We start from the raw sequence: 72,089 nt of genomic DNA on the forward strand, positions 1-72,089 counted from the left end.
TTTTGATGAATGGAAAGGGAAATGAATGGTGTATTTTTGGGAGTGAATTTGGGGTGAATATTTTTGATTCATCAACTCTTTATGTGAGTTGGTCAGTTTAAATTGAGTGGAGTGGAAACGGAAACGGATGGCTTTTTGTCTTCTCTATTCAGAATGATTTCGAAAGGAGTATCGCACCTGCACCACGTATGGCGCTTACTAACCATTGGTCTTGAAACGTATGTCAGAACCAAGTTCTAACTTGAACCGTGTACCGGCACGCTCATCAATTGAAATGACAAAGCACTGTAGATTTCATGGGTCATACAGATACTTTGGGTCCAAGATTCCTCAGCTTTTTGGGGGTAGGGGTCGTGCTGATCATGCGTAGCCTTTTACATATTTTCTTAAAAGAAATCTTTTGACACAAAACATAAGTTTCAGCTTAATCGTTCCGTTCTAATGAATGTTCTGAAAACCGATTTCTAGCAATTTTATTAGATCTTTTGGGCAAAAACAAGGTAAGAATTTTTCAAAATCACCCAATATCCATTGCTTAATTACTTTTTAGATAAAAGAATTTTTCAAAACTTGGCGTTTTACGGTTACTCGTCCTTTAAACCTTTACCCATTACCCTACACTTAGAAGAACATTGTCCCTAATGTTCTCTGAAAAAGAATATTTTAATACTTTATAAATTAAGGACATTGACTTCTAAAATTTCCAAGTTAATTGTGGGGGTTACCCCACACTTAGAGATTTTAGTGCGTAATAATCGAAATAGGTTTGAGGAAGGATTACTTCCCTATGGTCGTGTTACTTTCCTAGTGCTGGGCCTTCCTACGGCCAGTCTCCTAATTACTGGAAAGGACCAGTCTCTTTTGATAAGATTTCTGCATGAAGAACAAAAAGAGAAAGGCAGCATTTCCACTATATATAACTTTTTAGCACAATGCTTTAAAAAGATAAAACTAAAAGTAAAATAAAGCAAAGTAGTCTATGGAATACTATCCCAGTCAATGTGCTGAGTCGGTGCTGCGAAGTATCCAAAGAGATCATCACCATCCTTTAGTCTCGGAAAATACTCAAGTGGTTACCCTATATCCAACTCAGGGCCTAGTAGTGAATCCAGACAGAGGTCTGACGGCAACTCCAGGTGTGATAGGCTCGGGAAAGGCTCATCGTCAGGTATACTCCCAGTGATCTCGAATGCCTAGTCTGTGGGTGGCTCAATTGATATAGGAATAGTGACTAGGTGACAACCCTCAGGTAGCTCAGTGACTGGGACTGGCTTAGTGACTGGAGAAGGCAGCGTGATGGGAATAGGAGTAGCATGTGCAAGCATGGCAGCTGAAGCAACTGAGTGAACTGAGGCCGATGTAGAACGCCCGGGGTAGCTTGTCATGTTGGCTGAACACGGCTCGCTAGCCTAAATAACGACTGGCCCAGAGTATTACGTGGCATCCCCTCGTACTGAAGGTTTGCTATAAGGACTCAGTAGAGCCTCTGCTGGTCTCTGAATATTACCCATGTAACATCAGGGTCATTTAAGGTGGCTCTATAGTGTATCACTATCTGTGGCTCATGTTTCTCTAGTAGCTGTGTGTGCTCAGCAGGCTTCCTGGCTAAACGTCTACATCATCGAACAGGAGGAGATGGCGGTGCTGTGTCAATGTCCTCCTCAACACTCTCTAATATCAATCGCCTTGGGCCTAATTGCCCTGTTGATGGCCTGTTCTGATTAGCACTGCTTCCGGATGAGTAAACTCTAGGAGTCCTCCTACGAATTGGGATGTAAACTGAAGCTCCTGAACTTGGCATTTTTGCCTTAACACATTCAACAAACTTGTAAGCACTAAGCGCAAGTATGGTGCTGAGTTGTTAATACACAGATATAATATTTTTAGACTGAAAATAATTGAAATAAAAATAAATAAAAATAAAAAGGATAAGCAAGGGGTGCCTCCCAAGAGCGCTTTGTATATCAAGTCGTTACAGCTCGACTTTTCTTTGTCAGATCTTCAGAATGGATCAAAGGAGAAGAGGTGCTCCTCCTTATCGTGGTCTTCTAGATAAGCTTTTAGCTGGTGGCCGTTGACTTTGAAGTTGCCAGTAGGTCCTTCTAATTCCACGGCTCCGTGTGGAAAAGCATGTACAACTTTGTATGGGCCACTCCATCTTGATCTAAATTTTCCAGCGAACTTCTTGAACCGAGAATTAAAGAGCAGAACCTTATCTCCAGGAGCAAACTTTGTAGGAATCAATTTTGCATCATGTGTAAGCTTCGTTCGTTCCTTGTAGATTTATGACGTTTCATATGCTTGGTCTCTTAATTTGGCGAGTTCGTTCATCTGCATCTTCCGCTGCTTTGCGGTAATTGAGGGATCGAGGTTGCAGGTCTTCAGCGCCCAGAGAGCTTTATATTCAAGTTCTAGCGGAAGGTGACAAGCTTTTCCATAGATCATGCGGTAGGGTGTAGTCCCTAGAGGATTCTTGTAAGTAGTCCGGAATGCCCACAGAGCATCTTCTAGTTTCTCAGCCCATTTATTTCCATGATGGCCGACAGTTCGTTCTAGGATTCTTTTGAGTGCTCTGTTCGTGACCTCTGCTTGTCCGTTAGTCTGCGGATGATAGGCAGTGGACATCTTGTGGGTAACTACATATTGTTGCATCACCTTCATAAATTGAGTATTGCAGAAGTGTGTACCTCTATCACTTATTATAGCGCGGGGAGCTCCAAATCAGCCGAAGAGTCTCTTCAAAAAGTTGGTGATGACTTTAGCATCATTGGTTAGAAATACTTGGGCTTCGACCCATCTGGAGATGTAATCTACTGCTACGAGGACATATTCTTTCCCATTATACTTTGGGAATGGCCCCATGAAGTCTAATCCCCGTATATCGAAGATCTCGCAAGCTTGGATATTAGTCCAAGGCATCTCATTCTTCATAGAGATAATACCTTGCCTTTGGCATACGTCGCAACGCTTTACAAGCTCTTTCACATCTCGAAATATAGACGGCCAATAAAATCCTGATTCGTAGACTTTTCTTGCAGTTAAGTTTACTCCATGATGACCTCCAGTTGGTTCGTGGTGATATTGGTGAAGAATCCCTGCTGCTTGTTTTTCATCTACGCACCTCCTGATTATCTGATCAGGGAAAATTTTAAATAGGTAAGGATCTTCCCAGTAGTAGTTCTTGGCATCCCTAAAGAACTTCCTTCTTCGGGAGGTGCTCATTCCCTTCTATACTACTCCGGCAACTAGGTAGTTGGCCATGTCGGCATACCAAGGAGTGTCAGTGAATTGTGATCTTATATGAGTTTGTCCTAAACTCATAAGCTGTTCTTTCGGGAATTTATCTCTGATATCTTGTTCAGCAAGTTGTTCCATCGCTGGGTTCTCCAAACAACTATGATGATCTGCTGCGACGTTCTCTGCTCCTTTCTTATCATTAATTTCAATATCGAATTCCTGAAGGAGTAAGATCCATCGTAGGAGTCTTGGTTTCGCGTCTTGCTTAGTGAATAGATATTTGAGGGCTGAATGATCTGTATAGACCGTAGTTTTGGACAAGATGAGATAGGAACGGAATTTGTCGAAGGCAAATACTACAGCTAGCAGCTCCTTTTCTGTGGTAGTGTAATTCTCTTGAGCTACGGTTAAGGTTTTGCTTGCGTAATAGATTGGATGAAAGTGCTTATCTGTCCGCTGTCCAGGTACAGATCTAACTGCGAAGTCACTTGCATCACACATGATTTCGAATGGTAGACTCCAATCAGGAGCTATCATGATGGGCGCATGTGTTAGCTGTTTTTTCAGATAGTTGAATGCTTTTCGACATTCTTCATTGAAGACAAATGGGACTTCCTTTCCTAGGAGATGAGTGAGAGGTCGTGTGACCTTTGAAAAATCCTTAATGAAGCGTCGGTAAAAACTGGCGTGTCCAAGGAAACTCCTTACCGCTTTTACTGTGGTAGGTTCTGGAAGTTTGGTAATGGTCTCAATCTTAGCCTTATCAACTTCTATTCCTGCTTTTGAAATGTTATGTCCTAAAACTATCCCTTTTTTAACCATGAAGTGACATTTTTCCCAATTCAGAACTAAATTTGAAGCTTCACACCGGGTGAGCATCTTGTCAAAGTTTAAAAGGCACGAATCAAAGGTACTACCAAAGACTGAGAAGTCGTCCATGAAGACTTCCATACAATGTTCAATCATATCGTGGAATATTGCTACCATGCATTGTGACGACCCGAAAATTTCTGACCAAATTTAAATTTAAATCTTATATGGTTTCGACACGATAAGCAAATTCTGTAATGTTGAGTCTCAAAATTTTTGAACTATTAATTAAATTACCCTGTGACTATTTCCGACAATTCACGAACCTTTAATTGTAAATAGAAATGTATATACGAATAACAATACATGTAAATAGTTATATTATAAATTAAATAGATTAATAAACTATTGCGTGATTTAGTTATTATGAAAGAAAACTTAAATTTGTTATTTAAGACATAATTAAATATGTAGTAGTTGTAATATATATATATATATATATATATATATATATATATATATATATATATATATATATATATATATATATATATTGAAGATATTTCGTATGCCCGAGAGACATATTAAATTAATGTGGCTAATATGTTTTGATCCAAGTCGGGTCATACCCAATAACAAGCTTACCAACACTTTATATGTATTTAATCTTAACGACTGGATCGTTAAATAAATATGCGACACTTGAACTTTAGAAAATTGGTTTTCTGAAATGTTATTACTTGAAATAAATTATTTGGATAATTGATAATGCTAAAAACGAACATATATTTCATAGCATTATTCCTCAAGAAAGACAAGCTTTTAGTTGCAATTGTTCTATTTACAAGTGATATTCGTTTAAATAATAAAAGGTGAAGACAAAAGACAGATTCGACGAATTAAAGACGCAAACGACCAAAAAGCTCAAAAGTACAAAATACAATCAAAGAGGTTCAAATTATTGATGAGAAACGTCTAAAAATAACAAGAGTACAAGTTGCGGAACGCAAAGTACAAGATATTAAATTATACGAAAAGACGTTCGAAAATCCGGAACCGGGACATGAGTCAACTCTCAACGCTCGACGCAACGGACTAAAAATTACAAGTCAACTATGCACATAAATATAATATAATATTTAAATAATTCTTATAATTATTTAATATATTATATTATTTATAAAACCATCGGCAGAAGAAAACAACCAAAAATGAGCCTCCCCAGCTGGCCATGCGATCGCATGGCCTGGAAGGCATAAATCCATGCGATTGCATGAGCCCCAGTTCCAGCCCACATGCCTATAAAAATCGAGCTTTGGTGCACCACAAATCATATATATCTCTCTCTCAATATACGTAAAATATATATATATATATATATATTTATAATTTATATTTTAATTTTAATTATAATTCTAATAATAAGGGTATGTTAGCGAATGTTGTAAGGGTGTAAGTCGAAATTCTGTCCGTGTAACGCTACGCTATTTTTAATCATTGTAAGTTATGTTAAACCTTTTTACATTAATGTCTCGTAGCTAAGTTATTATTATGATTATTTAAAACGAAGTAATCATGATGTTGGGCTAATCACTAAAATTGGGTAATTGGGCTTTGTACCATAATTGGGGTTTGGACAAAAGAACGACACTTGTGGAAATTAGACTATGGGCTATTAATGGGCTTTATATTTGTTTAACTAAATGATAGTTTGTTAATGTTAATATAAAGATTTACAATTGGGCGTTCCTATAAATTACCATATACACTCAATCGGACACGATGGGCGGGGTATTTATATGTACCAATAATCGTTCATTTAACCGGACACGGGAATGGATTAATAGCCACTAGAATAATTAAAACAGGGGTGAAATTATGTAAAAGGACACTTGGTATAATTGATAACAAAATATTAAAACCTTGGGTTACACTCAGTCAACATCCTGGTGTAATTATTAAACAAAGTATTAAAATCTTGTTACAGTTTAAGTCCCCAATTAGTTGGAATATTTAACTTCGGGTATAAGGATAATTTGACGAGGACACTCGCACTTTATATTTATGACTGATGGACTGTTATGGATAAAAACCAGACGGACATATTAAATAATCCAGGACAAAGGACAATTAACCCATGGGCATAAAACTAAAATCAACACGTCAAACATCATGATTACGGAAGTTTAAATAAGCATAATTCTTTTATTTCATATTTAATTTCCTTTATTTTATATTTAATTGCACTTCTAATTATCGCATTTTTATTGTTATTTTATTTAATTGCACTTTTAATTATCGTACTCTTTAATTATCGCAAGTTTATTTTATCGCACTTTTATTATTCGCAATTTCATTATCGTTATTTACTTTACGCTTTAATTTAAGTCTTGTATTTATTTATAATATTTTACATTTGGTTTTAACTGCGACTAAAGTTTTAAAATCGACAAACCGGTCATTAAACGGTAAAAAACCCCCTTTATAATAATAATATTACTTATATATATGTATTTGTATTTTTATAAAAGTAAACTAATATAGCGTTAAGCTTTGTTTAAAGATTTCCCTGTGGAACGAACCGGACTTACTAAAAACTACACTACTTTACGATTAGGTACACTGCCTATAAGTGTTGTAGCAAGGTTTAAGTATATCCGTTCTCTAAATAAATAAATATCTTGTGTAAAATTGTATCGTATTTAATAGTATTTCCTGCTAAAATTAATAACTATTTTATACCACTCCGCTACCACATCAATAATTGTATTTAATTATTTATAGGTTTAAATAATTATGTTGTATTATATTTTATAAAATGGTTTATAAAATTATTGCAAGTAACAAGTACATGTTTATTTTATACAAGTTTTATAAAATTATTTACAAGTTTTATAAAATTAACATCTTGTATAAAATAATGGGTAAATGTGGGCAGATTTTGTAGACCCAAGAAGTCCTCCCATGCTTATTCCTTTTGGTACTTTTGAGGTCTTAACTCCTAGGTGCATGCTTAATAAGTTTACCAAGGTCTTGACTCAATGGGAACATGCAATACACAACAAAACAACAAGTAAAAACTACATAAAATTGCTCCTGCTGCTGTCTGAAAGCTGTGGGCTGTTTAGGACTCAAGAGAGGTTCTAAATTTGCTTTTACAAGCTCACATCAAGTGTAAATCAATTCCTAACTAAAGGCATAAGTGCTGGGGTTAATTGCTTGGGGTATTTCACACTTGAGGCTTCAAGTTAGAAGCTCATTTTGCATCACCTTCTTCAACATTCCTGCTGTCCAAAACAGCCCTCAATCTATATTGAGGAGGTATTATCTCTTATCCTTCTCTTTGGTTTGTAAGTATAGTTCAAGACTTGATAACTTCATGGAATTCAATTTAAGTGGTTTAACATATTAACATGCTTTCTTAATAACATGCTTCCGCTTTCTTAACTCTAATTGAATTGGTTTCATGAATTTGTTTATTTAAGAACTTGTTGAAATGTTGAATTCCATCAATGGTATCTAGAGCTGAAGTCTATGGATTATGCTTCTTATATGGCCTTTAAACCCGCTATATTTGCATTCTAAGTACATGCATGAATACGGAATGCAAAAACTTTCGGGTTTGGGAGGGTTGGTATTTTTGGCCGAATTTGGAAGCTCCAAAAATGGGTTTGGTTCTTCCATTTTGGTCATTTTGTTGTATGTTGAAGTTCACAATCAAGCCTTGGCCTTTTGTTTGAATGGTTGCATGTTTGGATGATTATTAATAATTCATTTGGTATGTAATATTAATTCATTCATGTGGTTGTAATATTCATTCAAGTTGGTTTGTAATATTGTTATTTTGGTTATGTAATTTATTTTATATTTGGTATGTAAAATAGATTAGGTTGTATTTTCATTTTCTAGAAAAATGTATTAGGATATGTTTTTTGTAAAAATGAAGATACAAGATGAAGACTTGGAAGATGCATTTGGATGCAAGATTAAGTGGGAGATTTTGAAATCTCCTACTTAGTGTTATAACCCTTAACCGGTGACATTTGTTTTCAGCTAAACAAATGTCTACCAAATTGGCTTGATTGTGAACACATTTGTTTGCATGCGTGGTTGTTATATTTCTTGTATGATTGTGGATTGTGTATGTTACTACAACAATTTATCACTCAAGTTAACAACAAGCATAACTACAATTTAATTGGTTAAATTAGACGTTATTAACGACATGCAATACGACAATTTAAATGGTTAAATTGAAATGGCTAAAAGGACATTAATAAACGGTTATGATTAGGATCATATATAAAATGATTTATATCATGTAATTAGCTTAATTACAAGGCATGAAAATGGTTTTTCACAAGTACCATACACTAAATGCATGTTGGTGTGTGGCATAAATGTTTTCTTAAACTAGAATTAACGAAAACTTAAAATCCCTTAATCGACAAGGCAAACAAGTTAAACGCCATCCTTTTGTGTGACACTTGAAAATATTAGGGAACTCATAATGGGATAAAGGTCACCTAACCGTTGTGAGCAAACTAATATGATTGAGGTAAATTTCACACACTTGTGGGATAAAGGTCACCTAACCACTTGGATGTTAAATTTACACGTTTACACAAGTAGGACGACTTGATTTGGGAATCATGAACTTAGGGTCACCGAAGCATGAGGAACAAATAGGCGTTGATGGGATGAATATGCCATGCAAAAGGATTGCATGATCTCATAATTTAGAAGTTGCAAAAGGATTGCAATTGTCATATAAATGACTACCTAGTTAAATCAAATAACGGGATAAAGGTCACCTAACCGAAATTTGATTTACCGTTGGATTCTAATATTTAATAAGTTAATTAAAATTTAAAAGGGTATTGTTTATTAAATTTAAAATCGATACTCAAATGAACTTTGTTAAATTTTGTAGATGGCCGCCAATAACAACAACATGCAAAACACACCTATTAACTTGAACAACCTATCGTTAAGGTCTCTCCTCGAGAAAGACAAACTCAACCATACGAACTTTATGGATTGGTTCCGCAATCTTAGGATTGTCCTCAAACTTGAGGATAAGGCGTATGTGTTGGAAGACCCCATTCCCGATCAACCCGACGAGGATGATACGGAAGGCATGGCTTATTGGGATAAGTATTGCGCCGATTCGGTGCAAGTCACTTGCCTAATGCTTGGGACTATGATACCCGAACTCCAAAAGGATTTCGAGCATCATACTGCATATGACATGATCACGCAATTGAAGGAGATGTTCCTTCAACAAGCACGTGTCGAGCGCTTCGAGACCGTTCGAGCACTTCATGCATGTCGTATGGACGACTCCCAATCCGTTTCATCTTATGTCCTTAAGATGAAAAGCCTCATTGATCGCGCAAACCGTCTTAATCTCAACATATCTAATGAGCTAGCCACAGATCTTATCCTAAACTCCTTGTCAAAGAGGTTTGACCAATTTGTAATTAATTACAATATGAATGGGATGGATAAGACCATTGGCGAACTTCATGGCATGCTTAGGACGGCGGAAACTAGCATGGGTAAGAGGGCTTCACCCGTGCTAATGATCAATGATGGTGGGTCCAAAGGTAACAACACCTCTAAGCCAAAGGAGGCTAAGAGGAAAGGACCTGCCCATCAAGGCAAGGGAAAGGGGATGATGGTTACCCCAACCAAAAACAAGAACAAGAAGCAAAAGGTTGCCGGACAAGCAAACCCCAAGGAAGACCCGTGCTTCGGTTGCGGTGAAATGGGTCACTGGAAACGCAACTGCCCGGTCTACCTTAAGGAGTTGAAGGAAAAGAGGGAAGCGGGGCAAACCTCAGGTAATATATATATGGTATATATAGAGCTTAGTATTACTTCTTCTAATACATGGGTATTAGACACTGGATGTGGAACTCACATTTGCAATTCTTTGCAGGGTTTCAAAAGAAGTAGCAAGCAAATGGGAACATCAAGTCTCTTTATGGGTAATAGAGCCAAAGTGTAAGTGAAGGCTCAAGGAGACTTTGTATTAAAGCTTCCAAGTGGTTTGGAACTTTTTTGAACAATGTTTTGTATGCACCGGATTTATGTCGAAACATTATTTCAGTTTCCCGTTTAAAACAATGTGGTTTTTATCTTAATTTTGTTAATGATGATATCCACGTTTATTTAGATAATGTATTCTATTTTAAGGCTTCGCCTTCAAATGGAATTTATGAATTGGTTCATGATGACACATCATCTAGTAGCTCAATATACCATACTAGCACCAAGAAACTCAAAAGGGATTTGAGTGATTCCTACTTATGGCATTGTCACCTTGGTCACATAAACAAGAATCGAATGCATACACTTCAAAAGAATGGCCTTTTGAAATCAAATGAACTAGACTCGTTTGATGTATGTGAATCTTGTTTGCAAGGCAAAATGACTAAAGCACCTTTCAAAGGGACCTACGAAAGGGCTAAGGACTTATTGGGATTAATACATTCGGATGTATGTGGACCCTTTAAGCCCACAACTAGGAATGGTGAAAGATACTTCGTTACTTTCATTGATGACTTTAGTCGTTTCGGATATGTTTACTTGTTAAGACATAAGGACGAAACTTTTGAAGCATTCAAAGAGTATCAAAACGAAGTACAAAATCAACTCAATAAGAAAATCAAGGTACTTCGTACCGATAGAGGAGGTGAGTACCTAGCGATGCTTTCCAAGATCATCTTAGAAGTTATGGGATTATCTCGCAACTCACTCCTCCTGGAACACCCCAACTGAATGGAGTTTCCGAAAGGAGGAACCGAACCCTAATGGATATGGTTCGATCTATGATGGCTAGAAGCTCGTTACCTCTATCATTTTGGGGTTATTGTCTATGCTCCGCGGCTCGTATTTTAAATATGGCCCCAACCAAAAAAGTGGAACGAACACCTCATGAGATGTGGTTTGGAAAACCTCCATCTCTATCATACTTAAAGGTATGGGGATGTGAAGCTTACCCTAAGCGTTACGTCCCTAATAAGTTAGATGCTCGATCCACAAAGTGTATCTTCATCGGATATCCCAAGGATAATATGAGATATTATTTCTATGATCCCTCCGAACAGAATGTATTTGTTGCTCGGAAGGCTGAATTCCTTGAAACTAAGTTCCTGATGGAAGGTGATAGTGAAAGGAAGATAGATCTTGAGGAGTTCGAGATCAAGTAGATGATACACAATTGGTTGATACTAGCACTCAACATGAAAATATTGAGAATGATCAAATGGATGATCAAAATACACAAGACGTTCGCAGATCTGGTAGAATTAGTAATCCTCCTGAGAGATATAGGTTTCTCATGGATGGTTGCTATGTGGTTGATTTGGATGAACCAGCAAACTACCAAGATGCTTTATCAAGGATTGATAAGGATAAATGGCAGGAAGCCATGAACGCTGAGATGCAATCCATGTATGACAACCAAGTTTGGGAACTTGTTTCACAACCTGCTGGCTCTAGGCTAGTTGATTGTAAATGGCTCTTCAAAATGAAAATCGACATACATGGAAACTTGGATACATATAAAGCTAGACTTGTAGCAAAAGGTTTCACTCAAACTCAAGGGGTTGACTATGATGAAACTTTTTCGCCTGTGGCAATGCTAAAGTCTATTAGGATATTATTTGCCATTGCTGCTCATTATGATTATGAAATATGGCAAATGGATGTCAAGACCGCTTTCCTAAATGGATATCTTGTGGAAGATATCTATATGGTTCAGCCTGAAGGTTTTGTTGATCTGAAATATCCTAAAAAGGTATGCAAGTTAAAGAAGTCAGTCTACAGATTGAAACAAGCATCTAGAATGTGGAATCATCGTTTTAATGAGGAGGCCGAGAAATTTGGCTTCATCAAAAATGGTGATGAAGATTGTGTATACAAGAAAGCTAGTGGGAGCACTATCATGTTCCTTGTACTGTATGTGGATGATATATTGTTATTTGGAAATGATATTCCGAAAATGCAAGGAGTTAAAACTTGGCTAAGTAAATGCTTCTCCATTAAGGATCTTGGAGAAGCACAATACGTTTTGGGGATTGGGATCTACAGGAATAGATCCAAGAAACTGATAGGTTTGAATTAAAGTGCATACATTGAAAAGGTTCAAGATGGAGAACTCTATGAGTGGTTTGGTACCTATTCAAAGAGGAACGCCTCTCAGTACATCTCAGTGCCCTACCTCGAAAGATGAACAAGAGAGAATGAAGAGAGTCCCTTATGCATCTGCTATTGGGTCAATCATGTATGCAATGATATGTACTAGACCGGATGTGTCATGCACCCTAAGCTTGACAAGTAGATACCAGAATAACCCAGGAAACAGTCATTGGATTGCGGTTAAAAGTATATTGAAATACCTTAGGAGAACTAAGGATATGTTTCTAATATATGGATCTGGTGAGGAGGAACTTGCTGTAAAGGGTTACGTGGACGCGAGTTTCCAAACTGATCGAGATGATTCTCGATCACAATCCAGTTATGTCTTCATGTTAAATGGAGGTGCGGTCTCTTGGAAGAGTTCAAAACAGGATGTTGTTGCATTATCCACTACAGAGTCAGAGTACATCGCCGCATCATTGGCAGCTCAGGAAGCTGCATGGATGAAGAAATTCATCGACGACTTAGGAGTAGTCCCTTCCATTCAGGACCCTCTTGAGATCTTTTGTGACAACGAGGGTGCGATTGCTCAAATCAAAGAACCTCGTGCTCACCAAAAGACCCGTCACATTGAGCGGAGATTCAACTACATAAGGGATGAAGTTGAAAAGGGAAAGATATGTATTCGCAAAGTTCACACAGATCTTAATATAGCGGATCCTCTCACGAAGCTCTTACATGGATCAAAACATACAAGACATGTTTGTGCATTAGGGCTTCGATATTCTAGTGATTGGTCATGATCTGTTTTAAGTATTGTAACGGAACGAAATTTGTTTAAACTCATTAATATAATTATGGTATTAATTTATTTTGAGTCATGTTCCTATTTTGCATATTTTATCCATGAATAAGTAATTATTCTAAATTCCGTAGTCGATCACATTCGTGGGAACAAGTGTGAGGTTTAGACTATTATGAACTTGGATTGGTATACATTCACGAGCTGAATGAAATGCAAGGTTGCAACCAAGGTTCATAGATATTTGTGGGATACAAATATTGGAAGATCCGCACTCAAGATTCACTAAATGGAGCCTTTGTGGTTGATCACATGCAATCTTGAGTAAAGGCGAATATCATTGTATCCTCTGACCTGAGATACATATTGGGTTCGGATATTTACCAAATATTGTGCCTTGATTCTTTCCTTCGCTATTCTGAAATATGGTAGTTCATAAGGGAGAGCTCAGGAATAATGCAAGGTATTTATTTAGGACGTATGTAGTCAAGATGGAATTTATCCCTCTTATTCGTTGAGAGTCAGATGTCTAAGGCCTGATAAAGTTAAATCTATAAGAGAGTGATCACTCTGTATCTCTTGGATTTAACATGACATCTAGGATGAAAGGATAAATGAAAAGATTCACCTATTCATATTCGAGATGGGAACTCGAAAAGGATGATGTTATTGAATGGCACAAAGTCATAACATATTGGGGGTGATGGACAGTCGTTAGGTGGTATCCATCACTTGCATTAATTTCTTATGTTTCTCGTGCAAGTAGGAGATTGAAGGTATTTCGTATGCCCGAGAGACATATTAAATTAATGTGGCTAATATGTTTTGATCCAAGTCGGGTCATACCCAATAACAAGCTTACCAACACTTTATATGTATTTAATCTTAACGACTGGATCGTTAAATAAATACGCGACACTTGAACTTTAGAAAATCGGTTTTCTGAAATGTTATTACTTGAAATAAATTATTTAGATAATTGTATTTAATTATTTATAGGTTTAAATAATTATGTTGTATTATATTTTATAAAATGGTTTATAAAATTATTGCAAGTAACAAGTACATGTTTATTTTATACAAGTTTTATAAAATTATTTACAAGTTTTATAAAATTAACATCTTGTATAAAATAATGGGTAAATGTGGGCAGATTTTGTAGACCCAAGAAGTCCTCCCATGCTTATTCCTTTTGGTACTTTTGAGGTCTTAACTCCTAGGTGCATACTTAATAAGTTTACCAAGGTCTTGACTCAATGGGAACATGCAATACACAACAAAACAACAAGTAAAAACTGCATAAAATTACTCCTGCTGCTGTTTGAAAGCCGTGGGCTGTTTAGGACTCAAGAGAGGTTCTAACTTTGCTTTTACAAGCTCACATCAAGTGTAAATCAATTCCTAACTAAAGGCATAAGTGTTGGGGTTAATTGCTTGAGGTATTTCACACTTGAGGCTTCAAGTTAGAAGCTCATTTTGCATCACCTTCTTCAACATTCCTGCTGTCCAAAACAGCCCTCAATCTATATTGAGGAGGTATTATCTCTTATCCTTCTCTTTGGTTTGTAAGTATAGTTCAAGACTTGATAACTTCATGGAATTCAATTTAAGTGGTTTAACATATTAACATGCTTTCTTAATAACATGCTTCCGCTTTCTTAACTCTAATTGAATTGGTTTCATGAATTTGTTTATTTAAGAACTTGTTGAAATGTTGAATTCCATATATATATATATATATATATATATATATATATATATATATATATATATATATATATATATATATATATATATATATATATATATATATATATATATATATATGATTGATATACATAATTATTGATTGTATGTATATTATAATATATAAAATGTATAAATATTAAACATTCAATATATGTTATAATATATATAATAAATAAATATTACATAATTAATAAAATGTAACAATGGCATATTAAATTTGATTACAAGTTAAATTATAGTTATTTTGTTATTATAAATTTCATTAAAATAAATATTAATATTAGTATTAATAACAGTATTATTAATATTATTATGTATTATATATAGATATAAAATTTGATACATTTGATTTTGTTATATTATCATTATTAATATATTTACTAATTATTATTATTTATTAGATATAATATATGAAAACTGATGAATCCAAATTCTGTTTCATATCACGATCAACCTTTATCAAAAATCTTTTCCTGTCTGCAAATTGATACCAATTCACTCAATAACAAGAGTCAGATCCAAAAATTGTTATTTTATGATATCAAATAAATAATACAAAATCCGTAGCCATCACTATCTGAATTATTTTTTTTTTATCTTCTTCTTCTTGTTTAAGATTCTAAGCTGCTTTCTGTCACAAGTCAACTTCACTATCTGTTTTCCATTTTTGTTTCTTCTATTACAAATTGATTCTTGTCTCTGATCTCATTACAATGCAAACAAATTCTGTTAGCCATCAAATTCATCATTTTATTTTTATTGTCTTCTCCTTCTGGCCTCGAATATTTCTGTCGACCACCATCAATCCTACAAAACAAAATGTGATCAGTTATTGATACGATATCACTCACTATATATATACAAATAATTACATACATAAAGCACATAGAGGAAGAGGGAGATATTAAGTTACATATACATATATTACTTACACTCAAGCAATTGCAGAGAGATATTTAGGATTCATAATCGAAACTCAAACCACCATCTTCATTTGATTATCTTCATAACACCACCTTTTTGATAATCGAGAACCACCTTCAAACACTATGAAATCGCTGCCTTTGAAAACCCACCTCAAACCCCCACCATTAAAAATGAAATGTTTATGTTTCAAATAAAATGAACCAAACACCATTATTGCCACTCCTTTTCTTGTTTCATACGTGAAATACTCAAACAACCACGATCACCTCCAAACCATATCAACCCCACAGCTCATCAAACCCCTTCTTGTTTCTCTTCGATCAACTGTAAACCAAAAACCCATTTAGATGTTGTAGATATTCGAAAACTACCATATCTCTCCACATAACCATCACTATCCTACGACCATCACTCACACCACCATTTCACCACCTTGTGTGCTCATCACCAACATAAAACCACCATGGATAATCACCATACGACACCCACACAACCCAAAACAAAACCATATTTGTTTACACTACTACTGCTGTTTTCGCTATATTTCTGTCCTAAACTAACTCAAGAACAACCTGTAAGTTGTTGTTTTTAATTTACGATTAATAACCCAACAGCATCACCACTTCCGGCGTCCTCTTGTAAACAATAATCAACTTCAACCACCACTATTTTGCTGCCTTCTGTTTTAATTTATGTTCGAAACCAAACAGCCTGCTATTCACTTCTATATTGTCAAAAACAGCAGCCATGACTGCCGCTGTTGCATTGTTTTCTTTTCTGCTTCAGTTTAACAAGTTAGATAGATGAGATTACAGTAGAGGGTATGATAGATTTGATGAAGATATAATGATGAAATAGGTGGTATATGGATGCAGTTTGGAGTTTTGTTAACATAGTTATATAGAATAATATTATACAGCTCATATTATAAAAAGTTATGCAAGTGGATCATTATAGAACTTATTGGCCGACACCTTGATATTTCTCTATATCTTCTGTTTTAAAAACCGAACCCCACCCCCACTAAAGGTGTTACACGATAGTTATTGTTCCAGCTTTCTGTGTTTATTGAGCTGTTAAGGCACGAGGCCTGTTCCAGATTTCTGCTTCGGTTGGGCTTATTAAATTGGTGAGTTTACTAATTGGGCTTAAGAAATAGTCTGTTGGGCCAATGGTGAAATACATGGATGATCTGATGATGGCGTATAGGGATGAGATAATGATAATAGATAGCCAGAGAGTTCGCTAATAAACCGGTTTTTATATAATTTTTTTTCTAGTGGACTTGATCCAATTTGGTTGTTACATGCATGTTGGCGCATGGGTGTATGCATGATGACACATGATGAATAATAAAGGTGTCCATACTGAGATAATGCTTTACACTAATAAAGATGATGGATACTAATTAATGCTTAAAATATTGGCGCATGATGAGATGTTTGATGATGATAAAAATCGATTAGTTTAAGGATGAAGAAGATCAGACGAGAAAAGATGTATAGTTTATAATTCGGGTTTAAAAATAGAAATGAAATAGTAGAGGGATGGTCAGGGGTGTGTTGGGTTAATGAGAGGTCGAGAGTTCGAGTCTGAGCAACATCATATCTTTTTGAAAGCCTTTTTAAACCCTTTTAAGGTAGTAATTTATTTCTACTACTATTAGCATTATTATTATTATTATTATTATTATTATTATTATTATTATTATTATTATTATTATTATTATTATTATTATTATTATTATTATTATTATTATTATTATTATTATCATTTTTGTTATTATTATTAATACTATTATTAATAGTATTATAAAAATTATTATTAATTATTATTAGTATCATTTTTACTAAACACTATCATTTTTTTAATAAAAAGTATCATTTTTATTATTATTATTATCATTATTTTTAAAACGAGTATTATTATTAGTATAACTACTGATATTATTAATATAAAGATATTACGACTTTTTATTAGTATTATTTTAACCAAATAAATATTAGTTACATAAAAATATAACTAATACATATAACCTAACTCTATTATTATTATATTAAGTAAGATATATAAAATAAATATATATATAAGTTATTAATGGAATACATAAATCATTTAAATAACAAGTATATCACTAATAATATATAAATTCGTTCGATTACGAGTATATGTGTTAATGTATATATAAATGATATGGGTTCGTGAATCCGAGGCCAACCTTGCATTGTTCAGTTCCGTCGTATTCATATTTTCACTACAAAATATCGCATTGTGAGTTCATTTGATTCCCTTTTACTCTTTACATTTTTGGGACTGAGAATACATGCGCTGTTTTTATAGCTGTTTTATTAAATGCTTTTGCAATCTGTATTTTTGGACTGAGATTACATGAGATGCTTTTATAAATGTTTGATGAGATAGACACAAGCAAAACATTCCTCGAATGAATTATTACGCAGACAGAAGTTCTGTGAATTATTATTGAATTAGTTGGACGTTATAATTGCCACTAATTGTTGTGAATATTTTCCCCTGATTATTATTGCTTGGTAACCTAAGAATTAGAAATGGGTATGGCCTAATTCACGCGAATCCTAAAGGTAGCTACCGGGTTTAACACCCCCACCTAGAATGTTCACTTGACGGAAGAGCTAGTGGGAGTGGTGTTTAGTACTTCCAAGTTTATATATTATACATACGAGATGTTCTGTTTTGGGGATATTATTTATGTGCATTATATGTTAAGGTCGGTTACCATGTTGAGCAATGAAATCAAATTGAATGTTATGTATCGAGAGAATGATTTTTATACACAGGTTATGTGTATTATTTTTGTGCACGAGATATGTGTACGGTTATTTAAAAATCGCGAGGCAACCTACGGGGGAGAAAAGAATACGAACCTACTCTGCCAAGCATTATGAAAAATGGGTTTGTACACGAGATAGGTGTACTGTGTTTAAATCTTGTGGTCTATCAAAATGATGAATTTTACTGTTTATGATAAACCTATGAACTCACCAACCTTTTAGTTGACACTTTTAAGCATGTTTATTCTCAGGTATAAAAGAAATCTTCCGCTGTGTATTTGCTCATTTAGAGATAATACTTGGAATCATTCATGACATATTTCAAAAGACGTTACATTCGAGTCGTTGAGTTCATCATGAATATTATTAAGTCATTTATAGTTGGATATATTATGAAATGGTATGAATGCCGTCAACTTTTGATGTGATGAAAGTTTGTCTTTTAAAAACGAAAGCAATGTTTGTAAAATGTATCATTTAGAGGTCAAATACCTCGTAATGAAATCAACTATTGTGAATCGTTTATAATCGGTATGAACGGGTCCTTTCAGTTGGTATCAGAGCGGTGGTCTTAGCGAACTAGGTCTTGCATTAGTGTGTCTAATTGATAGATTTTAGATGCATTAGTGAGTCTGGACTTCGACCGTGTCTGCATGTCAAAAGTTTTGCTTATCATTTCTTGTCGAAAATTACTTGCTTATCATCCTTAAAGTCTAGACACGTCTTACTACCTCTATTGCATAGATAGTGTATAGACAAAATTCATATCTTAGCATATCTGCTAATTCATATCTTAGCGTATCTGTTACTGTTACCTTTGCCTGACAGCTTTCGAAATATTCTCCGTAATCTGCGAAATCTTTATGCTATATATACGTATTCTACGTAGTTAGAATATCATCTAATATTTGAAAATCATTTCACATTGAAAAAAAATCCTTTATTCGAAAGTACAAAATGGAACTCGTCACTAGTTCAAGTTCCTCGGATTCCGACAGCTATTCCAATATCGAAACACAATTGAGCTCCGAAAGCAGTATAACCGGAATGGATCAACAAATCAGTCATCACCAATTTTGGATGAATTGGGGATGGGTTCGTAGTCGACTTAATCAATGGAGACGCGAAGAAGGCAATCCCTTCCACCAACCGAATTCACCTCTTGGTGAAGAACCTGAAGCACTTACCGACGAACCTGTCCGAAACACCATATTCACCCTCATTGCCAGGATATCTCGCAACGATTACATAATATCTTCAGTTCTAAACCTTATTCATCCGTTCGTCCCAACCGACAATCATCCTGGTGTGATAGAAGAAGGCAACAAACTTCGCACTCGAGTAATCAATTTGGAGAATATGGCGCAAAACTTACCAGCTTCAGCAACATCACCAGCACCAACAGTACCACCAACAACCCAAGTTTCAACATCACATGCCTCAACATCACAACCTAGACCTCTGACCTAATCATCATTCTATCTATCGTTCTACGTCATTTATTTTCATTCTACCTGACGATTATGTAATCTCTAATATTTTAGAGATTATGTACTCTAGTTCTAACGGTAAATTAAATGAGATTAATATCATATTGACTCATTAAATTCATGATTACATCTGAAGAAAATATATATGTAAGTGTATTTTCATAAAGATTGTAATTAAGAACTCTTGTGTACAAACTGTTAATGGTGAAAATATTTTAACGGGTAGGTAATACCCGAGAAATATTTAGATTTCACATTAACATGATATACTGTACATTCTTCAATTCAGATTCAACAGTCATTGAACTATCCTACCTACATCCACAAATATATGTATTCGTTCACCAAAGAACAACTATTCTCATTCAAATTCAATTTCATATTCGGATTTTGACCGATCAGAATTCAAGTCAAGATTTGACAAGTGGCATAATGAAGAAAATAATGGACAAATAAATTGATTAGTGACCAATTAATTGACTACGTAAAACTTTAAACCTATACTAACTTTGGATTATTGGACTACTAACATTAGACTATTAACCTTGGACAATTAAAAAATATTAAAAGATTAGGAAATATTAATTATAACACATTTTGATTTAAAATATCGTTAATAAATTAAATCTACTACAGGTATATATTTCCTCAAGTTGCCACTTGAGTTCATCTTAAACATCTTTTGTATCTTGATGATTACATTCAGCGTTTAATCATCTAAAAACACAATTCTCTTGAAACCACCTCGGATTGATAACCGATGATTCCGATATGGTAGCATTAAATGCAGAAGAAACAGCAAAATTGTAGATGGTCTAAATGGTCAAAAGTTGGATAATAAAGAATGGAATGTTGGGAATGCTCGATAGAAAATTTTGTACTGAAAAATGGATTGAGTTAACAATGAAAGAGACCAAGGACAAATACAAGGACCAGACCCTATATTCAAAGAATCCAGGTAATTCTAGATCCGATGAAACCTTTAGAGAATATCTTGCTCTGAAGTCATGTTAAAATTTTGCGGAAAATTTTCTTTTCATCAATCTTCGAACTTAGAAATTCCAAAATATCATCATAAATATCTTCAATATTTCTGAGGATATTTTCATAAATATTCTCGTCCGAAATTATATACCTCTTCGTGCTTTCTGTATTTCATTATATTGGAAACTTCTGTAAAAATCTAAGTATAAATTATAAATGAATTATGGAGAAGTGTTGAGAATTAGAGCATGAGTTAGTATAATATAATGACGCTTGGCCAACGTGATTATATTACAGTAAGTCATGCTGGAAGTTCTAATGAAACATGATGATTCACAGATCATACCATCATCATGTGCCATGTTACATAACTCTTTCATTCTACTTAACCTCCGAACATATCAAGAACATATTTTCTTGATAGTTCTATCTTTCGTGATTCTGATAAATTAAAAATCAAATCGTGCAATTATCTTTCTTTCCTACTTAGTATATTACAGTCATTCAAAACTCCATACCTACGAATTCTGGACCATTATTCGCTTGACTTGAAGTCGGGAAGAAGAAACAAAAGAATGGAGCTTCGAAATATAGATAATAATATGAGCGACATCAAACAAAAGATTACAAACCGTGTATATCTATGCAAATAGCAAGATAAAGACTCGGGAGAATTAAAAACACTACAATCCCTAGAGCAGAGTAGAAGTAAACAGATTCCTCAAGTAGTAGTGAAAAAGAAGGATGATTGTGGTGATAGTCAGGAAAATATCAGTAATCAGAACTAGAGTAAGGATTTTTACAATCTTTTGGAAGTATGAAATGAGGAAGAAAGTATAGGAGTGGTGAAAATAATGGAACGGAAGAGGCTAATTTATAGCGAAATATCAGTCATAGAAATCGAGGCAGATTACCGCATTGAATTAAAGAGGATTCTAATTTCCTTAAATCCTGAAGAATCATATCTTATATAGATTACAAAGATTATCTCTAAATTCCTTGAATTCCAAAAATCCACCGTGACTACGTCAAAAGTTAAATCTCTATCTCAATTTTTGGTGACAGCTTCACTCGTACGCTTCACATAATCAAATCGTTTTACCTATATTAATCAATAATGATAAAACTCTATTTATCGACTCATATTTGTCATGAAAACATTTTTATCGTTAGCCATGACGACCTCGATCAAATTTCGGGACGAAATTTCTTTAATGGGTAGGTACTGTGACGAGCTAAAAATTTCCGACCAAATTTAAACTTAAACCTTATATGGTTTCGACACGATAAGCAAAGTCTGTAATGTTGAGTCTCAAAATTTTTGAACTATTAATTAAATTACCCTGTGACTATTTTCGACGATTCACGAACCTTTAATCTTAAATAGAAATGTATATATGAATAACAATACATGTAAATAATTATATTATAAATTAAATAAATTAATAAACTATTGCGTGATTTAGTTATTATGAAAGAAAACTTAAATTTGTTATTTAAGACATAATTAAATATGTAGTAGTTGTAATATATATATATATACATATATATATATATATATATATATATATATATATATATATATATATATATATATATATATATATATATATATATATATATATATATATATATATATATATATATATATATATATATATGATTGATATACATAATTATTGATTGTATGTATATTATAATATATAAAATGTATAAATATTAAACATTCAATATATGTTATAATATATATAATAAATAAATATTACATAATTAATAAAATGTAACAATGGTATATTAAATTTGATTACAAGTTAAATTATAGTTATTTTATTATTATAAATTTCATTAAAATAAATATTAATATTAGTATTAATAACAGTATTATTAATATTATTATATATTATATATAGATATAAAATTTGATACATCTGATTTTGTTATATTATCATTATTAATATATTTATTATTATTATTATTATTATTATTTATTATTTATTAGATATTAGATATAATATATGAAAACTGATGAATCCAAATTCTGTTTCATATCACGATCAACCTTAATCAAAAATCTTTTCCTGTCTGCAAATTGATACCAATTCACTCAATAACAAGAGTCAGATCTAAAAATTGTTAGATTATGATATCAAATAAATAATACAGAATCCGTAGCCATCACTATCTGAATTATATTTTTTTTATCTTCTTCTTCTTGTTTAAGATTCCTAGCTGCTTTCTGTCACAAGTCAACTTCACTATCTACTTTCCATTTTTGTTTCTTCTATTACGAATTGATTCTTGTCTCTAATCTCATTACAATGCAAACAAATTCTGTTAGCCATCGAATTCATCTTTTTATTTTTCTTGTCTTCTCCTTCTGGCCTCGAATATTTCTGTCGACCACCATCAATCCTACAAAACAAAATGTGATCAGTTATTGATACGATATCACTTACTATATATACAAATAATTACATACACAAAGTACATAGAGGAAGAGAGAGATATTAAGTTACATATACATATATTACTTACACTCAAGCAATTGCAGAGAGATATTCAGGATTCATAATCGAAACTCAAACCACCATCTTCATTTGATTATCTTCATAACACCACCTTCAAACACTATGAATTCGCCGCCTTTGAAAACCCACCTCAAACCCCCACCATTAAAAATGCAATGTTTCTGTTTCAAATCAAATGAACCGAACACCATTGTTGCCACTCCTTTTCTTGTTTCATACGTGAAATACTCAAACAACCACGATCACCTCCAAACCATATCAACCCCATAGCTCATCAAACCCCTTCTTGTTTCTCTTCGATCAACTGTAAACCGAAAACCCATTTAGATGTTGTAGATATTCGAAAACTACCATATCTCTCCACATAACCATCACTATCCTACGACCATCACTCACACCACCATTTCACCACCTTGTGTGCTCATCACCAACATAAAACCACCATGGATAATCACCATACGACACCCACACAACCCAAAACAACACCATATTTGTTTACACTACTACTGCTATTTTCGCTATATTTCTGTCCTAAACTCACTCAAGAACAACCTGTAAGTTATTGTTTTTAATTTACGATTAATAACCCAACAGCATCACCACTTCCGGCGTCCTCTTGTAAACAATAATCACCTTCAACCACCACTATTTTGATGCCTTCTGTTTTAATTTCTGTTTGAAACTAAACAGCCTGCTATTCACTTCTATATTATCGAAAATAGCAGCCATGACTGCCACTGTTGCAGTGTTTTCTTTTCAGCCTCTGTTTAGCAAGTTAGATAGATGAGATTACAGTAGAGGGTATGATAGATTTAATGAAGATATAATGATGAAATAGGTGGTATATGGATGTAGTTTGGAGTTTTGTTAACATAGTTATATAGAATAATATTATACAGCTCATATTATAAAAAGTTATGCAAGTGGATCATTATAGAACTTATTGGCCGACACCTTGATATTTCTCTATATCTTCTGTTTTAAAAACCAAACTCGACACCCACTAAAGGTGCTACACGATAGTTATTGTTCCAACTTTCTGTGTTTGTTGAGCTGTTAAGGCACGAGGCCTGTTCCAGATTTCTGCTTCGGTTGGGCTTATTAAATTGGTGGGTTTACTAATTGGGCTTAAGAAATAGTCTGTTGGGCCAATGGTGAAATACATGGATGATGTGATGATGGCGTATAGGGATGAGATAATGATAATAGATAGCCAGAGAGTTCGCTAATAAACCGGTTTTTATATTTTTTTTTTCTAGTGGACTTGATCTAATTTGGTGGGTACATGCATGTTGGCGCATGGGTGTATGCATGATGACACATGATGAATATTAAAGGTGTCCATACTGAGATAATGCTTTACACTAATAAAGATGGTGGATACTAATTAATGCTTAAAATATTGGCGCATGATGAGATGTTTGATGGTGATAAAAATCGATTAGTTTAAGGATGAAGAAGATCAGACGAGAAAAGATGTATAGTTTATAATTCGGGTTTAAAAATAGAAATGAAATAGTAGATGGATGGTCAGGGGTGTGTTGGGTTAATGAGAGGTCGAGAGTTCGAGTCTGAGCAACGACATATCTTTTTGAAAGCCTTTTGAAACCCTTTTAAGGTAGTAATTTATTTCTACTACTATTAGCATTATTATTATGAATATTATTATTATTATTATTATTATTATTATTATTATTATTATTATTATTATTATTATTATTATTGTTATTATTATCATTTTTGTTATTATTATTATAGTTACTATTATTAATAGTATTATAAAAATTATTATTAATTATTATTAATATTATTATTAGTATCATTTTTACTATACACTATCATTTTTTTAATAAAAAGTATCATTTTTATTATTATTATCATTATTTTTAAAACGAGTATTATTATTATTATTATAACTACTGATATTATTAATATAAAGATATTACGACTTTTTATTAGTATTATTTTAACCAAATAAATATTAGTTACATAAAAATATATCTAATACATATAACCTAACTCTATTATTATTATATTAAGTAAGATATATAAAATAAATATATGTAAGTTATTAATGGAATACATAAATCATTTAAATAACTAGTATATCACTAATAATATATAAATTCGTTCGATTACGAGTATATGTGTTAATGTATATACAAATGATATAGGTTCTTGAATTCGAGGCCAACCTTGCATTGTTTAGTTCCATTGTATTCATATTTTCACTATAAAAAATCATATTGTTAGTTCATTTGATTTCCTTTTACTCTTTACATTTTTGGGACAGAGAATACATGCGCTGTTTTTATAACTGTTTTATTAAATGCTTTTGCAATCTGTATTTTTGGACTGAGATTACATGAGATGCTTTTATAAATGTTTGACGAGATAGACACAAGCAAAACATTCCTCGAATGAATTATTAGGCAGACAGAAGTTCTGTGGATTATTATTGAATTAGTTGGACGTTATAATTGCCACTAATTGTTGTGAATATTTTCCCCTGATTATTATTTCTTGGTAACCTAAGAATTAGAAACGGGTATGGCCCTAATTCACGCGAATCCTAAAGGTAGCTACCGGGTTTAACACCCCCACCCAGAATGTTCACTAGACGGAAGAGCTAGTGGGTGTGGTGTTTAGTACTTTGAAGTTTATATATTATACAGACGAGATGTTCTGTTTTGGGGATATTATTTATGTAGTGACCTGAACTTTTCCATGATTATATATACTAAATGAAAACTATATTTGCATGATTAAATATTTCCAACATGTTAAGCAATCAAACTTGTTAAGACTTGATTAATTGAAATGAGTTTCATGTAGACAATTGACCACCCGAGTTGACCGGCGATTCACGAACGTTACAACTTGTAAAAACTATAGGATGCTATATATATATATATATACATATATATATATATACATATATATATATATATATATATATATATATATATATATATATATATATATATATATATATATATATATATATATATATATATATATATATATATATAGTTAACATGATATTATGATATATAGTATCTCACTAAGTATATTAACAATGAGTTATATGCATAAAAATGAGATTATTGAATTAAGAAACTCAAAACGATATATATAACGATTATCGTTATGACAACGTCTTACTAAATACATATTTATCATATTAAGATATTGTTACACTATATTTAACATGATAAAATGATAATTATATATATCATTAAGTATGTTAACAATGAACTACATATGTAAAACAAGACTACTAACTTAAGAATTTCGAAACGAGACATATATGTAACGATTATCATTGTAACGACATTTTAATGTATATATATCATATCAAGATATATTCATACATCATAATATCATGATAATGTAATAATTTAACATCTCATTAGATATAATAAATAATGGGTTAACTACATTAAATGAGATCGTTAACTTAAAGGTGTCAAAACAACACTTACATGTAACGACTAACGATGACTTAACGACTCAGTTAAAATGTATATACATGTAGTATATTAAGATGTATTAGTACACTTTTGAAAGACTTCATGACACATATCAAAGTACTTCTACTTAACATAAATGCTTACATTTACATTCCCATTCATTTTCATCAACAATTCTACTCGTATACAACCGTATTCGTACTCGTACAATACCCAGCTCCTAGAAGTATATACTATTGGTATATACATTCAATGATCAGCTTTTAGCAGCCCTTAATGAGTCATCAAACATGTGGGAACCATCATTTATCAACTAGCATGAAATATCTCACAAAATTACAAAAGTATTATAAATCATTCATGAATTATTTACAAGAAAACAAACTTACACATCCTTTATATCTAATCCATATACCAACGACCAAAAACATATAAAAACACTTTTATTCTTCAATTTTCTTCATCTAATTAATCTCTCTCAAGTTCTATCTTCAAGTTCTAAGTGTTCTTCATAAATTCTATAAGTTCAAGTTTCATAAAATCAAGAATACTTTCAAGTTGCAAGTCTACTACCAAGCTTTCTAATCCATTCCAAGTAATCATCTAAGATCAAGAAACCTTTGTTACTTACAGTAGGTTATCTTTCTAATTCAAGGTAATACTCATATTCAAACTTTGATTCAATTTCTATAACTATAAACAACTATCTTAATTCGAGTAAAAATCTTACTTGAACTTGTTTTCGTGTCATGATTCTACTTCAAGAACTTTCAAGCCATCCAAGATCCTTTGAAGCTAGATCATTTCTTGTCACTTCCAGTAGGTTTATCCACAAAACTTGAGGTAGTAATGATGTTCATAACATCATTCGATTCATACATATAAAACTATCTTATTCGAAGATTTAAACTTGTAATCACTAGAACATAGTTTAGTTAATTCTAAACTTGTTCGCAAACAAAGTTAATCTTTCTAAATTGACTTTTAAAATCAACTAAACACATGTTCTATATCTATATGATATGCTAACTTAATGATATAAAACCTGAAAACACGAAAAACACCGTAAAACCGTACATACCGCGGGCTGTTTTGGGTTAGTTAATTAAAAACTATGAGAAACTTTGAATTAAAAGTTGTTCTTATGGGAAAATGATTTTTCTTATGAACATGAAACTATATCCAAAAATCATGGTTAAACTCAAAGTGGAAGTATGTTTTTCAAAATGGTCATCAAGACGTCGTTCTTTCTACTGAAATGACTACCTCTTACAATATTGACTTGTAACCTGTATTTCCGACTATTAACTTATACTTTTTCTATTAATTTTCATAAATTTCAGTTCATTATGAAACCATAGCAACTTGAATCACTCAAAACGGATTTAAAACGAAGAAATTATGGGTAAAACAAGATTGGATAATATTGCTTGTTGTAGCTACGTGAAATTTGAAACAAATCTATATAAATCATAACTTAACTAACTTATATTGTATTATACATGTATTCTAACATATATTATGTAATCCTGGGATACCATAGACACAAATACAATGTTTTGACATATCATATCGACCCATATATATATATATATATTTCGAAACAACCATAGACACTCTATATGCAGTAATGTTTGAGTTAGCTATACAAGGTTGAGGTTGATTCCAAAATACTATATATACTTTGAGTTGTGATCTAGCCTGAGACTTGTATACACGGGGTCGTGGATTGATTCGAGATAATATATATTGCTTTATTTCTGTACATCTAACTGTGGACAACTAGTTGTAGGTTACTAACAAGGACTGCTGACTTAACAAACTCAAATCATTAAAACGTAATAAAAATGTTGTAATTATATTTTGATCATACTTTGATATATATGTACATATTTGTTATAGGTTCGTGAATCGACCAATGGCCAAGTCTTACTTCCCGATGAAGTAAAAATCTGTGAAAGTGAGTTATAGTCCCAATTTTTAAAAATCTAATATTTTTGGGATGAGAATACATGCAAATTTATAAATGTTTTACAAAATAGACACAAATACATGAAACTACTTTCTATGGTTAAATGATCGAAGCCGAATATGCCCCTTTTTGCTTGGTAATCTAAGAATTAGTAAATCAGTCTACTAATTGACGCGAATAATAAAGATAGATCTATTGGGCCCAACAAACCCCATCCGTTGTAGCGGATGCTTTAATACTTCGAGTTTTTATATCATGTCCGATGGATGTCCCGGAATGATGGGGATATTCTTATATTCATCTTGTTAATTTCGATTACCAGGTGTTCACCATATGAATGTTTTTTATCTCTATGTATGGGATGATGTTTACGAAAAATGAAAATATGAAATTAGTTTGTCAAACATTTGAAAGACATTCCAGGCATGCCTTAGTTTATAAATGGCTTTCCTTTGAAAGATGGGGTATATCACATTGGGGAGACTTTAAGTTACGCCAAGTTTTCTTTAAGGCATTTAGTGCGGGAAACCCAGATGTAATTTTATGCTACGGGTTACGAACCTATTTTGACTCAACATATCCCAACATAGGACTCCGTTCTTTAGAAAAAAGCTTCTAACATGCAACATAAAGAAGCATGTTATGCTTACGGGTTAATTATGTTAGCTTTTCACCGAATTGAGAAAAAGAACATTGGGTTGCAACTTTTAAATAAAATATTCCCATAAGTGACGGACTCGGTAGTTGAGGTGAGAAACAAGGTTTTTAGACTGTTACGGGGCTGTTGGGCATTACGTAACCCTCGTCCTTTTGACGACATTACAATATCATGCCTGGTCAACGGTAACAATGGTTATTTTCCACAAGACTAAGGATGGGAAATAGTCTTAGTAAAACCAGAATGCATGACTTGTTTTTGGACTTATGAATTACGTGTCTTTATTGCCTTTGCTGAACGACTTGCGTATTAACTAGAATTGCCTTTATAGCTGTCGTGTAGCAAAGTTATTATGTGCTATATTTCATCCTATATGTATTATAGTGGTATAGTATGTTTGTAAAATATTGTATAAAAGTTTGAACGCGAAATATTATTGTAATAAGTTTTTCATATAGAATCGTAGTAGTTGAATTGTATAGTAGCTACTAAGTATGAACTTAACGGGTAGGTACTACCCGAATTAAAACTATAAAATGCTAATATGAAGAAAAAGCTTTTATAAATAAGTTCATATTATGCTACGAAATACTATTGACTACTCTTAAATTCTATATGATTAACTCAATTCTTTTGGCTATTTTTGAAGGAAATGGCACCGACGACTCGTCAGAACTTGAACATGAGTGAGGAAGACTTCCGTGTTTTTCTTGCTGTGAACATAGCCGCAGTGCAGGCCGCAATGCAAAATAACAACAATAACTCTGTGATAATGCTAATAACGAACATATATTTCATAGCATTATCCCTCAAGAAAGACAAGCTTTTAGTTGCAATTGTTCTATTTACAAGTGATATTCGTTTAAATAATAAAAGGTGAAGACAAAAGACAGATTCAACGAATTGAAGACGCAAACGACCAAAAAGCTCAAAAGTACAAAGTACAATCAAAGTGGTTCAAATTATTGATGAGAAATGTCTAAAAGTTACAAGAGTATGAGCCGCAAAACGCAAAGTACAAGATATTAAATAGTACGAAAGGACGTTCGAAAATCCGAAACCGGGACCAGAGTCAACTCTCAACGCGCGACGCAACGGACCTAAAATTACGAGTCAACTATGTACAAGAATATAATATAATATATATATATATAATTATATAAATTATATATATTATATAAATATTAAAAAAATGCAGCAGCCCACGTTTTGGAACCTTTGTGAGCTGGAAAAGCAGGCCATGCGATCGCATGGCCAGAAGGCACAATTTCCATGCGATCGCATGGCAGTGAAAGGCTGGCCACATCTATAAATTTCGCAGTTTTTAGTCGAATGTTTTACACCTTTCTCTAATCTATCTCTCACTCTTACGATATATATATATATATATATATATATATATATATATATATATATATATATATATATATATATATATATATATATATATATATATATATATAAAATTTATAATTTTAATTTTAATTTAATAATAATAAGGGTATGTTAACGAATGTTGTAAGTGTGTAAGTCGAAATTCTGTCCGTGTAACGCTACGCTATTATTAATCATTGTAAGTTATGTTCAACCTTTTTAAATTAATGTCTCGTAGCTAAGTTATTATTATGCTTATTTAAATCAAAGTAATCGTGATGTTGGCCTAAAATATTAAAGACGGGGTAATTGGGCTTTGTACCATAATTGGGGTTTGGACAAAAGAATGACACTTGTGGAAATTAGACTATGGGCTATTAATGGGCTTTATATTTGTTTAATTGAATGATAGTTCATTAATTTAATATAAAGATTTACAAATGGACGTACCTATAAATAACCATATAAACTCGATCGGACACGATGGGCGGGATATTTATAAGTACTAATAATCGTTCATTTAACCAGACACGGGAATGGATTAATAGTTAATGGACATATTAAAACAGGGGTGAATTACATACAAGGAAAATTGGTGTAATTATAGTTTAATTCCCTAATTAGTTGGAATATTTGACTTCGAATATAAGGATAATTTGACGAGGACACTCGCACTTTATATTTATGACTGATGGACTGTTATGGACAAAAACCAGATGGACATATTGAATAATCCAGGACAAAGGACAATTAACCCATGGTAATAAACTAAAATCAACACGTCAAACATCATGATTACGGAAGTTTAAATAAGCATAATTCCTTTATTTTATATCTCATCGCATTTTTATTTACTGTCATTTTATTTATCGTACTTTTTATTTATCACACTTTTATTTATCGTTATTTACTTTACGCTTTAAATTAAGTTATATTTATTTTTAATATTTTACATTAGGTTTTAACTGCGACTAAAGTTTTAAAATCGACAAACCGGTCATTAAACGGTAAAAATACCCTTTTATAATAATAATACTACTTATATATATATTTATATATTTACAAATATAGTTTTAAAAATATAGCGTTAAACTTGGCTAGTTCCATGTGGACGAATTGGACTTACTAAAAACTACACTACTGTACGATTAGGTACACTGCCTATAAGTGTTGTAGCAAGGTTTAGGTATATCCACTCTATAAATAAATAAATAACTTGTGCAAAATTGTATCGTATTTAATAGTATTTTCTAGTAAAATATAAGCTATTTCGTATACACCCCTACGCACATCAAGTATTTTTGGCGCCGCTGCCGGGAACCCTAAACGCCGAAGCGAGACGCTATAAAAAAATATTTCTAATAAGTTTTAATTTCTTTCTGTAAAAATACTTTTTAAATATTAAAAATACAAAAATATAAAAATAAAAACAAAATATATATATTTTTAAGAGTTGTTCAAAATAAAAAAAAATTAATTAAAAAGTTTGTATTTTCTTTTAGTTACAAAAACTAAGAGGTAGTTTTTTTTTAAATTAAGTTTTTATTTATTTTATATAAATATTCTATTTAAATTAAAAACAGAAAAAAATATTAGTTTTTAAGCTATTTTTGTAAAAATATAATTTTATATAAGTTTTAAAATACAAAAATATAAAAGAAAAATATATTTCTATTTAAATTAAAAAGTTTATATTTTTGTTTTTCTTTTGTTAAAAATTAAAACTAATAAGTATTTTTTTTAAATATAAGTTTTTATTTATTTTATATACATACTTTATATAATATAAATCAGAAAAAAAATATAAAACTATAAACGTGCCGTACTGTAGCAGCCCAAGATCAGAGCTGGATCCAGAAGTCATGCGATCGCATGGCTCGTATGCATAAAACTCATGCGACCGCATGAGACAGTCTGACACGCCTGGTCTGAACCTGGTACTGCATTAATTACGGAGTATAAATTAATTATTATTATTATAAACCCTAATTAGGTTTAATTATTATATTAATTCATTTTAGTTTTAATTAATTTGTAATATTTAGTTTAAATTAGTTTTATTAGTTTTAAAATTGATACTTTAATAAAATAAATAATATAAAAATAATATTTTTATAAAAATTGTATTTTTATAACTTTAAGCCTATTTTTATATTTTGTATATTTTTAATCGTTAAAGCATAATTTTATAAATTTTCGTTCGTAACTAGTTCGTAACTTAGTATTTTTGCCGTAGTTATTTTATATTTCTAGATTTTTAGGCTTTGCCGTAAAATCCCTAAAGTGCTTTTTCTTTAGATTAAGATTTAGGTGCTTTAGAATTTTGCGACACCGTTTTAAGATTTTAGTACTTTTTAAGTTATTGCCGTTTTGGATATAGAATTCTTTTTAAGCTTTAATACCTTTAGACGTAAGTTTTAGTATTTAGTTTTTAGACTTTTAAGTTTTGACGCTGCATTTTATTATTTTTCGACGCTTATTTTTTGACCTTTTATTTTTCGACGCGCTCTTTTTCTTTCTTATTTCTCTACGCTCTAGTTTTTAGGACATAGAATTTTCTATTTCTTCTCTAAAATTTCTTTAAAACTTCAACGAAAAATTATTTTAAGCTGTTAAATTGATAGACATCCAAAATTTTCTGGTTCGTAGTAATAGTTGGATTTGTTAGTGGCGAGTTGTGGGCTTCCGATTTAAAGGGTCCTGGCTACCTGCTGCATCTATTGGCTATTCGAAACGTGGGCAAAATCAGAAAAGTCTATTAATTTGATAACTTATATAATTTTTATCTTTTATAACTAATAGGATATTCAGTGAATGCACCGAGCAAAACGTTCACCACCTTTCATACGTTCACCACCTGTAACTCGATCAAGACATCTAGCCAATATTGTCGCCGTTGATTTTTCTTTAGAATCGTCATCCAGTCGACCAAGTACTCCAATTCAAATTTCTGATAATCCATTTTTTGAACCCGACCTCACAATTAAGAATCTGGAAGATATTCAGGGACAATTCAGAGATCCTGAACCACTAATCATTCCTCCTGAACCACAAATCACTCATACAGAGATTGTCGAGGAAGAAACCATTAAATCAGAATCCTTTAGTGATTCAGATTCAACAAATTCAATAATGGAAAATCTGGAACCTTTAAGTATGGAAGACCGAATGAGGGCTAAACACACTGGCCAAGGTCATGCAATTAATCAACCAGGCATTAATGCACCAGATTATGAAATCAAAGGACAAATCCTACACATGGTAACTAATCAATGCCAATTTAGTGGTGCGCCGAAGGAAGATGCAAACGAACATCTTCGAACTTTTAATAGGATTTGTACTCTATTTAAAATTAGAGAAGTGGAGGATGAACAGATATATCTCATGTTATTTCCCTGGACTTTAAAGGGAGAAGCCAAAGATTGGTTAGAATCGTTACCTGAAGGGGCGATTGATACATGGGACGTTTTAGTTGAAAAATTTCTTAAACAATTCTTTCCGGTATCTAAAGCCATGAGACTTCAAGGAGAAATTGTTACGTTCACGCAAAAGCCAAATGAAACTTTATATGAGGCGTGGACAAGATTCGAAAAGTTATTGAGAGGATGTCCGCAACATGGTTTAGACACTTATCAAATAGTACAAATATTCTACCAAGGATGCGACATCACTACAAGAAAAGACATTGATATAGCAGCTGGTGGTTCCATTATGAAGAAAAACGCAACTGAAGCTTACAAAATTATTGATAACACTTGTGATGCCCTGTACAAAACCATCGTGTACGAATCATCAACAACAGGATCATTACAAGGTTAAGTACTATATGCTGTAATTATAGAAGTTGCATTCACGATAAAAAGGTGATGTCATAACCGACATCAAATGTTTTACATTTCAAAAGCATGCTTCACTAAGTAGAAGCAAATAAATAAGTGTACGTGACCCCAAAGGTCGTTACATAGCATAGTTTCAAAAGTAAATAAGTTTGAATGCAAGATAAGTAGTCATGCGATAACAACTCTAAGCAGCGGGTTCTACAGCACGACAAGTAAGACAGCGGAAGCAACCTCAAGCACCTGAGAAATACATGCTTAAAAACGTCAACACAAAGGTTGGTGAGCTATAGTTTAAGTATAACAGTAAGTAAGGTAGGCCACGAGATTTCAGTGCTACAAAGAGCGTTTCAAAACAGTATGATAAAGTATATGTTAACCGTGGGCACTTGGTAACTAACTTAACGTTTATACCCCCTGAAAGTACACTTGGCAAGTGCGTATGTCTACGAAGTATTAAACACTCATTAAATGCTAGCGCGACTAGCCCGAGTGGGGATGTCAAACCCTATGGATCCATATCTAAGATTCGCGTTCACCGGTTCAAAAACCAATGACTAAACGTTACCGAGCTAAAGGGAATGTTTCTGCCGTTGTATAACCCACACATATATAAGTTTAAGTACTCGTGCCTAGTATGTAAAACATAAAATCCGCATGTATTCTCAGTTCCCAAAATAAGTTAAAGTAAAAAGGGAATGCTATAACTCACAATGATAATGTAGTCGTAAAGTCGGTCCGGTAAAGGTGTGCAAGTAAACGGTCCGAAGGTCCTCAACCTAAGGCAAATAGTACTAAGTAAGTAAATCGTCTTAATAGGTTTAAAATTATGTATTTAAGGTCTTAAGGGTCATCATCATTCATCATCAAACAAAAGGCGTAAAGTAAGTTTCGTTTATGAAAGCAGTTTTCAACAAAGTCTGACTTCAGTCCGTCAACACGGCCTCTACCCTTACTGAATTAAGGTGAGACCAGTGGCCATGGCTCCGTCTATGAGTCCCTTAAGTGTGGTAAAATTTACAGAAGTTAACTCGTCTTGGTTTGACCGTGGCGACGGTCTAAGTGCGAGTAGGTCAGAAATTTCTGCACAACGTTAAAGGACATAGTAACGATCGGAGGGCCATAAATCCTAAACCGTAACTCGGATTAAGACGAGTCCTATATGAAAAGTTATCTACTCGAAAATTTCTATCTAAAAATCAAGGTTAGAACATCCCAGGTCTACTGGTCTGTTCCAGAAGCATCAGGTCAGTAGGTTTTGGACAGAAGCAGTGAGTTTAAAAGGGTTCCGGTGGTCTTGGTGCTTGATGTTCATCATGGTTCTCATCCTTGATGCATATAGCTTCAAGTGTACAACTCATTGATGTGGTTACATCATCTTAACCAAGTCTTGACCATCATAACACTAGTGCAAGTCTAAGACATGAAGCACAACTCACTTAAGAGTTGCATGTAGTTTGATGAACCAAAGTTACATCAAAGTCTTAGGTTTGACACTTACATGAACTATAAACTTGAAAGTTAACTAACTAATCAAGATCATAAGTAGTAGAACATAGTTCTTAGTTTGATCTTGAAGATCCAAGACTCAAAAGTCTAGATCCAAAGTTATATTTAAAGAAAACTTATTTGTGTGTTCTTGAACTTTCAAAGTTAACTTAATTTGTTCAACAGATATGAGGTCAAGAATAACTTGTAGTACTTGACCATATAACTAACTACATGAAATTAAAGTGCATAAATTGAAGAGGTAAACTTAAATAAACAAGAAAAAGATTCATGGTTGTTCATACTTTTTAAAGATTCAACCAAAGTTGATCTTTAAGTAAAGTAAACTTTAAGTTTACTTCCATGACTTACAAGTATGATTTTATAAAACCATGAACTTAAATCTTTTGATGCAACATATGTAGAACATACACTAGTAAGCTTAGTTCTTGTTTGTTCTTGAAATCACAAGATATTATGAAGAATTCAAACTAGTAAGTTTGATTCTTGAAAGGTAGTAATTAAGTAACAAGAAACTACAAAGTAAGTAACAACAACATGATTTAAATAACTAGTAATCAAAGACAAGTAACATTTAAATAAAAGAATGATGATGATGAAGATGTAGATTTCGGTTTTTAGAAGTAAAAAGAGAAGAGAATTAATTGTTTCAAGTCACTTACAAGATGAGAGAAAGAGAGAAAATGAAGCAAGTAAAGTGTGTGTTTGAATGAGAGGGAATACAAGTGAAGTAGTATTACATAAAATGAAACAAAAAAGGCACTCCCAAGGCCTAAAACTTTCGGCCAGCAGCAGCTCACAAGAGGGGAGGGCTTTGTTTGGTGGTCTCTAGCATGTAAAGCTTCAAAAGTTGGATAAAATGGGTGTTTGCATGGGAATGAACAAGTAACTTGATTCTTTACTAAGTTAACTATCTAGTTTGCTTCTAATTGATACTTACAAGTGTTAGTGGGCTAACTAAGTCCACTTAAAATGTAGGGTGGGCTTGGAAGTCCAATAACATGAGTCCATTACACTAACAAAGCCCAAGTTCAAATAAATCACAAGTTAAACCAATTAAAGCCCAAGTAACTAACTAATAGCCTTAGTTAATTAAAATGATTAATAAATTTAATCATGAATGTAAATAATATCTAAAAATATTATTCGTGAAAGTTCCGGGTGTCACAAAGACGTTTCGGGCACTTAAAAGTCAAGTACGGGCAATCATGGCAACACGTAAATGTAATAACATACATTCGTCTAATCACACGTATTAATAATAATTATTATTAATAAATTAACGTTGGAAATTCCAGGGTCATTACATTACCCACCTGTTAAAGAAAATTTCGTCCAGAAATTTAAGCTGAGGTAGATGGAGGGGTCGGGAAAAGGTGAGGATACTTCCGCATCATTTGATCCTCTCGCTCCCAAGTAAACTCAGGTCCTCGTTTGGCATTCCATCGTACTCGTACAATCGGAATCTTGTTGCGTTTCAAAGTTTTGATCTCACGATCCATAATCTCAACTGGTTCTTCTACAAAGTGGAGTTTGTCATCAATTGTAAGTTCTTCCAGTGGTATGATAAGTTCTGGTGCAGCAAGACACTTCTTCAAGTTTGACACGTGGAAGGTAGGATGAACTGAGCTCAATTGTGCTGGTAGATCCAAACGGTATGCAACTGGTCCAACACGTTCCAAGATCTCGAAAGGACCAATGTATCGTGGGTTCAACTTTCCACGTTTTCCAAAACGGATCACACCTTTCCAAGGTGCAACCTTCAACATTACACGATCACCAACATTAAATTCAAAGTCCTTACGTTTAAGATCGGCATAACTCTTTTGGCGATCACGGGCAGCCTTAAGTCTAGCTTGAATCTGAGCAATCTTCTCCGTCGTTTCGTGGACTACCTCGGGTCCGGTGATTTGCTTTTCGCCTACTTCGGTCCAACAAATAGGAGATCGGCACTTACGGCCATACAATGCTTCAAAAGGTGCAGCATTAATGCTAGAGTGATAACTGTTGTTGTACGAGAATTTGGCGAGTGGCAAATGCCTTTCCCAGGCCTTTCCAAAATCAATGACACATGCACGCAGCATGTCCTCCAAGGTCTGAATCGTTCGTTTACTTTGCCCGTCAGTCTGAGGATGATAAGCAGTACTCATGTCAAGACGAGTTCCCATGGCTTCTTGCAAAGAACCCCAAAATCTAGAAGCAAAACGGGGATCGCGATCGGAGATGATCGATAAAGGTACACCATGACGAGATACCACCTCCTTAATGTATAATTGAGCAAGTCTTTCCATTGTATCAGTTTCCTTCATCACTAGGAAGTGTGCAGATTTGGTGAGGCGGTCAACAATAACCCAAATGGTATCGTATCCGCCCACCGTCTTTGGCAGCTTGGTGATAAAATCCATTGTGATCCTTTCCCACTTCCATTGTGGGATCTCCGGTTGCTGAAGTGATCCAGAAGGTCTCTGATGTTCGGCCTTAACTTTCGAACAAGTCAAACACTTCCCAACATAAGTTGCAACGTCCTTCTTAAGATTCGGCCACCAATACTGTTCTTTAAGGTCGTGGTACATCTTGCCCGCACCGGGGTGAATTGAATATCTTGATTTGTGTGCTTCATCAAGTATCAGGTTTCGTAGATCTCCATAATAAGGTACCTAAATTCTTCCGGCATAACATCGGAGTCCAGACTCCCTAACCTCGAATCGAGAGACAAGTATGTTCAAATGTTCGTGAGATATATTCTCCTCCTTGAGAGCCTCAACTTGGGCTACTCTGATCTGGCTGTTGAGGTTCGAATGGATGGTGATGTTCAGAGCCCTAACACGGAGAGGTGCCGTCCTCTCCTTTCGGCTTAAAGCGTCAGCTACAACATTGGCCTTGCCAGGGTGATAACAGAGTTCACAATCGTAGTCGTTGAGCGTCTCGATCCATCGACGCTGTCTCATATTCAGTTGCTTCTGATCAAAGATGTGCTGGAGACTCTTGTGATCGGTGAAAATAGTGCTCTTAGTTCCATACAAATAATGTCTCCACAATTTGAGCGCAAATACAACGGCTCCAAGTTCAAGATCATGCGTAGTGTAGTTCCGCTAGTGAATCTTCAATTGGCGGGAGGCATAGGCAATAACCTTTGATCGTTGCATCAGTACACAACCAAAACCACTCTTCGATGCATCACAATAAACAACGAAATCGTCACTACCTTCGGGAAGCGATAGAATGGGTGCAGAGGTTAACTTCTTCTTCAAAGTTTGGAATGCTGATTCGTGTGCGGGTTCCCAAATGAACTTCTTCCCTTTGTGAGTCAGCGCGGTCAAAGGACGCGCAATCAGAGAAAATCCTTCGATAAACCTTCGATAATAACCGGCGAGACCTAGGAATTGGCGAATATGCGTTGGAGTAGTGGGGGTCTGCCACTTGCTGATGGCTTCAATCTTGGCGGGATCAACTTTGATACCCTGGTCGCTCACAACATGACCCAAAAACTGTACTTCCTTCAACCAAAATTCACACTTGGAGAATTTGGCGTAAAGTTGCTCTTGTCTTAAGAGTTCAAGCACTAATCGGAGGTGTTGCTCATGTTCTTCTTCGCTCTTAGAGTAGATGAGGATATCATCTATGAAGACGATAACAAACTTGTCCAAGTAAGGCTTGCAGACACGATTCATGAGGTCCATGAACACGGCAGGTGCATTTGTTAAACCGAACGGCATCACGAGAAACTCATAATGACCATAACGAGTCCTGAATACAGTTTTCATCACGTCACTTTCCTTCACCCTCAGCTGGTGATATCCGGATCGCAAATCGATCTTTGAATAAATGCTCGATCCTTGTAGTTGATTAAAAAGATCGTCAATTCGTGGAAGAGGATACCGATTCTTGATAGTCAGTTTGTTGAGTTCACGGTAGTCGATACACATACAGAAGGATCCATCCTTCTTCTTCACAAACAACACAGGTGCGCCCCTAGGCGAGAAGCTTGGTTGAATAAATCCACGGTCAAGTAGCTCTTGTAGTTGACTCTGTAATTCTTGCATCTCGGAAGGTGCGAGTCTATAAGGTGTGCGAGCTACAGGTGCAGCTCCTGGCACTAAGTCAATCTGAAACTTTACTGCTCTCTGCGGTGGTAATCCAGGCAATTCCTCTGGGAAGACATCGGAAAATTCGTTCACAATTCGAACGTCATTCACGCTCTTCACCTCAGTTTCTACCGCTTTCACATGTGCTAGGACAGCAAAACGTCCCTTATTCATAATCTTTTGCGCTTTCACGCAACTAATGAGGTTCAACTTCGAGGTACATCTCTCTCCATAGATAACCAGTGGTTCGCCATCTCCTTGTGGTATGCGAAGTGCTTTATCTCCACAGATAATATCGGCCTTTATCTTGCTCAACCAATCCATACCAACGATCACGTCAAAACTTCCCAGTTTGATAGGTATCAAGTCAATTTCAAAATCTGCACCAGCTATGTTGATAATAGCTCCACGACTAATATGGTCAACCTTTTAAAGTTTTCCATTGGCGACCTCGATAAGCATACTCTCTTTTAATGGGACTAATGACCAATTAATCTTATCGCAAAAATGTCTACATACATAACTTCTATCCGCACCAGTATCAAACAAGACAGAAGCTAAAATATTTATGATTTTGAATATACCTGTCACCAAGTCGGGGTTATCGCGTGCATCCCTTGCATTAACATTAAAAGCTCGTCCACGGGGTGGTCCGCCGTCTTTTCGCTTGTTTGGGCACGCATTTCTGAAATGGCCCATCTGCCCGCATTCATAACACTTCTTCAGCCATGTGGGGTTCGGCTTCCCATTCAAAGTGGTGACCTTGCAGTCTTTTCTGATATGCCCAGCCCGCTGGCACTTCTCACAGACAACATTGCAATATCCAGTATGATGCTTGTAGCACCGCTTGCATTGTGGTAAGGTTCCTTTGTAGTTCGGGTTGGTGTTGGTGTTGTTGTTGGGATTAGGGTTTCCACCGTTGTTGTGCCTCTTGGCGGGGGTTTGATCGTAGTTTCTCCCCCTGTTGTTGTTGTTGTTGTTGTTGTTGTTGTTGTTGTTGTTGTTGTTGTTATTGTTGTGGTTGTTGTGGCTGTTGTCCCATTTCCTCTTTTCACTACTACCGGCTTCAAACTTAGCCTTCTCCGGCTCGTCAAGGATGATTTGATTCAGGAGAGTATGCGCCATGCGCATTGCTTCGGGAACATTACGTGGTTTGGATGAGGTGAAATTTCCTTTGATGGACTTAGGGAGTCCCGAGAAGTATTTCTCCATGCGCTTGAATTCGGGGGTGACCATGGTCGGACACATAAGAGCCAACTCCAAAAACCTACGGTTGTAACTGTTAAGATCATTTCCCACGGCTTTCAGATGCATGAATTCAATTTCCATCTTCTGAATTTCGGTTCTCGGACAATACTCATCAATCATAGCCGCCTTGAATTCCTCCCATGGCGTAGCATACGCCTCATCGATACCTTTCGCTTGAGCTAACGTGTTCCACCACGTTAGCGCGCCGTCTGATAGCGTGCAAGATGCAAACTTGGTCATATTGTCCTCCAAACAGTTGCTAACTCGGAATACTGATTCAAGTTTTTCGAACCATCTGGTGAGACCAACTGGTCCCTCGGTGCCGCTGAAGTTATGCGGTTTGTAGCTCTGGAATTCCTTGTATGTACACCCATTTCGAACGGGTGGAATAACCGGTGGTGGTGGCGGTGGAGCTTCGAGATTTCTTTCTGCTAGGGCTGCAGCGACCCGTTCGTTGATCATGTCCTCAATCTGGGTGGCGGTAGGTGTGGATCTTCCGTTAGCCATGGTATTCTAAACAAAATTTTTGACTCAAGTCAAAATCCAGTATGCAAGTAGTAATAATACAGTATATAGTGACCAACATGGAATCAAAACATCACATGTTATTAAATAATGCATCTAGGTACAAATACCACAGAATCATCGTACAACAATGTAAATAGAACATCGTGCAAGAATTAAATAACGCAAAGTTCCATTCATTAATAATAATAAGTTTCATACATCTAAATAAGTTCTTACAATACATATGAAATACATGAAACTATATGTAGATTACATCATGAAATCTAAATACAAGGTCCTACGGTGAAGGCGGGTGAACTGCTCCTCGAGCCAACTGCTCCTCGAGCTCAGTGACTCGAGCTCGGAGAGTCTCAATCTCCCTCATCAGTTCCTCGTTAGAGGGAGCTGATGGGGTAAGCGGTGCAGGTGGGGCGGGTGGTGCGGGTGGTGCTGGTGGTGCTGATGTAGATGGTCCGGCTCCGGATGTAGACGGTACGTCCCTAGATGTAAGTGGTCCGTATCTAAATCTAGGTGGTACGGTTCCAGGAATAGTCAATACGTAACGGGGAACCTTACGTATCTGTGGGTCGGCAGGGTATGGCACAACTCGTTTACGAGCAGTAACCCTACGACGATGGCCAAATGCGTCAGTAAAAGCACGACCTCCATTCACCCCTAGAATGACGGTGCCGTCGAAACGGTACCGCTTCCTCGGTGGGGTGGAGGGTGCCTGAATAGGTCTATCAGCAGGATCCTCATCATCGATGGAGTCATCTAATGATGAAGAATCGGCGGATGATGAGTCATCCGAATCGTGTGGTGGTGACACTGGTGGCTGAGCTGGTAATCCGAAGCGTCCGAAGGCGGCCAACATCTGTCTGTGTCTGCCTGGCGGAATCACGACTAAACATCCGTCGGGAGTGCATCGGCAAGGCGTGCGCATGTGGTTACGAAATGGCCCTTCCCCGAACTCTGCGGGGATCTCAATACCACCAATGCGGGGCTGTGACCTCGAGGGTCCGGGAGCGTACACTGGGGCAGGTGCACTAGTACCATCTCCGGAAGTGGAAGCGCCAGGATCACTAGTGGGTGTCGGGGCCGGTGTATCGGCAGTAGCAGCAGCAGGTGTAGCAGTAGGTAGGGCGACGGGGTCTGAGTCTGTACTGCCCGAAATGTCAGCAGGTGGAACATCCGACATCTGAACAAGGAAAAATAAATTTTCCATGTCAGTATGTCATAAAACAAGCAAATAATAGGCCAACAGTTTAAATCATGTATAACGGTAACTAGCATGGCAATAACAGTAATTCGTATGAAAGTAGCATGCAATCAAAAGCAAGTAGCATCATGCAGTAGTGAAATCATGTAGTAGCATACGACATATAGCGGAAAAAGTAAGCAGTAGCATGCAGTAAATTCAGCGGAAACAAGTAAACTAGCAAGTTGTAGATTAGTCCTATTAGTGAATCCTACTCGGGTCGGTCTTAGACTCACTAATGCAACCTAATTCCCTACAACCAATGCTCTGATACCAAATGTGATGCCCCGTACAAAACCATCGTGTACGAATCATCAACAACAGGATCATTACAAGGTTAAGTACTATATGCTGTAATTATAGAAGTTGCATTCACGATAAAAAGGTGATGTCATAACCGACATCAAATGTTTTACATTTTAAAAGCATGCTTCACTAAGTAGAAGCAAATAAATAAGTGTACGTGACCCCAAAGGTCGTTACATAACATAGTTTCAAAAGTAAATAAGTTTGAATGCAAGATAAGTAGTCATGCGATAACAACTCTAAGCAGCGGGTTCTACAGCACGACAAGTAAGACAGCGGAAGCAACCTCAAGCACCTGAGAAATACATGCTTAAAAACGTCAACACAAAGGTTGGTGAGCTATAGTTTAAGTATAACAGTAAGTAAGGTAGGCCACGAGATTTCAGTGCTACAAAGAGCGTTTCAAAACAGTATGATAAAGTATATGTTAACCGTGGGCACTTGGTAACTAACTTAACGTTTATACCCCCTGAAAGTACACTTGGCAAGTGTGTATGTCTACGAAGTATTAAACACTCGTTAAATGCTAGCGCGACTAGCCCGAGTGGGGATGTCAAACCCTATGGATCCATATCTAAGATTCGCGTTCACCGGTTCAAAAACCAATGACTAAACGTTACCGAGCTAAAGGGAATGTTTCTGCCATTGTATAACCCACACATATATAAGTTTAAGTACTCGTGCCTAGTATGTAAAACATAAAATCCGCATGTATTCTCAGTTCCCAAAATAAGTTAAAGTAAAAAGGGAATGCTATAACTCACAATGATAATGTAGTCGTAAAGTCGGTCCGGTAAAGGTGTGCAAGTAAACGGTCCGAAGGTCCTCAACCGAAGGCAAATAGTACTAAGTCAGTAAATCGTCTTAATAGGTTTAAAAGTATGTATTTAAGGTCTTAAGGGTCATCATCATTCATCATCAAACAAAAGGCGTAAAGAAAGTTTCGTTTATGAAAGCAGTTTTCAACAAAGTCTGACTTCAGTCCGTCACCACGGCCTCTACCCTTACTGAATTAAGGTGAGAACAGTGTCCATGGCTCCGTCTATGAGTCTCTTAAGTGTGGTAAAATTTACAGAAGCAAACTCGTCTTGGTTTGACCGTGGCGACGGTCTAAGTGCGAGTATGTCAGAAATTTCTGCACAACGTTAAAGGACATAGTAACGATCGGAGGGCCATAAATCCTAAACCGTAACTCGGATTAAGACGAGTCCTATATGAAAAGTTATCTAATCGAAAAGTTCTATCTAAAAATCACGGTTAGAACTGACCAGGTCTACTGGTCTGTTCCAGAAGCATCAGGTCAGTAGGTTTTGGACAGAAGCAGTGAGTTTAAAAGGGTTCCGGTGGTCTTGGTGCTTGATGTTCATCATGGTTCTCATCCTTGATGCATATAGCTTCAAGTGTACAACTCATTGATGTGGTTACATCATCTTAACCAAGTTTTGAACATCATAACACTAGTGCAAGTCTAAGACATGAAGCACAACTCACTTAAGAGTGGCATGTAGTTTGATGAACCAAAGTTACATCAAAGTCTTAGGTTTGACACTTACATGAACTATAAACTTGAAAGTTAACTAACTAATCAAGATAATAAGTAGTAGAACATAGTTCTTAGTTTGATCTTGAAGATCCAAGACTCAAAAGTCTAGATCCGAAGTTATATTTAAAGAAAACTTATTTGTGTGTTCTTGAACTTTCAAAGTTAACTTAATTTGTTCAAGAGATATGATGTCAAGACTAACTTGTAGTACTTGACCATATAACTAACTACATGAAATTAAAGTGCATAAATTGAAGAGGTAAACTTAAATAAACAAGAAAAAGATTCATGGTTGTTCATACTTTTTAAAGATTCAACCAAAGTTGATCTTTAAGTAAAGTAAACTTTAAGTTTACTTCCATGACTTACAAGTATGATTTTATAAAACCATGAACTTAAATCTTTTGATGCAACATATGTAGAACATAAACTAGTAAGCTTAGTTCTTGTTTGTTCTTGAAAACACAAGATATTATGAAGAATTCAAACAAGTAAGTTTGATTCTTGAAAGCTAGTAATTAAGTAACAAGAAACTACAAAGTAAGTAACAACAACATGATTTAAATAACTAGTAATCAAAGACAAGTAACATTTAAATAAAAGAATGATGATGATGAAGATGTAGATTTTGGTTTTTAGAAGTAAAAAGAGAAGATAATTAATTGTTTCAAGTCACTTACAAGATGAGAGAAAGAGAGAAAATGAAGCAAGTAAAGTGTGTGTTTGAATGAGAGGGAATAAAAGTGAAGTAGTATTACATAAAATGAAACAAAAAAGGCACTCCCAAGGCCTAAAACTTTCGAACAGCAGCAGCTCACAAGGAGGGAGGGCTTTGTTTGGTGGTCTCTAGCATGTAAAGCTTCAAAAGTTGGATAAAATGGGTGTTTGCATGGGAATGAACAAGTAACTTGATTCTTTACTAAGTTAACTAACTAGTTTGCTTCTAATTGATACTTACAAGTGTTAGTGGGCTAACTAAGTCCACTTAAAATGTAGGGTGGGCTTGGAAGTCCAATAACATGAGTCCATTACACTAACAAAGCCCAAGTTCAAATAAATTACAAGTTAAACCAATTAAAGCCCAAGTAACTAACTAATAGCCTTAGTTAATTAAAATGATTAATAAATTTAATCATGAATGTAAATAATATCTAAAAATATTATTCGTGAAAATTCCGGGTGTCACAAAGACGTTTCGGGCACTTAAAAGTCAAGTACGGGCAATCATGGCAACACGTAAATGTAATAACATACATTCATCTAATCACACGTATTAATAATAATTATTTTTAATAAATTAACGTTGGAAATTCCAGGGTCGTTACAACACTGCTTCCCACTCACATGAGTGGCACCAAGAAAAAGATATCGTTAGATCATCTAAAGCAGCTAGAGCCGATTCTAGCCATGACTTTGATTCCATTTCTGCAAAGATAGATGCTGTCGAGAGACGAATGGAAAAGATGACTAAAGATATTCACTCAATACGAATTAGTTGTGAGCAGTGTGGAGGACCACATTTGACAAAAGATTGTCTCAGTATTGAACAAACAATGGAACAAAGAGAGAATGTTTCATACATTAACCAAAGGCCTGGAAATAATTATCAGAATAATTATCAACTGCCAAGACCAATTTACAATCAAAATCAGAACTATAACCGAAATATTCCATACAACAATCAACAAGGTCCTAGCAATCAACAAGTATCTAATAATACTTACAATCAGCAAAGACCTATTTTTCAAAATAAACCACCACAAACCGATGATAAAAAGCCAAATTTAGAAGATATGATGTCGAAGCTAGTTGAATCTCAAACTCAATTTTTCACTTCTCAGAAACAAACTAATGAACAAAATGCCCAAGCATTTAGAAATCAACAAGCTTCTATTCAAAATCTGGAACAAGAAGTAAGCAACCTAGCAAGGTTGATAGGTGAAAGAAAATCGGGAAGTCTACCTAGCGATACAAATGCTAACCCCCAGAATGAAACAGCTAAAGCCATTACCACGAGAAGTGGTATTACACTTAAACCACCTGAAATACCTGTAATTTCTGATGACGCTATTCCTACTCCACAAGAACCACAATCTGAGCAAGATAAAGAAACAGAACCGGTAGTTGAAAAGGTTAATAAAGATAACACATTTAAGGCTAAACCTTATGTTAAACCATACCAACTACCACTTCCTTACCCGAGTAAAACGAGAAAAGGAAGACTTGAAGCTGAGCAATCCAAATTCTTGGATATGTTTAAACAAATAAATGTAACTCTTCCTTTCATTGATGTGATTTCAGGAATGCCTAGATATGCTAAATTTCTGAAAGATCTAATCATAAATAGAAAGAAAATGGAAGAACACTCGACTGTTACTATGAATGCTAATTGTTCTACAGTACTGTTAAATAATATACCAGAAAAATTATCAGATCCAGGAAGTTTCACAATTCCATATTTTCTGGGAAGTCTTAGTTCAATAGAAGCATTGGCAGATTTAGGTGCTAGTATAAATTTAATGCCATATTCACTATACGCTAAACTAGACCTTGGAGAATTGAAACCAACACGAATAAGCATACAACTAGCCGATCGATCAGTAAAATATCCTAGAGGGATAATGGAGAACATGCTAGTTAAAGTTGGTACTTTAGTATTTCCAGTAGATTTTGTTATTCTGGACATGGAAGAAGATTCTCAAGTTCCTCTCATATTAGGAAGACCATTCTTAAACACGGCTAAAGCAATAATAGACGTGTTTGGTAAGAAATTGACCCTAAGTATAGAGGACGAGAGTGTTACCTTTCTGTTGATAGAGCCATGCAACAACCGCAATCTGCAGATGATACATGTTATTATATTCAAACTATAGATTCACATGCAGAATTGTTAGAAGAATTTCCAGAATTACAAGGAACAGGAGAATGTCCTTTAGGAGAAGGAACTTAACCAATTAATGAAGCTGAAATGTTAGCTACAGTTATGGCTAATGATTATGAACCAACAACAGAAGAAATTCAAATGTTAAAAGAGGAAGACAGATATCGATATAAATCATCGATAGAAGAACCACCGACATTAGAGTTAAAGCCACTTCCAAACCATCTGGAATACGCTTATTTACATGGTGAATCTGAATTACCTGTAATAATATCGTCTTCTCTTACTGAAAATGAAAAATCTCAACTCATTTTTGTGCTAAAAGCTCATAAACCAGCTATTGCATGGAAGATTCATGATATTAAAGGCATAAGTACTTCGTATTGCACACATAAAATCCTTATGGAAGAAGGTCATAAAACGTATGTGCAACGCCAACGAAGACTAAATCCTAATATGCAAGATGTTGTTAAGAAATAAATTATTAAACTGCTAGATGCAGGTTTAATTTATCCAATCTCTGATAGTCCATGGGTAAGCCTAGTTCAATGTGTACCTAAGAAGGGTGGCATGACTGTCATCATAAATGAAAAAAATGAGCTTATTCCTACTAGGACTGTAACAGGATGGCGTGTTTGTATTGATTATAGAAAATTAAATGACGCCACCAGAAAAGATCACTTTCCCTTACCTTTCATTGATCAAATGTTAGAAAGATTAGCCGGAAACAGTTACTATTATTTTCTTGACGGTTTTTCTGGATACTTTCAAATTCCAATAGCACCCGAGGATCAAGATAAAACCACATTCACGTGCCCTTATGGTACTTTTGCTTACAAACGCATGGCATTTGGACTTTGCAACGCCCCTGCAACCTTTCAAAGGTGCATGATGGCGATTTTTCATGACATGATAGAAGAATGCATGGAAGTATTCATGGATAACTTTTCAGTCTTCGGTGATACATTTGAATCATGTCTAGTTAATCTTGAACGAATACTTATTAGATGCGAACAATTAAATCTAGTTCTGAATTGGGAGAAATGCCATTTCATGGTTAGAGAAGGTATCGTTCTCGGTCATAAAATCTCAAAGGAAGGAATTGAAGTGGATAGAGCTAAAGTAGATGTAATTACTAAACTTCCACATCCCACCAATGTTAGAGGAGTTAGGAGTTTTCTAGGGCATGCCGGTTTTTACCGATGTTTCATAAAAGATTTTTCTAAAATTGCCACTCCTATGAATAAACTCCTAGAAAATGATGCTCCATTCATCTTTTCAGATGAATGTATCAAATATGTAACACCCCGTTTTCCCATGCGCGTCTAAAGGTACGTACTTAATCAATAGTACGCTTGTAACTTACTCGTTATGTGATTAAATGAACTAAAGTGTTAGTTAGGTGTAAGTGCATATATGTATATGTGTGTATATATATATAGGTATATTCGAATGCATGCGTGAACGCGTATATGAATGTGTCGTGATTTGGCGTCGAGTCGTGTGAGACTTAAGGTTGAGGTTTAGACGTGCATAGGAAGGGTGAAAGTTGTTGTGCTTGTGTTTGAACCTTTGTTTTATGATTTGTTGTCGAAGTGACCAGGAATAGGCCAATGCCGCACCACGAGGAATGGGGCCGCGACGCGACAATCAAAGCAAATCCAGATCAGAACTTGAGTTAAGAAGGGTGGTTTTTCCTTCTTTATGTCGCGCCGCGACAAACGAGCAACGCCGCGGCACTTCTGCAATTCTGACTCCAAATTTTATTCAAATTAAATAGCGTTTAGGGGTAATTTGCTCTTTTTACATGTAGATCTGGTTGGAGCTTTTAATATCAACCACTTATCCTATATTCTCATTTCTTTTCCATTTTCTTTCATAAATTCCTCTCAAAACTTAAAATCCGCTTAGTTTATACTTGAGATTTGAAGAAAGAGTTTTGTAAATCAATCCTAGAAGCAAGAATTAAAGTTGTTCTCCTTGCTAGTAGCTACAAGAGGATAGTTTTGGTAAGTCTCAACTTTAAGTTTCGAGTTTTAACTAGTTTAAGCTAGGGTTTGGTTCATATGAACTAGTGTGACCCATTTGAGGGTTAAATGGGTGGGTTTTGGGTTGGATTGTTGAAAGGAAACCCTAAATAGCTATTATCTAGGGTTTGGTCTTGTGATTTGAGGTTGTAAGTGCTAAATGATGTTGTTAGTCATTAATGCACTTTTAAAATGATGAAAGAGTTGTTATTGTGTAAGTTTGACTTGATTTGTGAGTCAAAGAGTCAAAAGAGCACTAGTTGACCTAATCGGGCGAAATGGTTATGAAATACACCAAGTTTATGTTAGTTGATGTTAATAGACCCTAATCACTAGCCTTAAATGATCTATGACGAGGCGTGGCCATTAATGGGCGGTTTTGGGGTAGTTGAGTCATTTAATGCAATCTGGTCATTAAATGCTCAAGGGTTAGTGGTTGGCATTTAATTTAACTAGATTGTATGTTAATAAATGCATAATGTAATAGGTACATTACATTGAAGGGTTGCAAGCTCGGTTAGCTTTCACAAGAGACTTGAGGTGAGTGGAATGATTATGCATATGTGTATATAATGTATTTACTTGTACGAGATTCGATGTGGGTTTAAGTTCGGGCGGTCGATACCACATCGGGTCAATATATGATATGGATTTAAGTTCGGGCGTTCGATGCCATGTCATGTATGTGTGTGGGCGTGTAGCGTGGGTTTAAAGTTCAGGCGTTCGATACCACATTACACGTGACGAGTGGGTTTAAAGTTCGGGCGATCGATACCACTCCGGGGTTAGTGTTATAATTTGTTATGCACTAACGGTTGTTGGGAACACCAATGGGAAATTCGAAGTAACATTCCTTGTACTATTGGTTAACCATGGTTATGTGTTTGTTGTGTGGTGTTTTCACAATATTCGAGTTATATATGTTATCGTTGTGCTAGCTTGTGGTCTTGGAGATTTAGCGTTATGCCTTGCGTTGGTATGTCTTTTAAATTGCTAGCGTGTATGAGGTAATTATGTATGTGATTGCATGTAAGTAGGTTATATATGTATGTGTATAATTATTGCATTCACTAAGCGTTAGCTTACTCTCTCGTTGTTTATCTTTTTAGATGCAGGTGAGGACAAGGGCAAGGGGGTCGTTGGGCACTAGGTGTCCCTTGTTGTTGTTATGTTGGAGCTTTTGGAAGTTGGCCTAGTTTTGGGTAGTTTAGTCCCAAACCATGCTCGGAACGTCGTTTGGTTTATAAACTATCATTTGTAATGGGTCAAACTTGTACTAAACTTTATTTGTGGCCCTCGTGCATATTATAAACAATTAATTGTTGTGCGTTTTAAATAGAACTCGTGAAATGGGTTACACATTTATTTGGCGTGTAATTGTGTTGTATAAAAAAAAATTTATCATATAGATTACGGGTTGGGTTGTTACAAGTGGTATCAGAGCATGGTCTAAGGGATTTAGGTGACTTGAGATAGGCGCCTAGACTTAGACTTTTATGTTATTGAATTATATGCGGGACTTGTAGGATTACGGGTCAGTGCGGAGTTCGATTAGTTCTTTGATGCATAAGTGGACAACTATGCTACGTTATGATATTACTAATCGTGTGTTATTGTTTTAAACATCGAGGGAGATGGTTGTGATACGTTTGAGCATGGCACGACATGTGAGCGTAATAGTGAGTCGCGACCACTATTACGGTTGCAAGTCAAGTCAAGCAAGGATGTGCGACAAGTATCGAGCTAGATGTGGTGTGTGTGCGGTCATATGCATCGGTATATATGTATATTAAATTGTTGGTGATGTCTAATCCATTTTTAATCTTTAGAATGAAGACGAAAAACGGAACGAATACGAATGGCAACCGTGGTCCTTCTCATGTGGAGGAAATGGATGAGATGACCACCAAAATAGAGGCCGCTCTAGAAAACTATATTTCGGTTTTCTCTCGAAAGGTTAAACAATATTCGAAGAGTCGGTTTCGGAACAAATTGTCGATATGATTCAAGAACAGATGACTAATGCCGTTAAAGAAAGTTGAAAGGAGGTTTCCTAGACCTCAAAATGTGGGCGAGTTGGAGTTTAGCTATAAGAACTTCTTGGCGACTAAGCCTCCTCACTTTCACGGGGATCCCGACCCCATGAAGAGTGCGGCTTGGATTTCCGATGTTGAAGGTTGTTTTCGCACGACCGAGTGCCCTCCCAAAAAGAAAACAAGGCTTACTACTAGTTTATTAAGGGGCCATGCTAAGGATTGGCTCGATGGCAAGATTGATATGGTGGGTGATGCGGCTTTTGTAGGTTTATCATGGGCAGAGTTCAAGAAAGAGTTTTTCCTTGAATATCGTACGCAAGCGGGTCTTTCCAAATTTCGCAACGAGTTAAGGAACATGCGTCAAGGGTCTTTGGACCTAAACACTCTGAAAACCAACTTTCTCGCTAAGGCGTGTTTTTGCCCCGAGTATGTGGGGAATGATCAATTGTTAATGGAAGACTTTCATGCGACCCTTAGAGATGATTTGAAGGGTAAAATTAGTATTGGTCATGTTGAGACTTTTGCTAAGCTTTTGGCGGTGGCGAAGGGGTTCGAAGCGCAAGCTCCGAGTCCGGTTAGTTATGCGCCAAGTAAAAGAAAGTTTGAAGCTTCTAGTTTTTCGAACAAGAAGAGTAAAGGAGCAACCGAAAGTGTCGGTAGCGTGAAGAGGGGTGCTTCTAGTGGTCACATGGTCACATGTTTCAATTGTGGGCAAAAGGGTCACTACTCTCGTGATTGTCCAAAACCGCCTACTAATACAATCACGTGTTTTAATTGTCAAAAAGAAGGGCACCGAAAGTCGGAGTGTCCCAAACTCCGAAATGATCAAGTTAAGAGAATAGAGAAGGCGGCGGGGTCGGCTAGGGGACGTAATTATTTGATGACCAATGACAAAGCCAAGCAATCCAATGAAGTCGTTTCAGGTACTTTCATGGTTAACTATAATCCCGCAAGGATTCTATTTGATAGCGGTGCAAATTTATCGTTTGTGTCTCCAAAATTTGTGCCTAAACTTAATAAACCGTTAGCTAAGTTAAGTCGTCCGGTAGAAGTTGAAATAGCGGATGGCAAAACGGTGCTAGTGGTTGATGTGTGTAAGAATTGTAATGTCGTGTTTGGTTCCGAGAACTTTAATATTGATCTCATTCCGATGACGTTGGGTGATTTTGATATCGTGGTTGGTATGGATTGGCTCGATCATAATAGAGCCGATATTGCATGCCATGAAAAATCTATTCGTGTGAAGACCCCAAGTGGGGGAGAGTTAATTATTCATGGCGATAAACGAAGGAGACCGGTGCTGATATGCACTTTCGCACGGGCACGTCGTCTCGTTGTTACCGGTGGCATGGTTTTCCTTGCTCACGTTGTTGATACTCGTGATGAGCCACCACCCATTCGTGAAATTCCGGTGGTAAGTGAGTTTGATGATGTTTTTCCGGATGAGTTACTGGGTGTTCTGGCGGAAAGACAAGTCGAATTTCGCATTGAGTTGGTTCCAGGAGCTACTCCCATTGCTAAAACTCCTTATCGGTTAGCACCGACGGAAATTCAAGAATTGTTGAATCAAATTCAAGAGTTACTTGAGAAGGGTTTTATTCGACCGAGTGCTTCGCCTTGGGGCGCTCCGGTCTTGTTCGTGAAGAAGAAAGATGGTAGTATGCGTATGTGCATTGATTATCGGGAGTTGAATAAAGTGACGATCAAGAATCGTTATCCATTGCCTAGGAATGACGATTTGTTTAATCAACTCCAAGGTGCGACATATTTCTCTAAAATTAACCTACGGTCCGGCTATCACCAAATGCGGGTCCGTGAGGAAGATATTGAGAAAATGGCCTTTCGAACGCATTACGGGCATTTTGAATTTGTGGTTATGCCTTTTGGTCTTACGAATGCACCGGCGGCATTCATGGATCTTATGAACCGAGTGTGCCAACCTATGTTGGACAAGTCGGTAATTGTGTTCAATGGCGATATTCTTGTCTATTCTAAGAGCATGACGGAACATGAACACCACTTGCGCGAAGTATTGAAGACGTTGAGAAAAGAGAAGTTGTATGCTAAATTCTCAAAATGTGAATTTTGGCTAAGGGAGGTTCAATTCCTTGGCCATATTGTGAACAAGGATGGTATTCAAGTAGATCCGGGGAAGATAGAGACGGTGAAGGATTGGGGATGACCGATTACGCCTATGGACATCCGAAGTTTTCTCGGATTGGCCGGTTACTATCGTCGGTTTATCCAAGACTTTTCCAAGATTGCTTCGCCATTAACTAAGTTGACAAGGAAGAATACGAGATTCAATTGGGAGAACGAGCAAGAAATTGCTTTTCAATTATTGAAAGAGAAATTGTGTAAAGCTCCGATATTAGTATTGCCAGAAGGTGTAGATGATATGACGGTCTATTGTGATGCTTCTTTGAATGGGCTCAGGTGTGTTCTAATGCAACGAGGTAAAGTCATCGCTTACGCCTGCAAATCCTGTAATGCATGTCAAAGGGCCGAAAAAATAAGTCAACGTGATGAAATGCCACAAAATGTCATTTAAGTATGTGAAGTATTTGAAGTTTGGGGTATTGACTTTATGGGTCCATTTCCAATATCTCATAATAATCTCTACATTCTCGTTGCCATTGATTATGTATCTAAATGGGCGGAAGCACAAGCTCTCCCAACTAACGATGCACGAGTTGTAGTCAAGTTCTTAAAACGTCTTTTTGCAAGGTTTGGAACACCGAAAGCTTTAATAAGTGATCGGGGTACTCATTTTTGTAATAATCAACTTGAGAAAGTTCTCAAAAGATATGGAGTAACTCATAAAATCTCCACTGCTTATCATCCACAAACAAGTGGACAAGTTGAAAATACCAACCGAGCTTTAAAACGTATTCTAGAAAAAACCGTAGGATCAAATCCAAAGGAATGGTCCATGAAATTGGAGGATGCACTCTGGGCTTTTAGAACAGCCTACAAAACTCCAATTGGAACCACACCTTTTAAACTTGTTTATGGAAAAGCATGTCATCTTCCAGTAGAAATTGAACATAAAGCATTCTGGGCTTTGAAGACATGTAATCTTGATTTGCATGAAGCCGGACGTCTACGGTTAAGTCAACTAAACGAATTAGAAGAATTAAGACATGAAGCATACGAAAATTCGTTAATCTGAGAATTCTTGTAAAGTTCTAGATGAGTGGCGAACTGTGCAAGAGTGAGGTGGTGCATGGTATTTTAGTGGCAGAAGTGGATGCAAGAACGAGTGTTGTACTCTTCTGGGTCAACGTTTGCCTCAAAATTCCATGTAGCCATAAACTCAGCAAACAGTTCTTGATACACGCGCTCGTTTATTTCAAACAGCTTTAACCAGGCACTGTGTGTTTTTCCATTCATCTGAAAACTTAACATTCCTCTCAATTCATCCGCCCATCCACAATGTTCCATTATCTCCCAATTGGTGTACTTATTATGACCCTTTCGCCTGTTTATCCAGTTTCCCATAAACGGCTCATTTACCCCCCATATTATCTTGCCCGTTAATAGAATGGGGGCAACTCGTATTCATCAGGAAGATTGTATCTATTTGCCATCTGCAATAATTAAACGATGTAGATTATATTCCAAAATAATAAGACTTATTATAATAAGAAGGAATGAAAAATGCATATAATTTTCGAAAAAAATTCGAAATGAGGGCTTTAAAAATGGCATTTTCCATAACCCTGTTATCGTCAATTATAGCCAAAATTACCGCAAACAATATCAAACTGATTATAAAGTTATTTTCAAGCAAAATTCAAAGCGTACCTTTGATTGCAACAAATAATGCTAAAAATAATAATTATAGCGAGTTAGTCGTAATAAGTAATTTTGTTCAATGTAAGATGATTCTTAAGCATAAAATGATCCTAATGACCATTTTTAATTACCTTAAATTTTTTCAAACATCAAACTTTGCCAATAACGTCCTTAAGTCATGATTTAAAACCATTTTTATCGAAAAATATTCATTTTAACCAAAACGTACAAAATATGAAAAATCAAAGACTATGTTCCAATTTCATTCTTAAGTCAATGATATCTCAATTCAAACTAGTTTTAAAGTTATCCTAAGTTTTAAAAAACGTTTTAACGTTAGGAAAACTCGAAAGCCTAATTTCTTACATTTTTATCAAAATAGCAATTTTCAATCAAACGATCCTAAATTGTTCCAAAACTAGTTTCTAAGCGTATTAGGTGGAATCACTAAGCTTGAATGAGCTAGCAAAACATCAAAATTCCAAAATTTCACCAATTTCTATCCTATAACACAAATTCACGAATCGTAAGCTAAAAGTGAACCAAAAAGCCTCAATCGAACCTAAAAACTAACATATATCAATCACATTGTCTAACTAAGCATGCAAGGAATCAAAATTGGGCATAAAATACAAATTTTTACAAAAGTCAAAAATTTTACCCTAAGCAAAAACTTGATTTTTAAACGTTAAAGAGTACCTTTTTCACAAAATTGACGATGGGAATGAGTTTAGGAGGTATGAAAGACTTGGATTCGAGCTCTGATTCGTTGAAATTAATCAAGAATTGGTGTTTGTATGTGTGTGTGTGTGTGTACTTAAACCGTTGGCCAAGAAGAAATAGGAGGAAGAAGAAGAAAAGAAAGAAAGAAAGAAAGAAAGAAAGAAGAAAAGAGAAAAGAAAAATGGGCCTGTGTGGTGCACGAGCTTATTTCTCCGCCCCGACTCGCGATTTTTACATTTTTAAAATTTAAATTTTATCACTAAATTAATAAAGGATTTTTGAAATTTTGCTTCGGGTTTTAATCCGGTTACTTTTACTAATTAAACTAAAATTTAAAAGAAAAAGACAAACGAACAGAGTAAAATAAATTTTTTTTTATTTCTATTAATAACGCAAATTACACAGGTTCCACAATTAAGTTCCAGAAATGACGCAGAAAGAAAGATAAATTTAAAGCTTCTTTGACTATCTAGAGTAAATCAGCGGAGTGTACTGAGAATATTTCAAAATCACATAGCATTTTACGCTCACGCTTTTGTAAATTTCCGATGTCGTCCACAAGTTTAACTAAAGCCCTTCTAACTTTCTTAATATTTGAAATTCCATCCTTAGGTCCAGTATCTCGATAATTAAGTTCAAAAAGAAGTTTTGACACTGTGTCTTGAAACAAAAGATCCTCCGCGGAGTCAGGATCACCGATAGTAAATTTAAAATTTCGAGATATTTCTCGAATGACCTTTCTTTGCAGAGTTGTAAATGGAAATTTTGACATAGTGAAGATTTGCACGAGTTCATAATGTATTTCCTTTTTTTTTTACGAAGAAATTTTGATGTATTCTTTCCTCGGTCGAATCTGGAAAAACTTCGATTAATCTTTTGATGATAAATAATGCTGGATCAAAGTAGAAGAAATCTTGATCTCCATATTTTGAAATAGGGTTAGTTTTTTTGCTTTCAATCCAAAATTCTAAATCAGAAATCATTGCGGCGACATAGCGGTTGATGTGAATTTGAGAAAACTCTTTATCATCGATATGAGTTAGAAAACTGACAAATGACTCTAAATCAAATTTGAGGTCAATTTTTGCATTCCGATACTTAACAAAAATATCATGCCCACATTTCTTTAACAGTTTGTGAACAGAACGAACTTGATTACACATCTCTTTTAATAGATTTATTTGAAACTTTGAAAACGGGAAGTCTGAGGAATAGAGGTGCCTAACGAATTCTCTATAGACATCTAACCTTCTGCTAGGATTTAACAGATTTCCGGTAAACGGAGAATCTGAGTTATCAATGTGTCATTTCTCTTTTGGAACATATTTAAACAAGTCTGGATATTTGAAAATAGTTGGGTATTCTTCCCGTATTTCATCTTCCATAATGAGGAGTTCATTAAGACGGAGTCTCCCTTTTGGATCATGAAGATGGTCGAATCCTGGTTCATTTGAGTAAACCTTATCTAAGAGCAATGAAATCTCTAAGTCGAATGAAGTTATCCGACTTCTTGGACTACAAAGATCAAGAATTAATTCTTGATGAGACTCATAAGTGTTTAGATTCATTTTATTTTTATAAAAAAAACTTCTCCGGTTTCCGAAGTTGTGGTAGAGCAACTGCCTTTCGCACTTTCTTCGTAATCAGTTAAGTTTGAACTTGAATCTACAAAAATTAATACCATAATTAATATTTTGTTTTTCTAGTTTTAAAAGGGTTTACTATAATGGAGAATTTAAATCCTATACTGACAAACTCTTTATTTGTTAAGCATGTGTGTTTCGTACCAATTTATCTTTGAAATAAGTGGCCAGGACGACAACGGAGAGGCAGCATCGTCAGTCAGAAATCCTTGAAATTTACAGATTATACTGACCAGTTTGATCATATGTGAACTGATTTAAGGAATTTCTTCGGTTCCTGAGGTGATTGGTCCTCCTCTTTCTTCTAAGCATGACTTTTGCATAGAAGCAAGGGTGTTTTGTTGTTCCATTTTTTTTTAGATTTTCTGTTTTAAAAACTTGAAAAATTAACTTTTAGAAAATATTAGTTAACTAAAAGGATCGATAATTTAATTAAAAAAATTATTCTTGAAATTCGGTCGCTAACCTTATTGGATATTTTAATTGATAGGATTTCGTACAGAATACTTCCTACCTAAGTGGCCAGATCGGCTATGGAGAGGCAGGATCCTTTTGGTTCCAATATAATTGAAGACTGTTTGGAAAATCCAATAACCAAGTCCGTGTATAATTGTCTTTCTTAGACACCACCAAACAATCTTTTGTCAGTTTAAAATCTTTCTCAATCAAATTATTCGATCCCTGGCAACGGCGCCAAAAACTTGTTACCCCTATGATATGACCAAAATGGACGATTTTATTTATGCAGCGTCGTTAGGCCGCAAGGCATCAGAATCAGCTAATCGAGAGGGAGAACAGTGGTTTATTATTTATATTTTGCGGGGTATAAATTTACTTTTAACTCTCTAAGGTAGAAGGTGTAAGTTAATCTAGGGTTGTACTTTTGAATGGTTTAACGAATTGAAGATCAAGTGGATAATTGTCTTTGGTTAAATTACCTAGGTAAAGGATAGTAGTTGGTTTTAAGCTAATAGTTATAATTGCGGAAAAGTAAAGATGATGAAAGGATATTCGGAGTATGCAGATCAGGGAAATGTTGACCAAGATATCAGTTTGAGCTAGGGAAAGGTAATTATGTTTATGTTAATGCTAAGATTAGAATGGTGTATATCTGGTTGGATGAGCCAATTACACAGACTTAGACTCTCGAAGTTCTATTTGAGTAGTAAAAAGTATGTCACTTGGTCGTATAATTGAAGGATAACTATACCTCGGAGGTTATCCTCAGTAAACCACTAGGTTTATTAGTGAGTTGAGATCTAATTCCAACCCTCATTATCAGTTTGGATAACTGAATAATAACGTGCCGAGTTGAGTAAACACTGATCACAAACGAAAGGAGTCCGTCGCGTCAAGTTGACAAAACCTTAATGTAAACTAACAACCATTTCATCATACTAATGAGATCATACCAATCTAAACATTATACAACATTACAATTGACATACTGAAAGTAAAGCATATAGAAACCTAATAGATACCTAAACAGTTGATATAACTTAATCCTAGAGCAATAATCAAACAAGAACATACAATAGGTTTGATTCATACAGTTAAGGCACTAACTAGATCTTAACAGCTCCTAAGAGGTCTCTTTGTAATAGTCAATATGTATACTAGGTCATTAATGTCTCAATTCCTAAGTTCCGTGTCCTAAAAGCGCATTAGATGCCTCTCGGGAACTCCGGCCATACTAGGTTCATAGAATCTTCAGATACAATATAACCAGGGGTCTTAATCCTATTAAGTAGCTAAGTTCATATAGGTGTACAAGTCCTGATCACAACATAGGTTGGTCAATCTTTAAGATGCTAGCATACAAATCTATCGGAATCACATATTCAGTATGACGATAGTAATCGTACTAATTTAACATAACTACGCTAACCCAAAACTTCTATCATGATTCATGGCAATATACAAATTAATTAAGCTAACATGGTAATATCGGAATGCATTATTAAACATAAATGATAACAATACATGTTTAATTAATAAGACAAGCATTTCTGATATAAACCTGAAAAGGCCAAAGAAATCTGTCCGAGATCGCAGGGACTCGCCGGGATACCCTCCGAAAAATAAAAACTAAGCTAGCTACTACTAAAAACTAACTAAAAAGCTTGAAAATCTAAATTGAAGTACAAATTGAGTGTGTGTAAAAATGAATGCAAAAAGCACCTTAAATAGGCAAGATATCGGCTGCCATACGGCTGGCAGGCTGATGGCAAGCTGTATGGCCTGCCCGTATGGCATGGTGAGCCGTTTGTTGTGCCCGGATGCATTGCAGGCCATATCCATACATGGCAAGCCGTATGGCAGGCCGGATGGTAGGCTGTATGGCCCCTTCTGGTCTGATGTTTTTCCAGGATCATAACTTGTTTTCCTGGGTTGTAACTTGTCTTTCACCGTTTTCGATCTAGATTCTTTGTTTTAGCTCTCTGTTGCTTGATTCTTTTTGCATCACCTTTGTAATTACTTAATCTACAAAATTAACCGAAAAAGCGATTATTTTGCAGACAAAGTTTGGAACTTAATTGATTTAGGGCTCAATATCGGGGGTAAAAACGTGACTTTTTGGCCGATATCAAGGTTCAAGGTAACAAGGTGGAGCTGGACTAGACCACATTCAGGTAGACTACTAGATGAACTGCAGCAAATAGAAACTGAAATCTCCTCTTTTGATTTTGGTAATGATGAAGAAGACGACTAAAAATGGAACTTGCATGGCAACGGCCGATACTTCACCAGTGTACTTGCTGATCTAATCAACGAACATTTTACAAAGGCTTCTTCGACTGGACCAACATTGCGAAACAACCTGCAACCACAAAAATTAGAAGTGTGTGTGTGGCGGGCTAAAAGAAATAGACTTTCGGTTAGGACCGAGTTCGAAAAAAGAGGAATAGATTTGGACTCTACAAGATGCCCGGTGTGCAATAACAATTTAGAAACCTTAGATGTGACGACCCGGCAATTTCCGACCAAATTTAAACTTAATCTTTATACGTTTCCAACATGATAAGAAAAGTTTGTAATGTTGAAGTCTCATAAACATTGAATTGTGTTCATGCATTCATTTGACCTTTAAACTCATTATATGGATTCAGTGAACCTTTGACTATTCCCGACGATTCACGAACAATTGTTTGTAAATAAATATGTATATGTAAATGTAAGTATATGTATATTAATTGGAATTATAAAATATAATTTAAGGCATGTAGTTTGTTATCTTTAATAATAAGTATTATTATTACTACTTTCACTATTAATATTAGAATGAATATCTAATATAAATATCAGTGTTAATATTATTATACATAAACAGAAAAATTGATAAAAATAATTTGTTAATTATTATTATTAATAATACTATTATTAACATAATTAACATCATAATTAGTAATAATATTATTATTAGTGTTACTAATAGAGTTAATATATTTATACTAGTAAATTATTAAAAATTAAGAAGTAAATATAAACAAGTATGTTAATGCATATACATGTAACTACATATTAGGAAATCAGTATTAATATTATAAAGATAATTATTAATAGTATTATTATTACTATTATTATTATGAATCAATAAAACAAATTATTAATAATATTATTAATAATATCATTAATGACATTATAATAAATAACAAGTTATTATCTTAAAAATTGTTATTATTAGTATAATTAGTATTAAAATTAGTATTAGCTTATCATTATTAATAACAATCAGTATTTTTATTATTTAAATAAATAATAGAATTACTTTTATAGAAATTATGTTTTATAATAAAAATAGTACATAAATATGAGCTGGGAATGATAATTAATTGGACATCACTCTCAAACTTTATATGAATTGTTTTGCTGACCTCCTGAATCGTACAACTATGAAATCAATCACAAGATCAGACAAAAATAGTTACAAGCCTTAATCAACTTTTTATTTTTTTTATTTTATGTACGATCGAATTTTTCTTCTTGATCGTGTTTGTTGTCAGCTATGTACTTCGTGTCTGCCAAAGTATCAAACATCTACTTCATAAATCAATTCACAAATCAATTAAGATCAAAATACTATTAAATCATGAATGTATGTACATTATATATATCCACATCTGCAATCTAGAAGAATTAAAAACAGGAAAATAAACAAACCACACCCATGATCTATTGTTTCTTATTTACTAATCGACCTCATTACCACTTTTCATCGATTGTCTCCATCCTTGTCACCTCTTTTTGCCACGACACCGTGATCATACAACAAACCATAACCCGTCACCTCAAACCATCTCACTCAACCAACACGCCATACTTTTATGAACTTGTGATAACCACCATTATTGAACATCATTCTATTCTACCTCCACAACCATCATAAATACCTACACGATCAACCATTAAACCACCTTCACCCTATAAATCATCGTGACACCATAAACCTTCACCACCTCTTCCATGTATATACACACGTGCATCATCACCAAACCAAACCGCCACCACACACCTAAATCATATTTCTGATGATTGTTCACATCATCACTGCCACTTTCTAACTGTACCTGCCACTCTCCTCTTGCTTCTGTTACGATATATAAGTGATAAGGATGGAGAGTTTAGTGAGTAAATCAGAAAGACATGTATGTTGATGAGAGTGTCGATGTTAAAATAGAAAAAGAAGGCTAATATAAAGCACTTTATCAATTATAAGTGGGACTAGTTTCAGCTTAAATGGCAGACAACTATCTGAATGATTTCCTAAATAACCTTTCACACCATTCTTCTTTTCATTTTAAATTACTTTTGTCGGGTGGATCCAAGAATAAAGCAATTATCTCTACAGCTATATCCTGCTGACCGCTGCTATACTATTTAATTTAGCTGGGCTGCCATTTAATTTATGATAACGGGCTGTTATTGGGCCAACTAAAACCCACACCTGATCGTGTTGCAGCTTTATACACTTTCTGTTGAAGCACTTATATTGCAAGCCGTAAATTTCTGTTTCTTTTAGCTTGGAACGATTACATGATGATGATGATGGTTTCGTAATAAATATGATGCAAAGATGATACGCTGATAAGGTGAAACTCGTTATATATTAAATGATGAGGATAGTATATAAAAACTAATGAATAATAGATAGGAATTACCGAGAAATAATAAACGAAAATGAATATAATTATGATCATGATACTGATCACGACATGATGATGATGGTAGTCGATAATGATGAGAAGCATGATAATCGAGAAGAGGATGAAACAATTGTTTATTGATGATGTCGTGATATTTATGATACGATAACGAAGTTACCAAATATGATTATGGATTAAGAAGTTGATGATGGTGACCCAAATCGTCTCATGTTTTTGTTTGTTTTGAGTACCCACATAACCATTACCGAAACCTTTTTCATTCGTTTTACTACTCGATTGAACGCCATCATTAACATGTTGTTATATATTCGAACTCCCTTAAAACTACTCGAACTACTAGTGGTTCTCCTGTTTCCCGTTCGATTACAACATGACGAGTACAGCTGCGTTTTTTTTTCTTCTGTATCTGCATGATTGAGTTTTATTCTAAGATGATTTGGGCCATTTAACCCTACTGGATAGATTGCAACTTAGGTTTCCTTTACATATGGATTCGTCTTGGGCTTCATTTAATAATCGTTGGACTCCTAAGCCCGTTCTTTTGTTATCTAGGTATTAATATTACATTTATTTTTATTATTATTACTAAACGAATATTATTATTGTTATTATTATTATTTTATTATAACTATTATTATTATTCTTAACATTATTATTATTATTTTATCATTATTATTATCATTATCATTATTAGTATTATCATTACTAAAACTATCATTTTTACTATTAATATCACTATTAATATTATTATTATTATTACAACAAATATTATTTATATAAAATATATTTATTACATACATATACTAATATTACATAGTTTTATATATTTAGAAAAAATATTATTTTTATTAAGTGATACATAATATATAAATATATTATACAATACAGATAGTAATATGAGGATATATGTAAAAAAATTAATCTTAATACCTTATAAACTTAGTTGATTAATATTATACGTGTTGATATATATATATATATACTGATATAGGTTAGTGAATCCGAGGCCAACCCTACACTAGTTAAATGATGTCATATGTATTTTTACTACAAAATACAATAGGTGAGTTTCATTTGCCTTTTTACCCTTTATATTTTTGGGCTGAGAATACATGCGCAATTTTTTATAAATGTTTTACGAAATAGACACAAGTAATTGAAACTACATTATATGGGTGAATGATGGAAGCCGAATATGCCCCTTTTGCTTGGTAACCTAAGAATTAGTAAACCGATCTACTAATTGACGCGAATCCTATAGATAGATCTATTGGGCCTAACGAACCCTATCCAAAGTACCGGATGCTTTAGTACTTCGATGTTGTTTTTATCATGTTCGAAGGATTTCCCGGAATGATAGGGGATATTCTTATATGCATCTTGTTAATGTCGGTTACCAGGTGTTCAATCCATATGAATGATATTTTATCTCTATGCATGTGACGTATATTTTTATGAGAACTGAAAATGAAAATCTTGTGGTCTATTAAAATGATTGAAATGATTATTTATGTTAAACTAATGAACTCACCAACCTTTTGGTTGACATTTTAAAGCATGTTTATTCTCAGGTATGAAAGAAGTCGTCCGCTGTGAAATTGCTCATTTTAAAGATATTACTTGGAGTCATTCATGACATATTTCAAAGGACGTTGCATTCGAGTCGTTGAGTTCATCAAGATTATTATTAAGTCAATTATAGTTAGATATATTATAAAATATTATTGCATGCCGTCAACTTTCAATGTAATGAAAGATTGTCTTTTCAAAAACGAATGCAATGTTTGTAAAATGTATCATATAGAGGTCAAGTACCTTGCGATGTAATCAACTGTTGTGAATCGTTTATAATCGATAAGGACTTCGTCCAGATGGATTAGGACGGGTCTCTACAGTTAGTATCAGAGTGGTGGTCTTAGCGAACCAGGTCTTGCATTAGTGTGTCTAACTGATAGTTGTTTAGATGCATTAGTGAGTCTGGACTTCGACCGTGTCTGCATGTCAAAAGTTTTGCTTATCATTCATGTCGAAAATCATCTACTTATTATCCTTAGGAAATTTTTTGCTTATCATTCTTAGTCTAGACACATCTTACTGCAGTTAGAGCATCGATTGTGTGTAGACAAAATTCATATCTTAGCGTATCTGTTACTATAGATTTTGCCTGATAGCTTCCGTAAATTCCTCCGTAAGTTATGGGATTTTAGTATTATATATGCACATGTAAATTATGTATTGCAGGATACTAATCTACACCCTATAACCTAATTCATATCGAAAATCCTCCATCTGATCGTACGAGATGGATCTCTCAACCAGTTCGAATTCCTCGGATTCCGACTACTATTCCGACATGAATGTTCACCTAAGCTCCGAAAGCAGCATCACCAGAATGAATCAACCAATCAGTCATCCCCAATTCATCTGATGGGTTCGTAGTCAACTTAATCGATGGAGACGCGAAGAAGGCGATCCTTTCCACCAACCAAATTGCTCTCTTGATGAAGAACCCGTAGCATTTACCGGTGAACCAGTCCGAAACACCATTTTCACCCTCATTTCCTGAATATCTCGCCACGATTATATTCTATCTAAAATTCTAAACCTTATTCATCCTCTCATTCCAACCGACAATCATTCTATAGTAATGGAAGAATTCAACGAACTTTGCGCTCGAGTAATCAATTTGGAAAACATGGTACAAAACGTACCAGCTTCAAAAACATCACCGACACCAACAGTACCATCAGCAACATAACCAGTACCACCAACAACCCAAGTTCAACATCACACACCTCAACATCTCATTATGTACCTCGAGCATAATCATCAATCTGTGAATCGTTCTACATCATTTATCTTCGTTCGACATGACAATTATGTAATCTCTAATGTTTTAGAGGTTATATATTCTTGTTCTAACGGTAAATCAAATGAGTTTAATATCATATTGACTCATTAAATCCATGATTATATCTGAAGAAAATATATATGTATATATATTTTTTCATAAAGATTGTAATTAAAAATTCTTTTGTACAAGATGCTAATGGTGAAAATATTTTAACGGGTAGGTAATACCCGAGGAATATTTAGATTTCACATTAATAAGTTACACTGTACATTATTCGAAGCTGATTTAACAGTCGTTTACTATCCTACTTACATCCACCGATATACAAATCCGTTCACCACAGAATAACCATTTTCATCCAATTTCATATTTGGATTTTGATTTATCAGAATCCAACAAGTGGCATAATGAAGAAAACATTTGACAAAATAAAATTTGTTAGAAACAAACAAATTAACTATGAGAAATTTTGCTAAGAATTCACGCTAATTGTTCGTAACTAATTGTTCGTAACTAATTGTTCCTAGCTAACTATTAATTCGGTATTACATTTTATTTTATCATAATTTAATTATTGCAATTTACATTCTCGCAATTTTATTTATCATCATTTAATTTCTGTATTTATTTTACTCACTTTAATTTCTATATATATATGATCGAGTTCTCTATACAAGGTTGAGGTTGATTCTACAATAATATATATACTTTGAGTTGTGATCGAGTCTGAGACATGTACACGGGTCACGATACGTATTAATTAATTCGAATATTATATATTAAACTATATATGAATTATTGAATTGATAACTGTGGACTATCAACTGAGGACTACCAACATTGGACAATTAAAATGAATTAAAATATTGATTATAACATATGAAACTAAACAATTCTTCAAGTTGCCACTTGATTTCATCTTAAACCTCATTTGTATCTTGACGATTACAATCTGCGTTCAAACCTTTCATGATTCTTGAAAACACCTCAATCGAAAGGATGAACCGACCGCACCTTACCTACGGAAGAAAAGATTGATACATATAGTTATGCACCTGAAAAACTCTTTGAAACTGAGTGAACATTTAACACGCAGCAGTGCTAATTCCTTTAGTGTTATTATTACCCAAAATAACTTGGTAATCCCTTTCAAAATAGCAAATTTTGTCACAGCTCCAGCAAATCAACTTCGACTTTTCGTTCGAAACAACCTTATTATAACTTTGATATATGTGCGTGCTCTTTATTGTTACCGGGGAACCTTTTATATTCCACCATATTACCATCAGTGTTTAATCATCTAAAAACACAATTTTCTTGAAACCACCACGGATGGATAACCGACGATTCAGATATGGCTGCATTAAATGCAGAGGAAACAGTAAAATTGTAGATGGCCTAGATGGCCAAGAGTTTGATGATAAAGAATGGAGTGTTGGGAACGCTCGATAAAAAAAACGGATTGAGCTAACCATGAAGGAGACCAAGGACAAATACAAGGACCAAATTCTATATTCAAATAATCCAGGTAACGCTGGATCCAATGAAGTCTTCAATAAATATCTTGCTCCTTATTCATGTTAAAATCTTGCGGAAAATCTTTCTTCATCAACCTTCGAACTTAGAAATTCCAAAATGTCATCATAAATATCTTCGATATTTTTGAGGATATTTTAATAAATATTCTTGTCCGAAATTATCTACCTCTTCGTGTTTTATGTATTCCATTATATTGGAAACTTCTGTAAAATCTAAGTATAAATTATGAATGAATTGTGGAGAAGTGTTGGGAATTGAAGCATGGGTTAGTATAATATAATGACGCCCGGCCAACGTGATTATATTACAGTAAGTCATGCTGAGTTCTAATGAAACATGATGATGGTTCACAGTAGATCATACCATCATCATGTGTCATGTTACATAACTCTTTCATTCTGCTTAACCTTTGAATGTATCAAGAAATTATATTCTTGATAGTTCCATTCTTAGTGATTCTGGTAGTTTATCAAATCAAATCGTGCTATTACGTTCCTTCTTGCTTAGAACATTATAATCATTCGAAACTCGAAATGTATGAAATTCTGGACCATTATTCGCTTGACTTAAAGTCAGGAAGAGAAAACGTGAGCATGGAGCTCCAAAATATAAGAGAAAATATAGAGCCCAACAACAACAACACCGAAATCACAAACCGTGTATATCAATGTGTATAGCAACATAAAGACACGGGAGAATTAAAAACACTATAACCGCAAGGGTGAAGTAGAAGTAAGCAGATTCTTCTGGTGGAAGTTGGAAAAGGAGAATGATTGTTGAGATAGCAAGGATAAGGACAAGAATCAGAACTGAATTTAGCATTTTCACAATCTTTTGGATGGGTGAACTATGACAGAAAGTATATGAATGGTGAGAATAATGGAACGAGAGAGCTTAATTTATAATGGAAATATTAGACATAGCAATCGAGGCAGATCATCGCATTTAATTGAAGAGATCTTAATCTCCTTATTCACCGAAGAATCAGATCTCACTCAGATTTCAAAGATTTTCTTTTAAATCCCTTGAATTCCGGAATTCAACCGAGACAACGTCAAAAGTTAAGACGAACCTTATTTTTCTAAATTCAACCCTGACTACGTCAAAAGTTAAATCTCTATCTCAATCTTTTGTGATAACTTCACTCGTACACATCGAGTAACCGATTTATCCTATTTATATTACCCAACAGTAATAAAACTCTATTTATCAACTCATATTCCTCATGAAAACATTCTTATTGTCAACCATGACGATCTCTATCAAATTTCGGGACGAAATTTCTTTAACGGGTAGGTACTGTGACGACCCGGCATTTTCCGACTAAATTTAAACTTAATCTTTATACGTTTCCAACACGATAAGCAAAGTTTGTAATGTTGAAATCTCATAAACATTGAACTTTGTTCATGCATTCATTTGACCTTTAAACTCATTATATGGATTCTGTGAACCTTTGACTATTCCCGACGATTCACGAACAATTGTTTGTAAATAAATATGTATATGTAAATGTAAGTATATGTATATTAATTGGAATTATAAAATATAATTTAAGGCATGTAGTTTGTTATCTTTAATAATAAGTATTATTATTACTACTTTCACTATTAATATTAGAATGAATATCTAATATAAATATCAGTGTTAATATTATTATACATAAACATAAATTTTGATACAAATAATTTGTTAATTATTATTATTAATAATACTATTATTATCATTATTAACATCATAATTTGTAATAATATTATTATTTGTGTTACTAATAGAGTTAATATATTTATACTAGTAAATTATTAAAAATTAAGAATTAAATATAAACAAGTATGTTAATGTAGATACATGTAACTACATATTAGGAAATCAATATTAATATTATAAAGATAATTATTAATAGTATTATTATTACTATTATTATTATGAATCAATAAAACAAATTATTAATAATATTATTAATAATATCATTAATGACATTATTATAAATAACAAGTTATTATCTTAAAAATTGTTATTATTAGTATAATTAGTATTAAAATTAGTATTAGGTTATCATTATTAATAGCAATCAGTATTTTTATTATTTAAATAAATAATAGAATTACTTTTATAAAAATTATGTTTTATAATAAAAATAGTACATAAATATGTAACTGTACCTGCCACGCTCCTCTTGCTTCTATTACGGTATAGAAGTGATAAGGATGGAAAGTTTAGTGAGTAAATCAGAAAGACATGTATGTTGATGAGAGTGTCGATGTTAAAATAGAAAAGGAAGGCTAATATAAATCACTTTATCAATTATAAGTGGGACTAGTTTCAGCTTAAATGGCAGACAACTATCTGAATGATTTCCTAAATAACCTTTCACACCATTCTTCTTTTCATTTTAAATTACTTTTGTCGGGTGGATCCAAGAATAAAGCGATTATCTCTACAGCTATATCCTGCTAACCGCTACTATACTATTTAATTTAGCTAGGCTGCCATTTAATTTATGATAACAGGCTGTTATTGGGCCAACTAAAACCCACACCTGATCGTGTTGCAGCTTTATACACTTTCTGTTGAAGCACTTATATTGCAAGCCGTAAATTTATGTTTCTTTTAGCTTGGAACGATTACATGATGATGATGATGGTTTCGTAATAAATATGATGCAAAGATGAGACACTAAAAAGGTGATACTCGTTATATATTAAATGATGAGGATAGTATATAAAAACTAATGAATAATAGATAGGAATTAACGAGAAATAATAAACGAAAATGAATATAATTATGATCATGATACTGATCACGACATGATGATGATGGTAGTCGATAATGATGAGAAGCATGATAATCGAGAAGAGGATGAAACAATTGTTTATTGATGATGTCGTGATATTTATGATACGATAACGAAGTTACCAAATATGATTATGGATTAAGAAGTTGATGATGGTGACCCAAATCGTCTCATGTTTTTGTTTGTTTTGAGTACCCACATAACCATTACCGAAACCTTTTTCATTCGTTTTACTACTCGATTGAACGCCATCATTAACATGTTGTTATATATTTGAACTCCCTTAAAACTACTCGAACTACTAGTGGTTCTCCTGTTTCCCGTTCGGTTACAACATGACGAGTACAGCTGCGTTTTTTTTTCTTCTGTATCTGCATGATTGAGTTTTATTCTAAGATGATTTGGGCCATTTAACCCTACTGGATAGATTGCAACTTGGGTTTCCTTTACATATGGATTCAACTTGGGCTTCATTTAATAATCGTTGGACTCCTAAGCCCGTTCTTTTGTTATCTAGGTATTAATATTACATTTATTTTTATTATTATTACTAAACGAATATTATTATTGTTATTATTATTTTTTTATTATAACTATTATTATTATTCTTAACATTATTATTATTATTGTATCATTATTATTATCATTATCATTATTAGTATTATCATTACTAAAACTATCATTTTTACTATTAATATCACTATTAATATTATTATTATTACAACAAATATTATTTATATAAAATATATTTATTACATACATATACTAATATTACATAGTTTTATATTTTTAGAAAAAATATTATTTTTATTAAGTGATACATAATATATAAATATATTATACAATACAGATAGTAATATGAGGATATATGTAAAAAAATTAATCTTAATACCTTATAAACTTAGTTGATTAATATTATACGTGTTGATATATATATACTGATATAGGTTAGTGAATCCGAGGCCAACCCTATATTTGTTAAATGACGTCATATGTATTTTTACTACAAAATACAATAGGTGAGTTTCATTTGCCTTTTTACCCTTTATATTTTTGGGCTGAGAATACATACGCAATTTTTTATAAATGTTTTACGAAATAGACACAAGTAATTGATACTACATTATATGGGTGAATGATGGAAGCCGAATATGCCCCTTTTGCTTGGTAACCTAAGAATTAGTAAACCGATCTACTAATAGACGCGAATCTTAAAGATAGATCTATTGGGCCTAACGAACCCTATCCAAAGTACCGGATGCTTTAATACTTCGATGTTGTTTTTATCATGTTCGAAGAATTTCCCGGAATGACAGGGGATATTCTTATATGCATCTTGTTAATGTCGGTTACCAGGTGTTCAATCCATATGAAT

The sequence above is a fragment of the Rutidosis leptorrhynchoides genome, chromosome 6, assembly GCF_046630445.1.
Source record: "Rutidosis leptorrhynchoides isolate AG116_Rl617_1_P2 chromosome 6, CSIRO_AGI_Rlap_v1, whole genome shotgun sequence".
NCBI classification, from domain to species: Eukaryota; Viridiplantae; Streptophyta; class Magnoliopsida; order Asterales; family Asteraceae; genus Rutidosis; species Rutidosis leptorrhynchoides.